The 72,089-nt window shown below is 39.1% G+C and overlaps 3 protein-coding genes and 2 long non-coding RNA genes across 9 annotated transcripts; 2 read left to right on the top strand and 3 right to left on the bottom strand.

The window, feature by feature from the left end:
- Positions 1-33,311: 33,311 nt before the first annotated feature.
- On the bottom strand, positions 33,312-33,758 carry LOC139197149 (uncharacterized). The gene is made up of 2 exons (XR_011582283.1): positions 33,575-33,758; positions 33,312-33,455 (listed from the first exon to the last, which is right to left on the bottom strand). It is a non-coding gene; the product is annotated as an uncharacterized lncRNA (long non-coding RNA).
- A 1,517-nt stretch (positions 33,759-35,275) lies between these two features.
- On the bottom strand, positions 35,276-37,037 carry LOC103439197 (probable WRKY transcription factor 29). The gene is made up of 2 exons (XM_008377742.4): positions 36,595-37,037; positions 35,276-36,183 (listed from the first exon to the last, which is right to left on the bottom strand). The coding sequence occupies exons 1-2, from the start codon at positions 36,924-36,926 to the stop codon at positions 35,565-35,567; spliced, it is 951 nt and encodes a 316-aa protein (XP_008375964.1). The 5' UTR covers positions 36,927-37,037; the 3' UTR covers positions 35,276-35,564.
- A 5,272-nt stretch (positions 37,038-42,309) lies between these two features.
- On the top strand, positions 42,310-42,862 carry LOC103439196 (uncharacterized). The gene is made up of 3 exons (XR_011582023.1): positions 42,310-42,441; positions 42,534-42,640; positions 42,722-42,862. It is a non-coding gene; the product is annotated as an uncharacterized lncRNA (long non-coding RNA).
- An 83-nt stretch (positions 42,863-42,945) lies between these two features.
- LOC103439248 (G-patch domain-containing protein 1-like) lies at positions 42,946-46,715 on the bottom strand. Its single transcript, XM_070823536.1, has 10 exons — positions 46,377-46,715; positions 46,176-46,260; positions 45,889-45,965; positions 45,751-45,775; positions 45,629-45,652; positions 45,405-45,500; positions 44,272-44,444; positions 43,942-44,169; positions 43,757-43,873; positions 42,946-43,296 (listed from the first exon to the last, which is right to left on the bottom strand). The coding sequence occupies exons 1-10, from the start codon at positions 46,452-46,454 to the stop codon at positions 43,231-43,233; spliced, it is 969 nt and encodes a 322-aa protein (XP_070679637.1). The 5' UTR covers positions 46,455-46,715; the 3' UTR covers positions 42,946-43,230.
- A 910-nt stretch (positions 46,716-47,625) lies between these two features.
- On the top strand, positions 47,626-61,631 carry LOC103439199 (DET1- and DDB1-associated protein 1). 5 transcript variants are annotated; one of them, XM_029104707.2, is made up of 5 exons: positions 47,626-47,935; positions 49,817-49,877; positions 50,162-50,223; positions 50,352-50,413; positions 60,928-61,631. In XM_029104707.2, exons 1-5 carry the CDS (start codon positions 47,852-47,854, stop codon positions 60,929-60,931), a joined length of 273 nt encoding a protein of 90 aa, XP_028960540.1. In that variant the 5' UTR covers positions 47,626-47,851; the 3' UTR covers positions 60,932-61,631. The 5 variants fall into 5 exon arrangements, with proteins under 5 accessions (XP_028960540.1, XP_008375965.1, XP_070679635.1 ...); XM_070823534.1 differs by lacking the exon at positions 60,928-61,631 and adding an exon at positions 49,517-49,595 and having other exon boundaries at positions 47,728-47,935; positions 50,352-50,661; XM_070823535.1 differs by lacking the exon at positions 60,928-61,631 and adding an exon at positions 49,517-49,595 and having other exon boundaries at positions 47,934-48,073; positions 50,352-50,661.
- Positions 61,632-72,089: the final 10,458 nt, after the last annotated feature.

The following is a 72,089-nucleotide window of genomic DNA, read 5'->3' as shown; positions in this document are numbered from 1 at the left end:
AGAAGGCCAACAACAGGATTTGTAGTGTTTCTGGGTTTCAATCCAATATTGTGGTCTTCCAAGAAACAACAAGCTGTTTCAAGGTCTTCAACATAAACTGAGTATCGGGCATTTTCAACTACTGCAACAAAACTCGATTAGATCAAGCAGCTACTGACATTTTTGCATGTTCCCATTTCATATTAGCCTGTGTTATTTTGTGACAATATGTCTGCAATAGCCCTGTCATGCAATCCAGTTTTACATCAATGGACAAAGCATATTGAAGTAGACATCCATTTTGTAAAGGAGAAAGTAGTTAAAAAGTTGTTGCACGTCTATTTTGTGTCTTCGAGTGATCAGTATGCTGATATACTAACAAAAGGTCTCTTAGCTCCATTATTTCAGACTTACTGCAACAATCTCAGGTTTGGATTCTCTTCTCTTAAGCTTAAGGGAGGATGTTAAGGATATAATCCAATGGTTAGATTGACTGCCATTTGTCTAATGATTAATGAGGTTGTTAGTACAAGTTGTTAGAATGTTGTAATAAGGAGTTAGGCAGTTAGAATTACACAAAGTAAGATAGATTAGGTGTAAGAACTGATATAAAAGAAAGCTACAGTGTACAAATGAATGTAATGAAAAACTCTCATTGAATACAATCTTCTTCTTCTCTCTAAAAGCTATGTTCATCTTCTTCCTTATTCTTGCACTATTTCTCTGTAATTTGCTTTGGTTTATAGTTATTAGCCAACTCATTTCATTCATATTATAATTGAGAGTTAAATGAAGGAGTTTACATTGTGAGATGCCATATTGATTAACCCATTAATTGGGCAATTACAGTCTAACGGTTTTACACTCTTGTTTTCTAATAAATATTCTCATGCTTTGTTTTTTCTAGAATTCTTAAGTTCCCCTTCTATCCATTATTGATTCTTCATTCTTCAAAGTAAAATCCTTCATGTATTATATACAAAAGGAAAATCGAGTTGTTTACCAAATCCAAGTATTGCGAGTGTACGCTTACAAGGATCATGAGTTGTTGTATCCTGGAGGGTAGGGCGTCATAACCTGCTACACCAAGACATTGTCTTAGAGGGGTGAAATCTACTCTTCAGAACAGTGATTACACGCCTCAACCTAAAATCTTGTTCTAATCAAAGTATCAAAGAAGAGCAGTTATAAGTATTTTATCTTATTTGGTTTATTTTATTTATTAAATTGTGGTGGTAAAATTGTGATATACTAATATTACGTTTATGTGTTTCATTGTAAGAGAAGTAGCATCCCGTATCGCCAATATTTTCCAACATAATTAACCTCTTGTTTATGTGTAAAGCCCTGAGCTACTAACCTAGCCTTGTATTCGCAACACTTCCATCAGTTTCACTTTCAAAACTGCCTTTTCACTAGTAAAAATCTAAGAAACATAGTATTTTGTCATCTTAGACAACAATGTATTATAAGGACTATAGTTGTTATAGTTAATAGACCATAGTTTTAACATGAAAAATGTCGTTTGGGTGTTGTTCTATCAATAATTCTCAAAGCTTATTGTCATTGAGCTGATACTAGACGACAATTCAAGTGACAAAACTATCATCCATTCAACTTAAAAAAAAATGAATTTCCAAAGTCTCTTACATGTGGAGAAGACGAAAAACTTATTTTATTGGACACTATAAGTACCACAAACAATTGTATAAGAGAATCCGATGTCAATTCGCAAGTATTACCCAACTACATCAATAAAACGAACATTTGTTTTACGCACGAACATGTATTATAAGTTTCACAATAGTTGGGTGCTGCATGCCTCTAATTATTTCATTTGCTATACTTGGAAGGTAATGAATGTCATGATATTGGGACAAGAAATCAACCTCGTGCAAACCCTAATAAACACATGATGTTGATGAACTTTGTTTAGGACCAATCAAAATACTTCATCTATTATGTAAAGGACCTCAACAATATGTGATTCTTTTTAATCAAACAAAAGATAAGATGTATTTTTCCAAAGCGGTTCACATTTATGAGTTTCAACAAATAATACATAATTCAAGGTAGAATCCTAAAACACAAACACCAAAACTTTTGGTCAATTCCATTGGAGCCCCGAACATATGTATTGTATTCAGAATTTCAGACTATTAGAAGTGCTGTCATATAATCGAGATGCATGTAGAAAACCAATTCTTTAATGTTTACCAAGAAGGTTTTCTATTGGCATGCTCATAAATTCTTTATGTTTTTAGTAGATTGTAGAATCCTACTTGGTGGTGAAAAAAATAATGCTTACATGCACTCAGACTAAAGCATGGCATATTTCTCAAAATGAGAGAGGTTGAGAGAAATTTTGTCTCCTGGTAGTCGGTATAAAACTCCGCCGTGTAAGTTTATCTTACATTGCTGGTCCCAAGCCCGGATAAAGGAGGAGGGGGAGGGCGTCAGGTAGTCGACAGCCGGCACTCCATGATCACGTCGAATCCTTATGAAAATGAATCCAGAACGAAATCGTGCTAAAGCTAGGGCGTCACCCGTAAGTGGCGCGCTGTGTGGCCTGAGCACAGTGATAAGTGAGCAAGGGTCGTTGTATCTCCATCGGCACCCGGATGCAGTGTTAAATGAGCAAGGGGGCTATAGAAACTTCTTTTCGAACGACTCCACTCAAAGTTGTTTGGGAGCATATGCTCCTATCAACTTTACACGGGACACACAAAAGAAGTACTTTGATCCTATTAGACGGGGAAGGGTGAAGAAGCTAGGACAGAAGGGTAGAGTTCAAGAGAGCAAAATGCGTTTAGGAACGTGGAATATAGGAACCCCTAGCTCGGCGACTTGGGGGACTCCTACTACATGGTTTGTATCGCGCTTGACCAAGCATGAAACTACAAGTAAGCTTCAAGTGAAATTGATACATTACCTTGTGCATCTCCACCAGTTACAGATACCACCCCTGGATGGAGGAAGAGTACTTCCAGAGAAGATGCCACATCTACCTATGAGACAGATAAGGCAAGTCAAGACGATACCACACTCCGGTACTTAGAAGTTTCGTGGCTACGAGATCATTCTCCCACAATATTTCCTAATGTCATTTGTACTAAATCATTCACTTGTACTCACTAAAGGAGAGCTTGAACCTATGTACTTGTGTAAACCCTTCACAATTAATGAGAACTCCTCTATTCCGTGGACGTAGCCAATCTGGGTGAACCACGTACATCTTGTGTTTGCTTTTGTGTAAACCCTTCACAATTAATGAGAACTCCTCTATTCCGTGGACGTAGCCAATCTGGGTGAACCACGTACATCTTGTGTTTGCTTTCCTATCTCTATCCATTTATATACTTATCCACACTAATGACCGGAGCAATCTAGCGAAGATCACAAAAAGTGACCGTTTTCGCTACCTAGGATCTATCTTGCAAGAGAACGGAGAATTAGATGGAGATCTCAACCATAGAATACAAGCTGGATGGATGAAGTGTAAGAGTGCATCCGGCGTGTTGTGTGACCGTCGTAGGCCACTGAAGTTCAAGGAAAAATTTTATAGGACGGCAATAAGACCAGCGATGTTGTATGGCACAGAATGTTGGGCAGTGAAGCATCAACGTACACAAAATGGGTGTAGCGGAGTTGAGGATGCTTCGTGGGATGTATGGGCACACGAGAAAGGATAAGATTGGGAATGAGGTTATCCGAGGTAAAGTAGGAGTAGCCAAAATTGAAGGAAATATGAGAGAAAATCGGTTCCGGTGGTTTGGATATGTGCAAAGAAGGCCTACTGACGCTCTGGTTTGAAAATGTGACTACGGGACAGAGGTTCAGGGCCGAAGGGGTAGAGGAAGACCTAGGAAAACTTTGGAAGAGACCCTAAGAAAAGACTTGAGTACTTGGATCTAACGGAGGACATGACACAAAACCGAGCGCAATGGCGTTCTAGGATTCATATAGCCGACCCCACTTAGTGGGAAAAGGCTTTGTTGTTGTTGTTGTTGTTGTTGTTGGTAGTCGGTATAAACCCCAGAATCGCAAGGACAAAAGAAGGATTTGAGGGTGCTAGGGTTTTCTATGGGAGGGATATCGTAAAGCAAAAGGCCCAAGGGAGAGATTTTGGGAAAAAGTAGCATTCATAGTTTGGGGATCTTCAGGAATAGAATCAAGAGGGTGAGATTTGGTTTTCAGGGTCTGGTTTGAAATTTGCTAGATTGGAGACTTTTGGTTGCGTCTAATAAAATAAAAGAAGAGAAAGACTTTAATCATAAAACAAATTGGAAAGGAAAGCTCATTTTGATTGTGAACAGTACATGGAGTCCCTCCGTGTTTTTCAACTTTTGGCCTTTGCCACATATCAGCATACGACAATGCACATAAAACTGTCGCCTGGAAAACCAAAACTATAAGCACGTAATCTATATCCCACCTCTTTTGCACCTCATTGAACGACAGTTTTAAGCCTAATCCGTCGTAAGAAAAACCGAAATGACAGTTTCATGAGCAATCGTCGTTAATTGGCTCAGTGTCATTAATGACCAAAATTTACTAGTACTTTTCTCCTAGCCCCTCCGCGTCATGTCCCCTCTATTGCTCCTTTTCTTTTTACACTTTTTTAATTCTTTCCCTCACATGTGATGCTTACCGTCTTTTCTCCCCCCACTACTTTGTGGGCAGCCTATTTTCATAGCTCCCTTCCATCTTACAACCCATACCTTAAAATAATGTGCGTATTTTATTTCTAAAGGATGTGAAATAATCAAAATGCCCCTAGTTAGGTGTTTTGAATAATGAAAGAGCCTTGAGTTAAATTTCAATTTTTCTTATTTTTCTTATTTTATTAAATTAGTTTTCGTACTCATGAGTGTGTGAACGAAGATGGGATCGAATTCAAAGTTACAAGAGTCGAGTTACGAATTTAGTTAAATGGAGGGCAAAATGGTTGGACGAAGATGGGATCGAATTCGAAGTTACAAGAGTCGAGTTACGAATTTAGTTAAATGGAGGGCAAAATGGTAATGGTAATTTCTACTAAGGGAACTTTTTAAGTGGGATTAACCAACTTCGTCTCTCTCTTTCTCCCTCATTTATGCAACTCTCCCTCTTTCTGTAGCTCTCGAATTTTCTCACTCTCTTCCTCTAACACTGAAGCCAACCACCATCATCTTCATCAACTTCGGCCAAATCGAACCTCATAACCACCATACTTGGAATCAGCATGACGTGACGAACCCGATGGTGGCCTTGCATGTATGACTTGAGCGCTGGAAGGTGCCAAACCTTCGAACCCATGAGCTCCGAGTTCCTCGTCCAACTACAAGTTGATTTTTGATATAAATCTTCGTTGGTTGGAACTGATGTAAGCTTTAATTCATGTTTGTGAAGTTTCTGCATGAATTTTGATATGGAATTTGAGAATTTCAAACTCTGTTTGACTCCTACGTGCCGAGTTTTTTATGAGGGAAACTAGTCGAATCTAGTGAGTTCTAAGCGATTTCCATCCCTAAACCACCTGAGTTACGTTTGGGTAAGTTCATTCGTCATCTCTGTGAAGTTTTGGATCAAATTCATGATTGTTTAACCTTTGCATGCCTCTGTGTTGATTTCAAGAATTTGGCGACGGACTTCGGCCAAGTTCTGTTGAGTCTGAGGCCAAACTCAGTCCAAATCTCCTTGGATTGGACTTAGGTGAGCGTTTTGTTCATTTTAGGATGAATTTGAGATGAAAATCTATTAATTTCGAATGAAATCAAAGTGTTAATTAATTTTTGGGTTTTCTGCTATTTTTGGCGGCAGTCGTCGTTAACTCTAACAACGACAGCGATGGATCCGTTAACTTTAACGGAACGGAAGAGGTACATTCCTTCACTTTCCAATGAACTCTCCAACGGCTGGCTCGTGGCTCCGGTGACTACGACATTTACTCGCCGAAACACGGTGGCGAGTACAATAGTGCATTTGTCGGCAACAACTGCATGCTACCAAAGCCCAATCGACGCGTGACAACACATGAAAAACGGACGAGGGAGCGTGACCAATGGACGACGGCGCGTGATTAACGAACGGTCGCTCGTGCAGAACCCAAGACCTATCCTTAGGTTTTTCGACACCCTGACTCATGTGGTGCCCTCCATTGTGCAAATTAAGGGGGTGTATTCAATTCGGATTTTGAGGGATTTTAATTCTTTTAATAAATCTAAGGGTATTCAATCAGGATTTCAAGTATTTCTCTGAAATTCAATGTGTATTCAATCAAGATTTTAAGATAGTTTATTAAAATCCTTAGAAATCTGGGTGTATTTAATTAGAATTTTAAAGAAGTTTATAACATTCCAGGTGTATTCAATTAGAATTAGAATTTAAAGAATTTGAAAAAATTGAGGAATTTGAGAGATTTTGTAGTGTATTAAATCCTTCACAAATCTCACCTCTCCTCATGAGATTTTGAGGGAATTGAATCAAAATTTTACATGGAATCTCTACAAATCATTTAAACTCCATAAAAATCCATGGATTTATAAATCCATTAAAATCTCTCAAATTCCCAATTGAATACACCCTCATAAATGTCTAAATAGTACTTTTGGATGTTGAATTAATGAAATGTTAGGAAATGCTTATTTAAGCTAAGATATAGATTCGTAGGTACAAGTTTGATAAACTTGGACAAAGGCAAAGGACTTAATATGTAAAAACTCACCCCCAATTTTACTGTTGTATTAATTTTAAATGTGTGAATTGACGAGAATGCCCCTAGAGGTGAGATTGTTGACTTTCGTTGACCGTCATTTCATGACGCGTATGAGTTATTATTTTACCGTATTGTCGAAGTACTTGACGGTACGAATGCGTAAGCATAAACGGAATCAAATTCGGAGTTATAATGAAAATTTTACGAAACTAGGAACATGAAGGGTAATTTGGTATATTCACGTTACGCGAGAGATATTTTCTATCTTCCTATTCGTGGCCTTATTTTGTGAGTCAGTGGGGCCCATATCCCACTATTTCCCTCTCTCCCGTGTCCTCTTCATGTTGGAGGCAGATTCTCTGCCCTCCCACTTCCCGTGCCCTCTTGTTTGTGTAGTCACGGTTAAGCCACGTCAACATTTTGTATTACTATTCTTTTTTGTCTTATTATCTCTATAAAAAAAATATATAAAATGTTGACGTGGCTTAACCGTGACCACACAAAACAAGAGGGCACGGGAGGGCACGAGAAGTGGGAGGGCAAAGAATCTGCCTCCCTCCATGTTTCCCTCTTATTCAGTCACCCTCATTTTTCTCTCACCTAACCCTCTCATTTCACTCTCCATCTCAACTCCTTCTCGTCTCTTTCTCTCTCTGGAAGTGCAGAGAAACCACTAACGCCATCACCACCCGCCACTCTCCCTGACAAGCCACAACGAACCAGGTGAGCCTCTCATCTCGTTTTCTCTCTCTCTGCTATATGCTTGCTGCACAGAAGATGCAGCAACATTGGCCCATCATCACCATACCACCCCAATAAGTTATCAAGCCACCATCACTGACAGCCATTTACGACCACAACCATTCTGGCGAGCCTCATAACCTAAACCATCTTCCTCTCACCCCTACAAATGTAACCTAAGCTTTAGGTTACTGAAATCATGCACAGCAGCTCACATGAAGCTCTGTTTAAAATCTGAGTTTTTGGGCTAGAAACTCGCTTTTACGGTAAAGGTAAGGCTTCAACGATCTTAAACTAATTCCTTGTGATGTTATGAGTAAATATTTGAGTTCTTATGAGTGTTTTGATGAGATTTGGTACATAAAACATCGCGGGGAGATTTCCCCAGATTTTTGGAAACTCAGAACCGTGGCCATTGAGCCGCTTTCAAACCCCTTTTTCGACCAACTTCGACCATGAAACGACCTCAACTGAGTATAGACTTATTCCCTACATTTCTAACTTCAATTTAATCTTTGAATCATCGATTTTGGTTGGGTATCAATCTCGAAATGAGCTTTGAAAGTTGAAGGAAAAACATGAAAATCTGGGAACTCATGAGAAAAATGAGTACTATTGTACTCAGGGGCGTGTGAGGTGCGCGTGGTGAGCAGCGCGTGCAGCACGTGGATGTCTGTGCAGCCACTTTGTGGCAGTGCGTGGCGGCGCTTGTGGCGGTGCGTAGAAGAACCCAAGGTCCATCCTTAGATTTCTCAATGTGCTGAACCTGAATCCACCTTCCGTTTTTCAAAATTTGGTTGTTTTAAAATAGTTCCTTTATTAACCTTACTTTGTACAAAAACTCGTATTTACGTTAGTACGTAATATATTTATGTGAATGGTTTCGTTTCTAGGTGAAACGCATTGCAATGATCTTTGATGCCCACAAGGTAGGTTCGATCCGACAACATGATTTGTGAGTGGGTCTTTGCTTTTAAATGTTATATACTTATTTAGTTTCCACATATATATTTTGCTGATGCACAAAATCAGTGAGGACTTTGGTACAACAGAAAGTATTAAGTTTGTGACCTTCACTATATTACTCCGGTCACTAGTATGGATAAGTATGTAAATGGATAGAGACAGGGAAGCAAACACAAGATGTACGTGGTTCACCCAAATTGGCTACGTCCATGGAGTAGAGGAGTTCTCACTAATTGTGAAAGGTTTACACAAGTACATAGGTTCAAGCTCTCATTTTGTGAGTATTAGTGAATGATTTAGTACAAATAACATTAGGAAATACTGTGAGAGAGTGATCTCTATTTATAGAAGAGAGTTTCTAGTTTCATTCTGACATTGACACGTGTCGTGTTGTTATTGGCTTCTGATGTTGACACGGGTCGCACTATGATTGGCTTCTAATGTCGATACGTGTCGCGCTGTGATTGGCCTCCTGATTTGAGGGAAACTCTTCTGGGTCCTTGACGATATAACGTTGACCGGTGCTCTGTAGTTTCGGGATTGGTCAAGTATGGTACAAACAGTGCTCCCATAAGTTCCCGAGTGAAGAAAACTCCATGGTTGGGGACTTACAAGATCCAAGCCATTGAGTAATCATGAAACTTCTAAGTACCGAAGTGTGGTATCATTTTCACTTGCCTTATCTGTCTCATATGTAGATGTGGCATCTTCTCTAGAAGTACTTTTCCTCCATCCAGGGGTGGTATCTTTAACCGATGAAGATGCACAAGGTAATGTATCAATTTCACTTGAAGCTTACTTGTAGTTTCGGGCTTGGTTTAGTGCGATACAAACCCTATAGTAGGAGTCCCCCAAATCGCCGAGCTAGGAGATTTACCGAAGGAGGTAACAGACAAGGTAAGCAATCAGACTTCCAAGCAAGCAACCTAGATCGGAGGTTCGACTTCAGCTTCCGGTTGATTGTTCTCATTCTCCTTATGTCGTAAACAGCAACAAGGATAATGAGAAGCAAATGGAGAAGAGATGATATGAGATACTTTTGCTTTTGAAGAAGTAACTTTCCACAAGCTTATTCTTGAACTGGGTTGGAAGGTTTTCTGGTTTCCTCAAGAGTATAAGGCCGACTCAAGAATTCAAGGGTCAAAACAAGTCCATCAAATCTAGAGTACGTTCAACCTAATAATATGGGATACTATTGATGTCGACAAAGTAGTGGGTGTGGTATGGCGAAGCTTTGCTCTTTGGCGATGGTGTCAGCGAAAGGTTGTTGAAGCTTCTCGAGTTCTTCGGATATGGCAGCGATGCTGGGTTTGGATTTGATTTAGACTCATTTGTCTGGGTTGTGTGGTTCTACAGGAAAGGCATCGTGCTGTAGTGATCTGTTCTAGCTCATCATTAATCCTTCTGCTTCAATCTCTTACAGCATTTGTCCCCAATGCAGGTGTGGAATGCAACCTTTGCATTTAAATGGTCCTTCATAGCACTACTTCTCAGCAACTCATCCACGTGTGGCAGCTTCAGAGTAAAGCATCAATATCGTATCAACTGTTCTGAGGTATTTGTAGAAGGACTTCGTGACCTTGACAACAGTTGAGGATGAGTACTCAAGAGCAATGTTAGGAAAACAACCATGCAAAGATTTCGGGAAATCAGTTCCATATCGGAAGTTTGATTTCAGGTTCCGACTGATTGCGTTTTTTCTCCTTGTCCTGCAGGTAAGATCAAGGGCAAAGGAAAAGACAAAGAAAAAGCATGATATAGGATACTCTTGCTTTTAACCCTGATGATATGAGATACTCTTGCTCTATTGTGGCTTGTTTGCATAAGTATTATCGGGGGAGGGGGGAAAGAAGTTGAGTATTTCGAGAGACTCTGCTGGGAGCGCCCTCTCGGATGTGAATAAAAGTTGAGCATGTTTTTTTTATTTGCATGTATGCTTGGCTGTAGAGGATGGAGGTCGAGATATATAGGAATTATCCTAACAGCGAGTAGTAAGTCATAGCAATGTAGTGGGAGCTGCAAGATTCACGTGTTTTAACTTTGTCAGAGCACTTTGAAAAAGTAGTCTGTAGTATCTGGAAAGCTAATGTTGCGTGTGAAGATTGCAGATAAGCTTTATCCAAGGAAATTTGGCTCTCGAAGTTCAGAGAGCGGTGCTTCTTTCGTTTTCAAACATGCAATCCTGTCGGGGACCTGGTTCTCGAGATTCGGAGAATGGTGCCTCTTCAATTTTTGAGAAAGCAATCCTGTTGGGAGTCTGGCTTTCGAGATTCAAAGAGCGGTGCCTCCTCGATTTTTGAGAAAGCAATCATGTTGGGAGTCAGGCTCTCAAGATATGGAGAGCGGTGCCTCTTCGATTTTTGAGAAAGCAATCATGTTGTGAGTCTGGTTCTCAAGAGTCGAATAGCGATGCCTCTTCGATTTTTGAGAAAGCCATCCTAGTGGGAGCTTGGCTCTTGAGATTCGAGGAGCGGTGCTTCTTCGATTTTTGAACAAGTAATCCTGTTGGGAGTGTTTTCTTAATGTGAGTAAAGGTTGGGCATTTTTGCCAGTCTGCCTTGCCACTGAGCACGGAGGTTGGCACACATAGGAACTTTCCAGTTATCAAGTAGTGTTGCTGTTCCTTTACCCTTGTGGGTAATGGTAGGGTAGCTGGACCTTTAAAATTTATGTGTCTAAACTTTGACAGAGATCTTTGGCAAAGTTATATGTGGTACCTGAAGAGCTGATGTTGCATGTGGGGATTGTCAACATATTTTACTCAGTAAAATCTGCTTCTCGAAATCCGGAGAGTGGTGCCTCTTCGATTTTTGAACCAACGGCCTTGTTGCCCTTTCTTTTATAGGGGCACCAATTGTGTGCAAGAAGCAAGTTCAGAGAGTTATTGCTTGCAGGAATTTTCCCCTTATTTTTGTACTTTAGAGATTTATTGCACCTCATTTCTTTTTCATCATTTCTGAGAATGTCTGGTCCATCCAACCGCGTTTTGACTTGAACTTTGGTGAAAAGGAAGCCATGCCTTCTCAAGACAACATATGGCGCACATCCTTCTTATCCCCTACTGGTCATCTTACCGTTGGGGCCTCTGTGATGAAGAATGATATGACCGCTGCGGTGGTGGCCAGGAATCTTCTCACTCCCAAAGATAACAGACTACTTTCCAAACGGTTTGATGAGTTGGTTGTTAAGGATTCTCTGGCTCTTAGTGTTCAGTGTGCAGGTTCTGTGTCTAATATGGCTCAACGCCTATGTTGATGCATAAAACCGGAGGTCTTGGAACAACGTAAATCCGATCGTGAATCTGCATGAAATGTAAATAACACAGGATGTATCGTGGTTCACCCCCAAGGTTTGGGCTACATCCATACTGATTATGTATTTATCTGAGAGGTAAGTGAGAGAACCTCTGTAATGAGAAGAGATGTGAGAGGGTTTCAGGCCTAAGAGTTTGCCTCCCCAAATTGTGAGGGTGAGAGGTCCTTTTATAGAATAAGGATTCCTCACTTATTACATATTTGCCCCTTCCTTTATTACTTAATTACATTTAAGTACCCCGAGTATTTATACGAGGTCTAAATACGAGGCCCTAAATATGGTATAAACAGTAGTCCCCCAAGTCTTCAGTCAAAAGAGTCTTTTGGCTAGAGACTTGAAATTCAGTCCATGTGTGGGCCAAAGTAACTAGATGTTGTCTTGAACTGATGCCCGTTATGAGGCGGCGCTCAAAGTGAAATGATGCTCATCTAGAAGTTGCACACGTTGCGAGACTGCTTGGCTTGTGGCTTATGTTGCCTTGATTGGTTTGGCCTGTGGCGTTGAAGTGAGGGAGTCCCTTTTATATAATAAGGGCTCGCTCCTCAATATAGAAATGATAGGCTAGAGTCGATGCTCGTAACGAGGCGGTTGCTCGGCGATGCTCTCTAATGATGGTGAGGGAGTCCCTTTTATAGAATAAGGGCTCGCTCCTCAATACATAAATGATGGGCTAGAGTTGATGCTCGTAGCGAGGTGGTTGCTCGGCGATGCTCTCTAATGATGGCGAGGGAGTCCCTTTTATAGAATAAGGGCTCGCTCCTCAATACATAAATGATGGGCTAGAGTCGATGCTCATAGCGAGGCGGTTGCTCAGCTAGCGGCGTTTGCTCTCTAATGAAGGTGAGGGAGTCCCTTTTATAAAATAAGGGATCGCTCCTCAGTACATGAATAATGGGCTAGAGTTGATGTTGCTCTAATGATGGTGAGGGAGTCCCTTTTATAAAATAAGGGCTCACTCCTTAATACATAAATAATGGGCTAGAGTCCCCCAAGTATTTTTCATGAGGCCCAGTTGAGGCCCAATATATGGTACATACTGTAGTCCCTAAGTCTTCGGTCAATAGAGTCTTTTGGCTGGGGACTTCTTGAATTCATGTGTGGGCCGAAGTAGCGGTTGTTCGGAGGCGGTATTTGTATACCTTGCACTGAAGCTTTGTAGGTGAAGCTTTGCAAATGAAGCTTTGAAGCTGGAGCTCTGTAAATGAAGCTTTTGAAGCTAGAGCTATTGTAAATCAAGCTTTTGAAGCTAGAGCTCTGTAAATGAAGCTTTTGAAGTTGATTGACATGAGTGATTCTCATGAATGTTTATGTTGATTGACATGAGTGATGCTCATGGATGTTGTCATGAGTGATGCTCATGAATGTTAACATGAGTGATGCTCATGGATGTTGTCATGAGTGATGCTCATGAATGTTAACATGAGTGATGCTCATAAATGTTGACATAAATGATAGTCATGAATGTTTATGTATGATTGTCATGAGTGATGCTCAAGAATGTTTATGTATGAATGACATGAGTAATGCTCATGTATAATTTGGAGTACTAGGCGTACTTTTGATCACCTGGTTGGTGGCATGAAGGAGAGTACGGGTTGTACATTTCATCACCTGGTTGGTGGCATGAATGGCTAGTTGCCAAATTAGAGTACAAGTTGTACATTTCATCACTTGGTTGGTGGTAATAAGGGCGGGTTGCCGAATAATTTTGGAGTATTGGGCGTACTTTTGGTCACCTGGTTGGTGGTAATAGTGGCGGGTTGCCAAATAATTGTGGAGTACTGGGCGTACTTTTGGTGACCTGGTTGGTGCTATTTTGGGCTTATGGGCCTTCGCTCTCCACAACATGCTAGCCCATTTATTTTGGGCTTTGCCGTTTTTTTTTTTTTTTTACCCTCTGATGGGGTTTATACAGATATTTCCGAAAGATAAAATAAATTACATCATTCTGGTGGAGTGTTTATTCCTTACTTTTGCAGTGTCTCCATGTGCCACTCTTCTTCTTTTCTCTTTTCCTTTTCTGCTTTACTTTTGCTTTTGTTTATGTCTTCTTTTCTCTTTTGCAGATGGCATACAAGGAATGATAAGTACATTAATCTTATCTCCGCCTTTGCACGATCCCTCATGATCACAGCCTCCACCATCTCTCCATACTTCCTGAAATATTCCTTGAGCCGTTTCTCATCTGTGTCCTAGGGAATCCTTTTTTTTTCTTTTTCATGAGTAATGCTTACATATTTTATTTATGGCTGATGAGCTGTTAGCAATACACACTTGGAATGACACAGCTCACTCCACCTAACATTTGAACATGAGCAGACTAAAACGTGTACATACCTCCAGGGTGAAATCTCATGTCATTGGTTCAGCCAATAGGGAGGTGCCTAAGTCAGCAATTGCTCAATGAACAACATGGGAATAGTAGTATGTGGGTTTTGTTTTCCTGGGTTTTATAAAAGATAGAATCTTGTTAAAATTGATGATCTGATTGCCGAACACGAATCGAGTTGATTTCTTTCGATCAGGTGGAGGAGACGAGTTCGGTCATGGTGTGTTGGGAGAGAGATATATATATATATATATATATATATATGTTATAGAGATAAGAGATTGAGGGAGAGAAAGAGAGTGTGTACTTTTGGACGAAAGGGAGGGAGCGCGAGAGAGGTGACAACTGCTTAGACGGCTTTTTGGATCTCGTCTGATAAGTTTCTGGGAGGAAGCCATGGCGTTTTCCAAGCTTCTCTCTGCCTACTGCGTTTCCTGGGCTTCTTGAAGAACCAAATGAACAAACAAGCTGCAGAGCTTCTTTTCTAAGGTGCTCGATCGTATGCGGCCAAGAGTTTTATAACAACGAGGGCTCGGAGAACTCGACGCCATGGCTCTAGCTGTAAACCAAGAATATTCCTTCCAACAGATGGGATTCCACCAGGAAACTGATTTGGAAGTGACAGATGAGATGACACCGGACAGATCAAACCGCAATATTGGGCGTTTGATGACATGTTCGATTGGGACATCGGACACATAGAGGGTGGGATTGGGGAGTTTATTTAGTAGTTTAGAATTTGGATCTTTTTCTGTTTCTGGGTTTTTTAGGAAAGTTTTGGGTTCTTGGGTTTTTACAGATTTTGCAGATTCACGGTGGAGGTGAAAAAAATGAAAGAGAACCGACATAACTTTTCGTGTCGATTCCCACAGACGGCGCCAAATGTTGATGCACAAAACCGGAGGTCTTGGAACAACGTAAATCCGACCGTGAATCTGCATGAAATGTAAATAACACAGGATGTATCGTGGTTCACCCCAAGGTTTGGGCTACGTCCACACTGATTATGTATTTATCTGAGAGGTGAAGGAGAGAACCTCTGTAATGAGAAGAGATGTGAGAAGGTTTCAGGCCTAAGAGTTGGCCTTCCTAAATTGTGAGAGTGAGGGGTCCTTTTATAGAATAAGGACTCCTCACTTATTACATATTTTCCCCTTCCTTTATTACATATTTACATTTAGTCCCCCGAGTATTTATACGAGGTCTAAATACGAGGCCCTAAATATGGTATAAACAACCTATTTGCTCGAACCTGCCAAGTTGAATCATTGGCGGTTGAAGTGATAAGTCTTAAACAGGAGATTAGAGGGCTCAAGCATGAGAATAAACAGTTGCACAGGCTCGCACATGACTATGCTACAAACATGAAGAGGAAGCTCGACCAGCTGCAGGAATTTGATGGTTAGATTTTACTTGATCATCAGAGGTTTGTGGGTTTGTTCTAAAGGCATTTATTGCCTTCGTCTTCTGGGTTGTATCGTGTAATGAAGCTCCAAATGATCAACCTTTGGTGCCTCCTCCTTCTGGGGTTCTGCCTAGTACTGAGGCTCCGAATAATCACCCTCCGGTGCCTCCTCTTTCTGGGGCTCTGCCGACTGCTGAGACTTCTCCTGAGCAACCTTTATGAAGGCTCCCTCTTGTTTGTTTAATTCATGTCTATGTACACAATTGTAACTTATTGGAGATATCAATAAACAAGCTTTGCTTCATTTCAACGTATTGTGTTAAATACACCAAGGCCTTCTTCACTAAGCTCTTTGAATTTTTTCTTTTGTTAAAGCTTGTATGTTGAAGCTTTGTGAGTGAAGCATGTATGTTGAGGTAGTGCTCCCTTAATTTCCCGAGTGAGGAAAACTTCTCGGTTGGAGACTTGAAAAATCCAAGTCACTGAGTGGTCGTGAGACTTTCGAGTATCAAGGTGCAGTAGCATATGGTAGGAGTCCCTCAAGTCTCCGGTCGAAGAAGTTGACGAATGAGGCATTTCCTTTCTAAGTGGTAGCCCAAAACTCCTCCTTCATTTATATTTGTTATGAAAGTTGTTAAGCCCAAAGAAGAGGGGGCCTAGGCAATTTTTTTTTTCGATTTTTTTTTCTCGAATTTTCGAATTTTCGAATTTCTAAATTTCTAAATTTTTCAAATTTCCGAATATATATATATATATATATATATATATATTTATATATTTTTAAGCTTTGTATGTGAAGCTTTGGTGTTGAAGCTTTATGGGTGAAGCTTTGAGGTTGAAGCTTTGTTGGGTACCATGAATTGATTTTGCTTCACATTATCTTGATCAAGAGTGTGTGAAGCTTTTTTAGGTGAAGCTTTTGTGTTAAAGCTTTTGTGGGTGAAGCTTTTATGGGGGAAGCTTTTGTGGTGGGTAAAGCTTTTGTGGTAGATAAAGCTTTTATGGGTGAAGCTTTTGTGGGTGAAGCTTTTGTGGTGGGTTAAGCTTTTGTGGGTGAAGCTTTTGTGTTGAAGCTTTGTAGGTGAAGCTTTGGAGTTGAGGCTTTTGTGGGTGAAGCTTATGTGTTGAAGCTTTTGTAGGTGAAGCTTTGGAGTTGATGCTTTGTAGGTGAAGCTTTGGAGTTAAAGCTTTGTAGGTGGAGCTTTGGAGTTGAAGCTTTTGTTGGGTACCATGAATTGATTTTGCTTCACACTATCTTGATCAAGATAGTGTGAAGCTTTTGAGAATTTGTAGTTGTCCTCCATTGATGAAGCTTTGTTGAATTTCCCAATTTCCTTTTTTTTTTCTTTTTTTTTTGGGAAAACTAGAAATTTGTTGAATTTCCCTTTTTTTTTGGGAAAATTAGAAATTTGAAAATGTGGGAGAGACAATATATACAAATTTTACTTCCACACTATTGAGCAAGAGATTGTGATACAAGCCACACCTTGTAGTAGTCGACGGTTTGGATGAACCATTTAAATTGAATTTGCTTCGAACAGTCTTGATCAAGAGTGTGTGAAGCTTTCTACGAGTTGTAGTTGCCCTTCATTGATGAAGCTTTTGTTGGCATCATAAATTGGTTTTGCTTCACACTGTCTTGATCAAGAGTGTGTGAAGCTTTTGAGAATTGTGGTTGCCCTTCATTGATGAAGCTCTTGTTGGCACCATAAATTGGTTTTGCTTCACACTGTCTTGATTAAAAGTGTGTGAAGCTTTTGAGAATTGTGGTTGAACTCCTTTGATGAAGCTCTTGTTGGCACCATAAATTAGTTTTGCTTCACACTGTCTTGAACAAGAGTGTGTGAAGCTTTTGAGAATTGTGGTTGCCTTCCATTGATGAAGCTCTTGTTGGCACCATAAATTGGTTTTGCTTCACACTGTCTTAATCAAGAGTGTGAAGCTTTTGAGAATTGTGGTTGCCCTCCATTGAGGAAGATCTTGTTGGCACCATAAATTGGTTTTGCTTCACACTGTCTTGATAAAGAGTGTGTGAAGCTTTTGAGAATTGTGGTTGAACTCCTTTGATGAAGCTCTTGTTGTCATCATAAATTGGTTTTACTTCACACTGTCTTGATCAAGAGTGTGTGAAGCTTTTGAGAATTGAGGTTGCCCTCCATTGATAAAGCTCTTGTTGGCACCATAAATTGGTTTTGCTTCACACTGTCTTAATCAAGACAGTGTGTGAAGCATTCTATGAGTTGTAGTGTTTGCATTGTGACAGAGGAGAAATGTCTGAAGCAGATGCAAGAGGGCTGAATAGCTTAATCTTCGTATGCCATGCACTGAAGTTGTTGTTGGCTTGCAGTAAGACTTTGTTGGTGACTATAACTCTTGTTGGGCATAAGTGCTCCCCTAGTTGAGTTGTCAAGCTTGAGGGTTTTTTATTATTTGTGAATGCTAGGAGTTCACATGTACAAGTTATATCACTCGTTTTCTGGTAGGTGGAATGAATGGTGAGTTGTTTTCATCACTTGGTTGATGGTACGAAGGTGAGTTCCTTCATCACCTTTCATCACATTTCATCACTTGGTTGGTGGCACGAGGATGAGTTCCTTCTTCACCTGGTTGGTGGCATGAGTGGTAAGTTGCCAAATGATATTAGAGTACGGGTTATACATTTCATCACCTGGTTGGTGGCATGAAGGAGAGTACGGGTTGTACATTTCATCACCTAGTTGGTGGCATGAAAATGAGTTCTTTCTTCACATTTCATAACCTGGTTGGTGAGAATAAGGGCAAGGTGTCGAGGCACATTGTAGCAAGTGTCAAATGACACAAAGTATGTTGAACCCTTTCGAAGCACAGTTGGCTTATGTATGAATGTGTTGAAATGTATGATTGAACGAATATACTGAGAAGCTGTTTGTTTATTTGTATAGTCTTGTTGACATATACTTATACTTTGTTTCATATTGTAAGCATTCATGTTGAAGCTTTGAAGCCTAGTGTTTCATTGCTAGGAATGTAAGAGGATTAGGATTGAGTTATCTAAATCACCTCTTTATTGAATTCATGCCAAATAGTCTTCGTTACATAGGATGTCGAACGGCTGAAGCTTAACACTTGTACAATATGAGTTTACTTGTAATAGTACTTCAAGTGATCAGTGTTTCATGGATGGCCAAGGGTTTTGCCATCGGAGCTTCTAAGCTTGTAGGAGCAAGGGCAACTGATGCCAACAACTTCAAACGGTCCATCCCAGTTTGGACTAAGTGTTCTTTCACTCGAGACTCTGTCGCAGAGTAATCTTTTATTCAATACCCAGTCCCTCACTTTGAAAGAACGAGGTTTGACCCTTTAGTCATAGTAGTTGGAGATACGCTGCTTGTAGGCGACATTCTTCAAGTGAGCTTGGTTTCTATGTTCCTTGACTAGATCTAAGTTGAGGGTAAGTTGTTTGTCATTTTCGCTTTGCACGTAGTTCTGGACTCGAAACGTTGCTTGCTCAAGCTCAACTGGGACAACTGCCTCTGTACTAAAAGCAAGTGAGAATGGGGTTTCTCCTGTTGATGTCCAATATGAAGTGCGGTATGACCAAAGAACTTGGGGTACAAATTTTGGCCAACAACCTTTAGCCTTGTCCAAGCTGGTTTTCAAAGTTTGCTTGATTATTTTGTTGATGGCTTCAACTTGTACATTAGACTGGGGATGAGCTGGGAGGCAAAACATAAGTTGATGTTGAACTTAGAGCAGAACATCCTGAACTTATTGTTGTCGAACTATCGCCCGTTGTTAGTGACTATCACATTGGGAATGCCAAATCTGCAAAGGATGTTCTTCCATACGAAGTCTTCTATTTTTGCCTCAGTAATGGTTGCTAAGGGTTCTACTTCTGCCCATTTGGTGAAGTAGTCAACTGCAATGATTGCATAGCAGACTTTGCCCTTCCCTGCAGCCATTGGGCTGATCAAATCAAGTCCCCATTAGGCGAAGGGCCAAGGGTTGATCATAGGAGTGAGCGGCTCGGGAGGATAGTGAGGAATAGTTACGTAGCGTTGACATTTATCACATAAGCGGGATATTCTGATGGCATCTTGGTGAAGTGTTAGCCAGTAATATCCTTGGTGAAAAGCCTTGTGTGCTAGGGATCGAGATCCAGCATGATCTCCGCAGACTTCTTCATGTATTTCCCGAAAGACAGTTTCCGCCTCTGCGAGCGTAAGGCATCTTAGGTATGGTAGGTTAAAACCCCGCTTGTAGAGTTGGTCATTAATGATCAAGTAACGGGTAGCCTTGTATTAAATCTACTTAGCTTGGACTTTGTCATTTGGAAGGGTGCCATGAGCAAGGAATCCATAAATCGGGGTAATCCAACTAGCCCCTTGTTGTAAGTTGCACACTTCCGCAGCAATGGTGCTTGGTGCTGCTAACAATTCGACCTGAATTTTTCTCCCAATCTTGTCTTCCACCGCTGAGGCGAGGTGAGCCAAAGCATCTACATGACTGTTTGCCGCTCGAGGAATTTGGGTGATCTGGTAGTGGAAGTGCTGGAGCAATAACTGTGTTTGTGCCATATATGCTGCCATGGACCTATCTTTAGCATCAAAGTTGTTGGTGACCTGGTTAACCACCAATTGGGAGTCACTGAAGATATCAATTTGTTTAACCCCAAGGTGTTTGGCCAAACGTAAGCCTGCTATGAGGGCTTCATATTCAGCCTCATTGTTCAACGCCTTGAATTTGAAACGAATAGCATACTCCATCGCCACTTTGTCCGGGGTCGTAAGGACAAGTCCTGCTCCACAACCCTGTTGGTTGGACGAGCCATCAACATATAGACTCTATGCTAGGGCTGTTGGTTCTATTTTCTGAGCTTCCGAGGGTAATGAAACCACTTCTTTAGGTGTAGAAACAATGTCAACAGGATATATGAAGTCGGCGATGCTACTTGGCCCTTCTCAGCTGGCTTTGGTTGGTAGGAGATGTCAAACTCACCCAATGCTATCGCTCATTTAATCATTCGCCTGGAAGTTTCAAGACTTCAGAGTATCTGTCGAAAATGATGATTGGTAAGCACGATGATGGAATGTGCTTGGAAGTAAAGGCGAAGTTTTCGAGCAGACATGACCAATGCTAGAGCCACTTTCTCAATGTTGGAGTATCGTGTCTTCGCATCTTATAAGGCCTTGCTAGCGTAGTAGACAGGTCGTTCGACATTACCATCATTTCAAATGAGAACAGAACTTACTGATAAAGCCAATACCGATAGATAGATAATGAGAGTGCCACCAACCTCAGGTTTGAAGAGCATATAGGCTTTATTCATGTAGTCTTTGATGTTCTTGAATGCCTCGGCACATTCATCAGTCCATGTAATGTACTTCTTACTTCTCTTAAGTGCTTTGAAGAAAGGAGTACATATATCTGTGGCCTTAGAGATGAACCTAGTTAAGGCCGCTACCTTGCTAGTAAGGCTCTGGATGTCTTTTAAAGTTACCAGTTCCTTCATGTCGAGGATTGCTTTGATCTTCTCGGGATTAGCCTCAATGCCTCGTTGGCTTATCATAAAGCCTAAGAATTTGCTAGAGCCTACGCTAAAGGCACATTTGTTAGGGTTCAACCTCATTCGATACCTCTTCAGAATGGTGAAAGTTTCAGATAGGTTGGTGATGTGTTGGTCAGCATGTTTGCTCTTGACTAGCATATCATCAACGTAAACTTCCATGCTTTTACCAATCTGTTCGGCGAACATTGAATTGACCAGTCTCTGATAAGTCGTTCCTGCATTCTTTAGGCCGAATGGCATGACTTTATAATAATATAGTCCCCTGTCAGTAGTAAAGGCTGTGTGTTATTGGTCCGGAGGGTTCATGAGGATTTGGTTGTATCCTGAGTAAGCATCTATGAAGCTCAGGAGTTCACACCCTGCCGTAGAGTCTATAAGTCTATTTATGAGAGGAAGAGGAAAGCTATCCTTCGGGCATCCTTTGTTTAGGTCGATGTAATCGACACACATTCTCCACAAGACCTTTTGGAGCAGGAGACTTTCTTTGGTTGGATTTTTCTTAACAATGACCACATTTGCTACCCATGTTAGGTAATTGACTTCGCGGACGAAGCCTATTCCTTTGAGTTTTTCAACTTTTACCTTCATTGCTTCGTATCGTTCAGTGTCATAAGATCTTCACTTCTGTCTCATCGGCTTGGTCTTGGGGAGAGATGCTTGGCATGTCTTCATATAACCAGGCAAAGACCTTAGTGTTCTCTTGCAAAAAATAGATCAACGTCAACCAAATGGGTGGTAACAATCTTCACCATGCGATCTGGATAATCTTTTGAGATAAAAACCTTTTCCAACTCTTCAGCGAGTTGTGCTTGCTGGTGAAAGAGTCGTCTCAATGATCGTCGGGTTGACTGTTGCCATCATGAAGATCCAAGTTGGCTTCGTTCAGGCTGGTCTTTATGACTTGGTTATGTATAGAAAGGGTTTCCTTGGGCATAAGCAGGTGTTGTTGCTTAACCTAAGTGTTGTAACATGACTGTGCACTAAGTTGATCTCCTCTGATGTAACCATTGCCATAGGGGGTTGGAAATTTCATCAAAAATATATATGTGGATACCATGGCCTTGAGATCATTTATGCATGTGCGTCCAAAGATGACATTGTATGCCATTGGGCAATCAACCACTAGGAAGTTAATGGTAATGGTAACTATGTAAGGGCATGTACCAATGGTGAAAGGTAAGTGTATGCTCCCTAAAGGTTGCATGATATCATCGGAGAAGCTTATCAGAGGAGAAATCGAGCGATCGAGCAAGTGTTCAGCTACATTAAGTACCCTGAAAGCTTCAGCAAACATGATATTGACCGAAACCCCCGTGTCTACCAAGATTCGTCATACTTCAAAGTTGGCTATGTGAGCTTCCGCGATCAGTGGGTCATTGTGAGGGTAGATGATACCTCTTTCTTTCTCAAGGTAGAAACATATTGGATCCCAGTTAGGCTTTTGATACTTGCCTCCCCTGATGTCTTCCACGTGAAACACTTAGTGACCAGGCCTTAAAGCTCGTTTGCTGTTTTTCATGGCTCTGTTAGAAGATTCAGATATGGGTGTGCTCCCACTTATGGAATAAATCACATTTACTTAGTGTTGGTTACGGTTATCCCTTGAAGGATGAAGGAGGAATTGATCAATTTTTCCTTCACACGCCAAAGCTTTAATATAATCACGAAGGGTGATACACTTCTCACCATCATGGCCGTTATGCTCGTGGTAGCAGCAAAACTTGCCCGTGTTCTTCGTGGGCTTGTGACCCGACTGCGTTGGCATTAGCTTCAGTATCAGGTGTGCTATGCTGGGGTAAATGGCCACGTATGTGGCATTCAAAGGTGTGTATGTCTCATACCTCGGGGTAGGGTATGTCCTGACACGTGCTTGGCCCACTGTGTTGACTGCTTGGGGGCGGGCATTATCGTGGCGAAACCCTTGGTTATTGCGATAGTGTCCCTTACTCCTTTTACTAAAATGAGACTGGTGAGGATGGAAATCTTTCCTTTTGCCCTAAGCTTGATATATCTGTTGACTTAGGGAAGTATTAAGTAAGGCAGGGGGAGGCACCGCTGTCGTTTGGAAGGTCGAGGTCTTCTCATTTGGTTGGATCTGGCTTCCACTCCTTACTTGCTGATAAGGGGTGGCTGTGGGGGGGTTTCCCTTAATATGTCCTTGCCTCGGCGGAGGCATGGTTGTAAGCATGTGCCATCACCTCAAAGTAAGTCTTCTAAGTGTTGGCATTGATCATGTACTTAAAGAAACAGTCACGTAGTCCTGCCGTGAAGGCTTTGAGGGCAGTCTTATCGTCTGCCTCGGCACAACGGGAATACTCATGGTTGAAGCAGCCAGCATACATACGTAATGACTCGTTTGGCTTCTAGCAAATAGTGTACCAGTCATCCGCAGAGTGCAAGCGATCGGTCTAGAAATTGTGTTGAGAACCAAATAGTTTCCTTAATTCCTCAAATGAGTCTACCGTCTTAGGTGGAATACGACAATACCAGTTTAGAGCTCCGCCAGAGATGGTGGAGGGGAAGAGAAGACATCGCTCTTCGTCGATGTGCATCCGGTATGCTATGGTGGACTCAAATAGGTTAAGGTGTTCAATCGGGTCCTCCTTTCCAGTATAAAGCTGCAAGCCAAGCTTCTACTTTGTCTTTGCTTGGAGGGGGTGTCAAAGATCCTCTTTGTAAGAGGGCCAGGCCTAGGTTGGTTCTAATCAGGTATCTCAGCTTGTCGTTCGGCCTTCAACTTGTTTACTTCCTTAAGGAGCTATAGGACAAGAGGGTCCTAAGTAGAGTCATGTACCACTGGAGCTTGCTTTCGTAAATCTTCATCTCCTCTTAGAAGTAGGAAGGTTTGATCAAGAGCATGTGATTTTTGAAGGAAATTTTGTGAAAAACATGTTCATTTGAGCAACATCTATGGCATGCAATTAACAATTAAAGGCGGAATCATGCTTGTATGCACTCAAAAACAAAACATTACCCATGAAATTCAAAGCCTAGTAGAAAGGTGAACCAAGACTCAACTCAAAACAAAGTGAGTTAAGAAATTTTATACCTTTGTTGATTCCTCTTTGCATAATCATTCTTGCTTCTTAGGTCCATGGATTTCTTGGATGAGGATGGTTGAAAGGATTCTCCAAGTTCCCAAAGTTGAGAACCTCTAAGTTTCCACACCAAGGTAGGATTTGAAGAAGAGATGACTAACCTAGAGGAAGTAAGATTGCTAGCTAAAATCCTCTAGGGTGGCCGGCCTCTTAGAGAGAAAAATGGAGCTTGAGTTCTCATCTTTTCTCTAAAAGAAACCCTAAGGATGAAATGGCTATAAAGTTGCCTTTATACCACCTCACAATGGAGTGGCAAACTTGCAATTAAGCCAAGTTCACTACCCCTCTCTATATGGCCAGTTTTCCTAAGCCTTTAGGCTGTTTTAGGCTTCTTGAATTTTGTTTGTTAAGTTGTCATACAACTTAAGCTAATGGGCTTGACGATTCGAAGCCCAATTTGGGCATTAAGGCCCAAAACTAACTCAAGGTTTAAAACGAACTTATTTGTTTGATTAATTAACATATTAATTAATTCTTGCCATAAACAATTAAACCATTTAATTGTCCTTACTCATCTCCGTTGTTTCTTCAATCTCTACCTTACACGGTGTACGATTCATTAGGTTCCTTTTAGCGAGGCAGTGGGCAATTAGAACTCTTTCAAATCGATTGTGAATTGAAACTTACTTTCAATTCTCCCTTTAGTGATTATACACGTTTAGGGCTCCACAAACCATGAGTGACACCTAGCAGTATATCATGGTTACCCAAGCTAATCAGAAGAGGTGGAGAACCTATTCAGTTTAGGATTACAATGCAATACGGTATTTCTCTAATACAATACTCTTGACCACATTGTTTGGTTTGATAGTTTATTCATGTCTACTATCCAATGTGATTTTCTTACTTATATGATTACCTTGAATGTTATTTGGAACGATTTCCTAAATCTTATTCATACTCTGGCCAGAGATTCTTAATCATATCATAGAGTATTCTCCCTCAAACAGTTTGAAGGTTAGAGATCCCTTGTTGCGCATTCACTTGCCTCCATGGCTAAGTGGCTTAACCCCAACTATGCCGTGGACACCCTCTGACGGAGTGACTTTGACATAGTCAAAGATCAATGACCTAACCACAAGACAACTATGATGCCTCAGGTCAAAGGACTACTTTGCATTATCCCAACCATGAGTTCTCATGTGACATGAGTATGAGAACTTTTTGTTGATCGTGTTCAATGAACTCATTCTCTATTGAGCACCTACATGCTTGTCTTGGTGTCAGTCACATCAATGACTCGAGACCAGTCACTCTCCCTAAGAGAAGACATAACACGTACTGATCTTAACGGATTGTCAATGCCCAATTGGCAATCCTATGATCAGGAACGTTTAGGATATGTATACGGAAGAGAATGGTCTCATGAATCTAACTTCTTTAGATCGCATTCTTCCAATTACATATTCCATGGATTTATCGTTTAAGCGTATAACATTTATATGAGATGCCTTCAAACAATAATCTTTGCCCTTTATATTAAACTATATTAGTTTAACATGTGAAATGTCCGTAAAGTATCCTCATATGATTGGTTTTAGGGCACATTTCCAACAATTTTTCCCTGGACTCGTCGTACTGACTTCCAAGGTATGTCTGTCGGAACATCTATGAGTCCCCTATACTTTCGTGTTCCTCTAGGACTTGTTTCCCCTTCCCCAAATTGATAGCTGGCCTGGGACATGGGATGGGACCGAGTTTTTCAAAGACCATTAGGTCATTGATCTTCGAGCTTACATGGATGGGATTGTCTCGACATTGCTTTAAGAAGTCTCGGCAATCGCAAAAAACGGTTTTCGATCCTTCCACTCCTTCTGTAAGGAGGTGCCTTTCTCCACTATTCCTAATTCAGGGCGAAGCAGCTGGGTTGAGAGAAGTCTCATGTTGGTTACCATTTCGATGAGCAGCTCGCTCCTCAACAAGAATACCCATGTCGATGGCAAATGACCTTCCGTGTTGGGGGCACCCAGTTGATGGTTGACTTCCACAGAGGTGATGAGCGCATGTGTTTTAGTATATCTAGCCTTGTGGAGCATCTCGAAGACCTTATCATACTGCTCTTGGAGGATCTGATTCTTCATCGCTATCTTGTTGTTATGAGCTTCCAGCTCATCGACTTTAGCCTAAAGAGCAAACTTATTTTGTTCCTTCCTTTGTTGCTTCGCACCAGGTACAAGAAGGGTGTCATTCTGTGTGATGTGGCTTTTTTTGCTCCCCATGTTGGAAAGGGATGCCTAGTCAAAAGATAGTGTACGAATGGTGGAAACCAGCTTAACAAAGCTGAAGAGAGTGGGAATAAGTGTCATTCCCACAGACGGCGCCAAATGTTGATGCACAAAATCAGTGAGGACTTTGGTACAACAGAAAGTGTTAAGTTTGTGACCTTCACTAGATTGCTCCGGTCACTAGTATGGATAAGTATGTAAATGGATAGAGACAGGGAAGCAAACACAAGATGTACGTGGTTCACCCAGATTGGCTACGTCCACGGAGTAGAGGAGTTCTCACTAATTATGAAGGGTTTACACAAGTACATAGGTTCAAGCTCTCATTTTGTGAGTACTAGTGAATGATTTAGTACATATGACATTAGGAAATATTGTGAGAGAATGATCTTTATTTATAAAAGAGAGTTTCTAATTTCATTCTGACATTGACACGTGTCGTGTTGTGATTGGTTTGTGATGTTAACACGAGTCGCACTATGATTGGCTTCTGATGTCGACACGTGTCGCACTGTGATTGGCCTCCTGGTTGGAAGGAAACTCTTCTGGGTCCTTGACGGTATAACGTTGACCGGTGCTCAGTAGTTTCGGGATTGGTCAAGTATGGTACAAACATATTTTATAAAGAATTTTCTACGTATGCCTAGATTAGACTAACGTTTATAAGAATTAATGGAATGACAGAATTTACAAAATTATGCTAAATCCTACGAGATGTACATATATGCGTATTATTATGGGATGCCTTAATCATAATTATGGCCATGAATAGTATTAGGTTGACTAGAATTATCAATCTAACATTGCATGATCATATATACGTTATTTGCTCATCGTGTGCTACCTGTGAGTGGATCCTTTCAAGACTCAACGTTTTCAATTAAATTGATCTGATAAATGAATAAATGAGCTAGTCTAAATTGATTTGATAAATGATTAAATTGATTTGATAAATGAATAAATGTGCTAGCCTCTACTATAATTAATGACTTAGGGGATTTTTCTTCATCACATGGTCATCATGCACTTTGTAGCTAACTGCAGCCATATGATTATTTGCAAATGACGATATCTCTAGTAGAGGCTAGACGAGCTAGTAAGGGCTAGCTAAGGCAGATAGATGTTTTCACTTGCTTGATATATTGTACCAGTAAAGGCTAGTATTGTGATTTATGTAGTTTGAAACTATATGCGTTTTACAAAATGGGGGCTTGTATGTCGAAATGATTTTGACTAGATAAATGATTATGATCACTCACACTTTGCTTTGCAAACCCTCAGGATATAGTGAGAGCAAGGAGACTTTTGAGGTTGACTAGTGGGCTTGGCAGTGAGGTGATTCACCTTTGGAGTAAGGTGACCTTCCATACTGTTTATTTATTTAGTTGTAATAATGGCATGATCATACTTATGATTTTTTTCCTAGCACAACACTTTAAATTTGTGTTACTTGTTGTATGCATTGCTACAAGCTATGTATTTGATGAGGCAATAATGGGATTGTATCCCTTGACTTGTGCCCCCCAAGTGGGGAGGTTATTTATGGTTTGCGGGAAGTTTGAATTAATTAATAAAGAGCCATTTTGGTTCACATTTATTCACATCATTCTTTCCTTGTTATGACTTTCGTCACTGAGTTGATGGTGTTTCGTCATCTTCAGACGAGGTTACATTGTCAACTTATGTGTCGGTCAATTCATCACGACCCTATAGCTAGTTGGTTATTGGGTTGAGGTGTGTCATTCCAAATCTAGGTTTTGCCCTCTTACTAGTTTCTTAATTTAGGGCTAAATTCGTGAATTTCTTGTAGGTACACTAGTAAAAAAAAAACCCTTGCGCGACGAATCACACATTGTCGTGCAAAGTCTTACGCGATGAAATTTTGCGCAACGAAACACACATTGTCACGCAAAGTCACTTTGCTTGCGCGACAAAACTTTAAACTTCACCACGCAAAGTCTTTACAATAATTTTTTAAAAAAAATTAAAAACTTTGCGCGATGAAATCTAAATATTTCGCCGCCTAAACCCAATTTATTTCTTTTTTATTTAATTTATGTTTTAAATTGTAATATAGATTATTTTTATTATTTTTTAAAAACTTTGCGCGACAAATATTAATGTTTTGTCGCCTAAATCTTATTTATTTTATTTTTATTTTATTTTATATTTTATTTTATATTTTATATTGCTAACCTAAATTATTTTCTTTATTTTTTATTATTTTCTTTGCGGGACGAATCAACATTTCAACGCCTAAACCCTATTTATTTTATTTTATTTATATTTTAAATTGTAAAATAAAATTATTTTCTTTTTTATTATTTTTTTAAAATTTTGTGCGACGAATACTAATATTTGGTCAATTAAACCCTGTTTATTTTAATTTTATATTTTAAATTTTCTAATAAAATTTATTTCTATAAATTTTGCACGATGAACCAATATTTCGTCGCACAAACTCATTAAATTTGGGTGGGTGTCGAAAATGGGACGCAGAAAATTTAATTTTTAAATTTTTTAAAAACTTTGCACAACCAATCTTTCGTCCCGCAAAGTTTTGCGCGATGAACAAATGTTTCATCGCACAAAACCCTAAAACTTTGGGTGGGCGCCAAAAATGGGGCGCGGGAATTTAAAAAAAAATATTTAAGACTCTATGCGACCAATCTTTGGTATGAGTGTTTGGAGGTAATTTTGGGTTTGGGTGGGGTTTAGGGTTGGGTATAGGGTGAGGGGTGGAGTTTGGGGTCGGATTTGTGGTATGCCGATTTTAGGGGAGGTTATGCCCATTTTTTGGTATTATTTTACGTTGTTTTTTTTTTGTTATTTGACCATGTTTATTTATTTTATTTTTTTGCAGGGAATCGTCGGGACTTTGACGGAGAAACTTGACGATTATGACGCTATCAAACCATATCCCTCGCCACCACCACCACAATAGACTTGTATTAGGATTTTATTATTGTAATTTGTTAATTTATATGTACATTTTTAATAAAATGTATATTATGGATAATTTGATCACTATTTTTCATATGTAATTTTATTTTGAATATGTCAATTTTAATTAAAGTAATTAAAAAAATAAAGTCATACAATTAAATTAAATTCAAAAAGTAAAAATTCAAAAAATCTTGCGCTACCAAATATTTCGTCACACAAACAATAACTATAATTAAATTAAATAATAGAAATAATAAAAAAAAGGTCAATTTAATTAAATAAAAAAATAAAAACCAAAAACTGTAGTCATGCAAAATATTAAATTAATTTAATTAAATCAAAAATCAAAAACTTTGCTCGACAAATGTGCAACAAAAACTTCGTCGCGCAAGGTTTTGAGCTACGAAATCTTACTTTGCACAACAAATTTTATTTCGTCGCGCAAAATGTTTTTTGTAGTAGTGGTATGTGGTTGTTGGTGGGTCAGATCACTCGAATCCACCTCCTACGGCTTAGTTTCCATGGTGGATTTGCTCTTCTCAGTCAAATATGTAGCTATGTCGCCCAATCTATGGTGGCTCCGCCTTGCTTAGCTATTGGCAGTTGCAGATCTCACTAAAATCAATACGGATGCAGGTGGTCTTGGTTGGGTATCCAATTTCATTATGGAGATAAGCCAATGGTGGGTTCCTTGTCGGATTAATATAGATTGTGTTTGTTATGCGTTGTTTGTCAGGCCTAGCGAGTGATGTGCCCTTGCCTATCAGTGATGGCTTATGAGGCCTCTCGCGTACAACAATCACTTTATATGTGATTCGATATGGACTTGTTGTACTTTTATGCGCAAACGGAAGCGAATTATAACAAAGTACCAAATATCAATGTCGTAGGTGAAAGCTAAAACAAACAATCTCAAACTGACACAAGAGATTTATGTGGTTCGGCGTAAAGCCTACTCCACAGGCGAAGCACGTCGAGGAATTTTATTAAACAAACGGAGATTGCAAAAGAGTGTTTAAACTCTTACAACCCAAATCCCACAAATTACAAACCCTAAACCAAACGAGAAGAGAACCCAAACCTAACGGAGAAGATTCTCCCAAATTGCTCTCTAACTCACAAATTGACTCTCACCAAATTGTCACACGAATGGGCCACACAAAATACACTAACCCTAAGGTCCTATTTATAGTGCATAGGACTTAGGTTACAATAGGAATCCTAATAGGAAATAAATCCAAATCCTAATCAAATAGGTAATTTACAAAATCTCTCCACCAAGGAAACTAACTAAGAAGTCAAAACCAAACCCAAATAGGACACCAAAACCTAATTTATTGCATCATCCTAATTATGAGCCAAAAACCCAACAATGTGCCCTTGCCTATCAGTGATGGCTTATGAGGCCTCTCGCGTACAACAATCACTTTATATGTGATTCGATATGGACTTGTTTCATCTATTGTCTTTGTAGTAAATTTGTACCAGCGATCTTGTGCTTGTGGGCATAAAAGGGCTTGATCATTTTTTTTTTTTTAGTACAAATTGCCTCTAAATTATTGTATTAGTCATTAGAGAAATGTACCCAGGTGGCACCCGTTGTAATTTAGGTTAGTAATGGAATCGTTGTGTCAAGAAAAAAAAAAAACTTCTCTTAACAGAATGAATAACAAAACACTTTAAGAGAATCTTTAAAAAAATTTGTTAAACCAACAATTGGTTAGAGTAAAAACAAAAATAGTTTAGCTACTCAACTTAACTTTTTAATCTCCTACAACATTCTTTATTTTAACAAACTTTGATTATTTTATTATTATAATTGAAACCCAGACCGCTCATTTTCTAAAACAGTCTTCTTTATCTTCCTTCTCTCCTTGCTCAAGGGTTCACCCTTGATTTTTATTTTTATTTTAATATTAGCTGATGAAAAGTTGCTCTGTAAATTTAGAGAGTGATTGTTCATTTTGCTATAACAATGTTTTTTTTTTTTTTTGGCTAGAGAATAAATAGAAACTTTTTATAGAGTCTGGAGGTTTGTTTTTTTTTGTTTTTAATTTGACTCTTTAAAATAAAATTTTTGTTGTTTTACATCATCTCTTAGAGGTAGACCTGGCATTCGTGTCGTTTTCGTGTCATACCTGATATCTTAACGGGTCGTGTCGTGTAACACCCGTTAAAATAAACGGGTAAAATGACCCGACCCGAAATCGACCTGATAATATTAACGGGTAATATGACCCGACCTGTTACCCGTTAAGGAAAATATATTTTAAACCAATAAATAATCAAATGAAAAACATAATACTAAATAAGTATATACATACCACATTGTCACATCCAAAACATAAAACACATTTTTCTTTTAAGTATATTTTCACTTACCTAAAGTCTTTAATAGTTTTTTAATTAATGTAGAAGTGTAAAAAAAATATAGAAAAAAAATATATAAACGCTCGTAATGACAAACTTTACAACTTTCATGAAGAGCTTAACTTCGAAATTCGCCACTATAATCATATAAATCATAGATCAAAATTTAACCGTTGATTGTTGTTTACATTTACACTTCATTATTCTCATCAAATTTGTTTGTTTCAGATTTTCTTTTTTGAAAACTTGATCTATTAGAGGATGCAGGAAGATGAACGGTTTGGATCGTTGATATTATATTCAGAGCTTTACGGTTAGTGAAAATATTGTTTGATATTTATAAAGTTTCTACAAACTATATGACATCAACTCATATTTCAGTTAACCGTAAATATCGAAACGTGATATCAAAGATCTGAACCGTTCATCTTCTTACATCCGCCATATGATCATGTTTTCAAAAAAGAAAATTTTAAAAAGGAAATTCAGTAAGAAGAATAAAGCACAAATGTCAATCAACGGTTAAATATAAATTTAAGGTTTATGAATTATAGAGTTGGATTTCGAAGCTAACCCTTCATGAAAGTTGTAAAGTTTGTCACTATGAGTGATTGTAAATTTTTTTTTACATTTTTTACACTTCTACAATAATTATTATTAATTTTATTAATTTTTCCCTCAAATAAAAAACATTATTCATGAAGGTTTGGAGGATTTTAAAAATCTAAACGATAATGTAAGTATAACCATTATCTACTCATGGAGGAATAATGATGAATCACGAGTGTTTATATATTCTTTCACATTTTTCATACTTGTATGTATGTCTTCTTAGTTCTTGCCTATACAAATACTATATTAGTTTATTTTAATTTTGGACAACAACATGTTAAGTAAAATTTATCCTAGTAATGATAATAAGGAACTCTCATAATAAAAATAAATAATTACTAAAACATTTTTTTTAAACCTATATAGAATAATAATGCAAAACTATATATTTAATATAGAATATATTGTATATATTAATATGGCTATTGTATTTTATAATAAATCTTTTAGTAGTTAAACTTTAAAATTATCAAAATAAATTTTTTCTTAACGGGTCGAAACAGGTTACCTACGTGTTACCCACGTGTATACCCGTTAAGAACCCGTTACTAACGGGTTCTTAACGGGTCACCCGATAATGACCCAAAACGTTATTGTGTTGATCCGAAATCCGCTATTTTCATGTCATTTTCATGGCGTGTCACCATGTCGTGTTAGAAACTGCCAAGTCTACTCGGAGGCAGTGGCGGAGCCAGGATTTCGGGTTAGGAGGGGCCTCTTACAAATATTAAAAAAAAATTAAATCGATAGTAGTTACAAAACTGTTAACCAAAACATCATAGTATATATATGAAAAGTAACCAAAACATCATAGTATATATATGAAAAGGATCATATTGGAGAGTTTCCGAGTTAATTTCCATAGAATAGAATCCACACAAGTTTGTTTTGAACTACTTTCATTGTTTTTTGGACTCTTTGGAGACGGTTCTAATATCTCAGGTTGTGTTTTTCTTTTGAAATATCTTTCCATAACTGAAAAGTAAAAAAACATAGACTCACTAACTTTAAATTAAAAGAAATATGAACATATATGCTAATTTTACAAACTAAAACAAATTAGGCAATAGTTAAGAGAAATTGCAAGACATCAATTTAATCATAATTTATAAACAAAAAATTGTAACAGGAATTGAGAGTAAAATACATACTTTGGGTTGTTGACCAATTAACTAAACTTCAATGTCTTTTTTATGGAATGATGGAATAATTGAATTCTTTAATCTGCAAAAAAAAATATTATTTGTTAAATTAATTTACAATTGTAGATGACAACATATATGAATTAGCAAATTGTAAAAAAAAAATTGAAAATGACAACTATGGAGATTCGAAGTTCATACTCTTGAGGATCATGGAAATTGAAGACTGATAGATTGATAGACTGGTTGAAGACTGTGACATGCTATAGATGAGAGAAGCAGTGTACGGCTTGTGTACCACGGGAGGGATCAGACTGAGAGAAGCAGTGTTCTGACTATTTTTTTCAAACTAGCAGCAGAGCAACAGTCGGCTAGAATTAGAGAATAATAAAATACTAATTTTTGGTATTGGGAAAATGAATGGAAGATGAAGTTTTGGAAGTTGGAATAGGTTATAGGTAGGCTTTAGGGTTATTTAAAGAGGGCCGGATATTCTTAAAATATTTAAAGAGGGCCGGATAGTTTGTCTAGGAAATATGAATGATTTAACTGAAAATAATAAAATAATAAGTGGTACTAATTTTTAGTTATAAACAAAAGCAGGATGGGCCTAGGACTACTATGGTCCTATGGTCCCTCCGCCCCTGCTCGGAGGTGCTTCTAAGATTGTGGCAAGGCAAACAGAATGTTGGGTAGGTCGCTCCAAATCCAGGTCTTAAATATAGGGAAGAATAAAGCGCGCACCACACGGTGAGTACAGGAGATTTCAATTAATTGAAAAGTCAAAGAATCAAAAGTCAATCACTACTCGCAACTTGCATCTTGCATCCCGCTAGGGTTAGCTAGTATAGCTTCTGAGTTGTAATACAATGACCCCCACGAATTCCACAATTAAAGAATCTGTTTGGTTACGTTAAATGGAGGGGGAGGACAAGCTAGCCAGGGTTTTGGGTCGACCATGGCCACCACCATGAAGATATATGACATCGATTTCACAAAATCTCCTTCCTTTGGCTTTTGTTATATACCCTCTATAACAAGCATATATAAATGTATCTAGGGTGCTAGTTACGAAAGCTATTGGTTTTGGTTTGGAGGACTGAATAACCACGCGGTGCTAGGGTTTAGCCTAACAGTATTTTTTTTTTTTAATTTAGAATTGAATCAATTATTGTTACTCTATCCAGAAATGAAAGATATGATAACTTACCTTTTTTTTTTCAAATTATAGATTTGTTAGATTATATGTTAGATTAGAAAGCGGACAGAATTTAAACTCATACCGTGGTGTAAGGGCAACACTCCTCTTCATCATTCTGATAGAGGGCCACTTGCTGAAAGATATGATAATTTTTTTGTCAAACACAAGATATGATAATTAGGTATGGCATAATTAATAGACATTGTTTGTTAATTTACCGCTCTTTTTAAAAATAGTATGCTATTGACATTCTAATAAAATATCATAAATTGCTTAAGCTAATTCGTGAGATGTGGTTTAATTTGTGTCTACAAAGTAATCTTTTGCATGCCTCGTATTTAAATGTAGTTAATACTTCACGGGCATCGAATCCAGGTACTTATCCTATTTCTAACCCTAATCCCTGAACTGTAGCTTTTTTTACACTCGAGTGAAGAAATCTTTGTAACTTTGTACACTTGCAGGAGCTGTCACTTAATTGATATCTAAATCAAATACCAGAAGTTCGTTTTGAGTGCTAGAGAAATCCTATTAAATTATATGCCTACTAATTAATGATGATTATCTTGTCTTATTAAAATATAATAACCTGTGGTTAATTAGTGTCCCACAAGCAGAATATCACATATTCCTCCAAAAGAAATCAAATCCAAGTTGATGGTGCATTAGGAACACCAATTAATTGAAAATGAGAGATGATATATCATTCTAATCCTTGTCCGTATACCTAATACACTTTTTTATTGAGATTAGTTACAATTTTATGTTTATAAATACATCTTTTAGGAAGGAAAAAAACAAACCCGGCTAACTTAGTTTGAACTCATCAACTTTGTTGACTTGCTACTCGCATCTTCTGTATGATATTGCTGTCTGTAAAAAGCTAGACCGAAATAAAAGAAAATTTGGAAAGGCTGGGAAGAGATAGTGATGATACAAATTGTTGATATACAACCAAATGTTACTCTCTCATGAATGACTTCTGGTGAATCAGCAAGCACCGGTTACAGTATTAGAGTGACCCTTAATATTGAACCAAGGACTTGGAAAATTGTCTGAAAATTCATCCGAAAACCAACCATCCATGACTGGTTCCAACTTTCTATCCAAATCCTCTAAGCTTGGGAAAATTTCATCATTCACCGTAGTATCCAAAAAAAAATTTTCCTTACTAATTTCATCCTGTTCCGACAATTTTGCTTCCACTTTTACAGCATTAATATTCACGCTTTCCACAAACTCACGATCATCTTCAATGGATGCGGCAATATTAGGCGTAGCTGGAGAATTCAAAGAACTACCACACTTGTCCTTGTTTTTAGATGAAGAGAACTTGCTTCTGGTGCTGCCAGCAAGAGAGTTTCGACGAGTTGGATAAACATGGTTGTGTTCTGCAGTGTAGGTTATGATGAACGTTTCAGGATTCGAACAGCTCCTTTCTACTTGTTTTCTCGCTGAACATCCTTTTGAGCTGCTGCATCTGTAATAGCTCCTCGGATATGGCGATCCTTTGATGGGTTTTTGCCCATACTTACGCCACGCCCACACATCCGAAAAGAGATCTTCTGCTTTAACCTCTTTCACAACCCTTTTGTTCTGATTCTTCCTACTGAAATTAACATTTGAAAATAATAAAAAACAATTAAGCTTTTGGAAAACTTATTAATCTTGAATCAATTAATCAAAATTAAAAAATTAAAAAAATTTAATCTCATTTATTTCTAACAAGTAAGATACTGATATATTTAATTTCTTTAACCATTGGCAGCACAACAATTATTTCTTAATTAATTCAAGATCCCTCATAATAACTCGAATCAAAGGATTGATAGACCCATTCCATAAATAGGAATGGGCTTGGGTTTTGAACTTACAATCTATAATCTAATGATCAATTCGATCGATTTCATGGTTATAAGTTCATTCCATATCATACCATAGTAACCATACCATGATAGGGTTAGATACATTCTAATAATGCGAAGGGGAAATTAGGTAAAATAAAAAAATAAAAACCAACCTTATTCTTTTACGAACAGGTGTTGATTCCTCCATGTTTTTTATCAGCTTGGGTGCTAGTGTGATGATTTCTTGGGGGACAGATATGGAAGAGGTAAGAATAGTTGGTGGGGTTGTAAGTTGAAAAACTGGGTAAAAAGGCTTGTAAAGCTCCTCCAATTCATCTAAAGTTGTTGTGGCTTCAAAGGCCTGAGGAAATTTAGCAGCAAACAGTTCGTTGTCTTCTTGAAAGCTTAAAGGAGCACAGAAATATGGTATTTGGGAGTCCTCCATGACTTCATCTATATTGTTATTGCACCCTCTTACCACAGCTTGCAAATCCCAGTTCTCCATGGATACAATATCTCAGAGAGAGAGAGAGAGAGAGAGAGAGAGAGAGAGAGAGAGAAAGAGATGCTTGTATTAGCTAGGCAGCTGACTTTGGATTGTAAAGAAAGATGATGAGAAGAAATCTGCCAGGCTTGTTCTTATATATTGAGGAGGAGATTCAGATTGTCTGAACCCCAAAGTGCTTTCTCACTGGGTTGACTTTTGCACAAAGTCAAATGGTATTTTTGTGCACTCGCTATTTAACCATTTGACAACTGGACACCTTTGGCTTTTGGCATCACCAGCAGCCAATAAGGAACTAAGAAATTATAGATGTCAAAACTGAGCGATATGATACGTTTTGTGTGCGTGTTCCACTGCGTTTGGTAGTTATCGTCTCATATTTTCAGGAGCAATAATTTGGAGGGGTTTTGTTTTGTTTGTATAATATCTTCACGGTCGGCACTCTTCCTTAAGTCGGCCGCGAAGGCTGACAAATTGGCGTAAAATTTTGTTAATTGTCCTGGTCAAATAATATAAATTGGAAAATTTTCAACACATACGAAAATTAACAAAGTTTTTCTTTAAGTGCAACTTGCTGCGAATGCACCTCTCAGAATTGAGTTAAATTCTTCTGGTTTTTCTGGTGTGGGATAGAGTGAAGTTCTTGATAGGTTATTTTGGCATATGGAAGGCCAGTGTGAACTCAAATGAAAACTTTGAAGATTACGAAAAGAAACTAATTTTGGAAATAAATGTTGAGAAGCTTTGTGTCATATTCATCTAGTATGGGCATATGAATGTGAGCATTGGCTGGGATAAGAGGCTATCTTGTTGGTCCCCAATTCTAAGTCAAGTAATAAAGTTCCAACTCAATTTTGCCAAACAATTCATTCTTCTAAATACTTGTATGTATGTGTAATTGTGTAGGGATTAAACATGGTCCATCATATTAGGCTCATGTACTTATTCTATTTTTTTAAGAAATTATGAAACCCTAGAAGGATCAATATTAATTTAAAGTCACTACACAAAGGAAAACACGAGTTGTGAGCTCCCATCTATCTTATCCTGCAGTAAAAAACAAGTTATGAGCTTCCTTCTTCCATCTCTCTCTCTCACAATTTTCTCTACAACAATTTGGTCATTTATTTTTATTTATTTTTTTAAATTAGTTAGTAATGGTTAGTAAAAAAAAAAAATTGGATCTTTTGCCGTACATCTAATATATAGTCAATTATTAGGTTTAATCCTTTAGATTTCGCTTATCAATTTACGTTCATTGACTTTTGATCCAATTACACAACTTTCTTATTTTATGATGAGTCGGCCTATTTTTAAGGCTGTGTTTTTACAATTTTTTTCAATACCATGTATAACCTTATGCAAATTAATATACCTTTTCCTTTGTATCTATGTTTGCTTTTGAGAAATTGTAGGCATTGATAGGTATACTGTTATTTGGACCTTTGCATAAGGTAATTAATCATGGAAAAAATTTACAATTAGTTCAAGCACTGCCACCAACTGACACCAAGTAGGATGATAACTTCGGACAGCACTCAAATTTGTAAACCACATGGATAGATATATAAACCAACAGAGGTATTGACATTATGGACCTAACTAAAGGTCCACTACCGTTCATCACTGGTTCGTTAACATCTTCAAGCCATATATTCGTGGTGAAGGTTCCCTACCAATCAAACCTGTGGTGAAAGTTCACTACCTTAACATTAACAAAGGAACCAAACTCTTAACAAACAAACAATACCAACGATGAAGATATCAAACATGTGGAAGAAATTTATCAATATTAAGCCTATTAATACCAATGATGAAGATCAAAATCCCCTTGAAAGGGTTTTACTACATTGAACCGTTTAAAAGCGCATATGAGGCAAAATAGCAAAACCTCATACCCTATTACCCTGTCTGCATGGCTGCTATTTAATACAATGGACCGCAACAATATAATTGGACTGATTAGGTTGAAGCCAAATTTGTAGACAACATAAAGACATGTAGCACGTGTAGTCGTTGGGCTTCAAACGTGAGACAATTTGTCCTAATACTATAAAGAGAATTGAAGTTCTATCATAAAACCAATTGGAAGTACACGAAGTAGCCCAACCTCTTTATAAGCTCTTACAAAGTTTCTATTTCCACTTATGTGAGACTCTTTTACCTATACAACCTCACACCAATTATTGCTTGTTTTCCTATAACCTAGTTCTATATTGCTAGTTGATCTTTATTTTGTTCAAAATTATCCACGTCATATTAATTGGAGGGTGAACCTGCAGTACAGGTTACAAAGACAAGATGTCCCAAGTCATCTAACAAGAAATTTGAAACCAATGCTTGCAACTTGCAGGACTGATAATATATATATATATATATATAAAATATATAAGCTCCTTCCCCAGGCATGGGCATTCGAGTGGCAATCATACAAAAGATCTCCAAAAAGAAACGAGTTATGGAGGATAGGAAAGAAACCTCCTCAAAGACAAGAATTTATGTGGAAACGGTTTATTGTTATCGTAGCCTTCTAATTTAACAAAGTCTTATAAAGAAATTTTACACGACTTAATATTAATAATCTAAAATGATGTGCCATGAAAATGACTCACACTACCTTAGCAACTGGCTAATGTAAACGTCAAGCTGAGGGAAGATAGTTGAGGAATATTGGCTAGTTGAAGAATATTGGCTACTTGTAATTTGGTCCACCATCACTGTATATGACCACCGTCATGATCATATCATTTCATTGTTACAAAATTCTACTTTTGGCGTTTATTATATAGGGTTATCCTTTTCCTACCAAACTCGCAGCTACCTAGGAAAATTAGGAATTTAGTTAGAAAAATCGTTCTTGGTTTTTGGTCTTTGGTTTTGTAGACTATTTACGTGTACCACGCGGGATTGCAAGGACAAAAGGACTCGCTCGCTGGGATTTGAGAAACCCTAGTTTGAACTAGTCTGTTTTTTTTGGTCGAATAGTTTGAACTAGTCTTTACTCGTACCGAATTGTACTACATATATATATATATATATATTAGTTTGCGTGACAGCTTGTTTACATAAACTGTATATTTGCTTCATGTCTCAGCTAGTGAATCTCCCATCGTCGTCCATCGCAGTTATCTGCAACAGGTCCCTCTGAAGGAAAACTTTAAAAGATAAGACAATTAAAATAAATCTTTTTCTTGAGTGGGTAACTCCTAATACGTACTTGATTCTTTCAACGAGACCCCCCAACTCTGTGTGTTTCTATCACTCTGTTATATATAAGGGGATCATATTTTTTACAAGAATGGGGACTACTAGTATGGCCCACTCCATTACATCTTTTTACAACAGTCTGATCGTCGAAGTTTTAAGTCTTTATATATTCATAAATCTAATAGTTTAAAACTTAGTGCCTAATATTTTTATTTTTTTTTTTGGAAGAGCTTAGTGCCTAATATTTAGTGTCATAGATTATTCCCCTATATATATATAACATCTATCTATCTATCAATATTAGGGTGATTCTTTTGTCAACAGATGCTTGTCTTACACTCGTAGTCTCTAAAAGATCAGAACCAATTATATAGCATCTACTTCGAGAATTTAAGTATTGTACACGTTATTAGTCTAATCCTTTGTAAGAACTACCCGTAATAATGAACTTGCAAAATAAATCTCTTTATCATAAAGAGATTCGTTGTTCCTGACCTTGCTTCACCTTAATTATTATTTGAACAAGTAAAAGGTATGTCTTGGTCCGAGTGGGGATAACATTTCTCTTCTGCATGTTCATGGAGTTTTGAAAAACCCAAATATCTCAAAGATTGAGGGGTAGGATATTTATCAAACGAATTGCACTCCTTCGTATACGTCAGGAGTCCATTGATGAGAAGGGTCTGGGGAAAGCTTGAACCCAATTCCTACAGTGATGAATATAAGCGTAATTGAAATTCCTGGGGAATTATACATTTGTGTATTGATAAGACCATTCACTATTTCTTGAAGCTGAATCTCTTCCCTGGATGAACCATATAGCCAAGAGAAACCGTGAACCAAAATAGAAGAGCTTGCCCCACCCATGAGTAAATACTTCGTAGTAGCCTTATGAAACTGTACATCTTTCTTGGTATATCCAGATGATAGGTAGGAGCATAAGCTGAAACATTCTAGAGCTACAAAAATAGTTATCAAATCGTTAACACCGCATAAAAAATTCCTCCTAGAGTAGTTGTTAATACGAATAACAGAAACTCTGTTATAGCCATTTCTGTACATTCAATGTAATCTACAGATAGAGGAATACATAGAGTTGAACATAGTAAAATAAGAAATTGAAAGATTTCGTTAAAATTGTTCGTTTAGAAATTTCCCGAAAAGCTAATCGTAGGTTCTTCTCTCCATTGGAACAATAGAGCCGTTATGCTCATTACTAAATTTGTTCAGGAGATGAAATATAACCAAGCATATATCTATAAACATAATAGTATAATAAACATGAATTGAAATAAACAGATAAGTAATGGATAATTTGCTGCTGAAATTAAGGAGATAAAGAACATAAGGCAGACTTACATTTATAATTAATCTTCAAATGAGAGTAATACACACAACGTCATTACAAAAGGGCTGAAGCCTCTCACACTTGAACTGAATTGCACGCTCACACTTTAGACTATAATTATTTTTTATTTTTTACGATCTGAAGAAAAGCTTGGTTACAACTGAGCAGCAAGGCTCCTTAAATAACAAAACTAGAAACAAGACGATGAACTACGGAACTTTCAAATCTTGTTGAAGTAGAGGGTCACCATAAGCAGCCTTGCACAGTGCGCGGCGTCTTCATCTTATGAGGTGGATTTGACTCAGCTTCAATGCAAAAGGAAATGCTACTATTTAAAGGATTAGACCAACGCTCATAGCTACAGGAAAAGTAGCCAATTATTCAAAAAATAGAATAATTCTTATATCTCTTGACTTCTAAGAGCTGGAAAGGAGACATCTAGACACCTCCTTGCTTTGAGGAATGGACAGAAGAATCCCATAACAATCATCTCCATTATCTTCTGCAATGTCTTCTTCCATCTGTTGCTAGGAAGACGTGGATGCTGAAGTCATTTCTTCATCCAGGTAATTGAGGTCAAGAAGTTGTAAGACCTTTTTCCAGATCTGCTTTAGAAGAGTATGAGCTAGAATGCTCAATTAAAGACTTAAGTTTTTGAGCCTTGAAGAGAGTATTTGATGTCGGTAGAGATGATTTATCTTTACGAGTTCTTTCATTCGTGATTCTTCTGGCCTAAAAGGAATGAGGCTTCAGGTGTTCTTGATTAAACTTGCCCACCAATGAACATAAATCGTTCTCTCTAGCTGAGGAACATAGCTCCAAGCGTCATCATAATCTTCATCGAAATCATGGGACCATTTCAGGATCTAAGAGAGTTCATAAATCATCATGGAAAATTTGCGAAGGAACCCAGCTGGGTTAGCTATTTTCTGCAGCTTCAAGTTCGGAAGCATAGGGATGGTACGGTATTTTCTTGTGTAATATGCTACTGAATTACAATTTGTTCTTATGTAGAAACTTACAAAGATCGATCCGTTTATGGTGTATTTTAGCTTGCAACGTGAAGTGGCTAAGGCTGCGAGGCGAAGACGTAGAGCTCATACCCGAACAAGCTTTAGTTCCACTGAAACCTAAGGATCTCCAGATTGCTAAGAGCCTGGTGTCGTCTACCTCCCCATCATTGCAAAATTAAGTTGTTCATTTTTCGTTGAATTAGCTTCTGAAAACATCTGCATTGCAGGAGAACTACAGAGCAGAGCTGACATTGATGGTTGAGAGTGGGCAGAGAGCAGAGATTGAAGCTCTGTATTCTCATGGTTATGATTACCTGGGCAAGTTCATAGCAAGAAAGCCCAAAATTATCATTGTAACTCGACACTTGTAGCCATGTAAAGTGTAGGCTTTGGGTTGCATTGTAGCCTTGAGATGGCGACAACGGAAAGCGAATGACAACGAAATCACTGATAAAGAAAAAAACGAATTGCATACTCCTATCTTCTTAGTTAACAATCATAACAATGTGAAAACAACTCTACAAATGATGTTTACAATAAGTCGTATCCTCTCACCGAAATGGAAACAACAGAAGTACAAATGACACTGATTTTACTACAACAGAACTACTCCGGGTGATCCCCATATGAATTTAATTGTACACTAGACTTATCTGCAAATGTACGAATCACGATGCGGAAATCTCAAAATCGGCTAAGAAAAAGAATGACCTCTCAATATTTTTTAACAAAATCTTCAGCCCCTCCTCGACCTGAGACTTACTTTTTTTCCTTCCAGCATGAAAGTTTTGCTGCCGTCCAGCTGCACACAAAATCAACAAATTCATGGCTTGCATGGACACAAAAAAAAACGAAAAGATACTGAAAAAAACTCCAAATTCAGAAAGGGCATGCTTCCTTGCCATTTATCGGTGACCGAGCACCCCCTCAATAATAGTGAGATAAGTGCAACTTTACGAGGTCCAAGGATTTTATAAAAGCATTCTATGCCTCGTTTTTGTTCGCATGTATTGGATTGGATTAGCCACTGCATTCAATGCATGTTGAAGCAAAAAATGGATGTCAACTTTAAAATCTAGTCCAAGTTTCCTTCCATCTCTAATCCAACCTCTAATTTCAATTTGGACAAGATTTAGAAGATGACATCCATTTCCTGCCTCAAGATACATTGACCCTTTTCAATTATCCAATCCATTCCAATACTAACCACCAAATGAGGCCATAATATTTCTTAGCTCAAACAATTAAAACATAGACCTTACTTTTTGTCTCAAATAAGCAAGAGCATCTCTCTCTGAAGAAAAGTCCGAGAAAACAGAAGACAAATGTTCGTCGATCAAAGCTTTCAACGTTTTCAGCTTCAGTGACTCTCCAGGTGCCTGGGCATGGAATAGAATTAGTGCCAGATAAATTCTGAGAATCACAAGTGCAATTTTGGAGGACTCACCTGACGAACGAGCTGTTTACAAAGCTTTTTTAGCTTCACTTTTGGTTCATTGCTAATTTCCATTTTCAACGAGTCATCTCCTTTTTGTTTCACAGGAGAACCAAGATCAGTAGAATCTTCATCATCGCTATCATTAAATGATGTCTTTTTCCCCTCAAAGTAGCAACCAGCTACTTTCTTTTTCCGGTCCCTGATGCCTAGTCCTTGCTTTCCAGTTGTGGATTTATCCTGGAAACATAAGACGCGCACATAGTGATGGTCTTACCGATAATGCAACTCTTTTAAGTAATGCACATTAAAGAAAAAGGATCCAACCAGGAAAGTACCTACCTGAACAAGATTGTAAAGATTCACTTGATCATCCTCGTAAAATATTTTTCTCTCATTACCATTTTCAGACATTTCTAATTTTCTTCTTTTCATCTCTGCTCCAAGCAAACCTCCGCGGGTAAACCCATATTTATGGCCCCACCAATCTGAAGGAATTTCTTTGCATGCTTCTCCTGTAACAATGTGATAAGATCATTACACAAAACAATGGTTCAAGCAAGCAACCAAAAAGCACAACCATTAAAAAAATGTAATCTCATAAAAACTTCATACAAAGATTTACTTTCTTTTAACACAGAAGAATCTACTTTAAACTAAAACAGTAGAACGTGATAGTAAATTGTGGGCTGTTCATATTTAAGCCCTTTATAACATCACAGTTTAGCGAAAAACACTTCAAACTCAATATTTTAGAGAAAAGCCCAATTTACTTCGTAACACCAAGGGTATTTGACAACTACGAATAAGTTAGAGCATGACAGGTAGATAAATGAGGGTTGTTCTACTACTGATCTCCTTAAGTGTTTTTCTCTTAAACTTATAGTTGCTGAGGTGTTCTATCTAATTTACCATTAAATTAGGGGTGTGATATCCACACACCCCATTTTACTTCTCACACACCTTTTTAATTTTCGGCCGTCAGATCGGATGAATTGAAGAAGATCAACGGACAGAAATCATCAAGAGGTGTGTGAGAAGTAAAATGGGGTGTGTGGATAGGACACCCCTAAATTTTAGATGCTCAACAAAATAAATATTATGGGGTCACCTTGAAGAGCATTCTCCAGCCTCAACAAAGGTTACTAAAGTATGGCTAACATAAGAGTTTCGGTGGTGGTGTTTCATGGATAACCCTAAACTTTTATTTTACCTCGGGTGTCTCCCTTCCTAGCCCTGAGCTCGGAGAAGGAAGAGATAAGAGGGTCCTATGGAGAATGTGGTCAGAAATCCATAATAGAGTCCGACCACAACGACCGAATTGATTATCTTTATGCATAAAAACAAAGAATCAGGTATCATGGCAATAAAAACAAACAATCAGGTATCTGGTCCATCGATCGTAGGAGTCAACTGATGATTTGAAATACTAAATGCTTAACTTCCTTCTATGTACATCTACTCCAGGTTATTACCTTCAGGGAAAATAACTTGAATCTCAGATGCCTTGTCTGACTCTACTTCTCCATCCAGATCGAAATTAATCCCTGGAGACGCTGCCCTTCTGACCTGCAGCATGCATGTAACACCATGGTTAGTAATGACATAAATGAGGCAATTCAGTATCACTTTCCCTGTGGTCGAGTAGCCTTGGCAACTGGCTCCTTAACATCATGAGGCAATTCAGTATCACTTTCCTCTTGAGTGGCGTTCGCCTCACCAACTATAAGACAAACAAAGACAATACTCCTCAAACTACCATATCATAATTCTTCACACTCCTCAAATACAATACCCAAGTTAATCTCGGCATATACATACCTTCATCACTGGGTTGCGCTGCTTGCTGCCAATCAAAAGAAAAATGAACAAATAAACACCATATGCCACACGTCGGGAAAGCTTAAAGTATACTTGAAATTGATTGAATTAGGTTTCAAAAAAATGTAAAAAGCTTACAACTTTCAATCTTTTGAGGATGCTATCGAATTGAGTTGTATCGAATGCCCATTGGTTAGGCTTCTCTACACCAACACCTATTCAATACAATCATATTAACACAGACCTATAAATTTTCTGTTTCCATTCACCAAAAAGCAAATAATAATAAATAAAAAAGTTGCCATTTCCAAGTTAATTTATTACTTCAAACAAGCAACTCAACAAGCAGAAAATTGAAACGATAACATATATATAAACACAAACGCATATACGTATATGTATATATAGAAAGAGATAGGACAAACCAGCATTGTCCTGCTTGTTTTTTACTCTGACATAACCTTTGATCCCCTGCTTGTCTTTCCCAAGACCTTCTCCTTCTTCCCATCCCTATATTTACAAAACCCCAATGAGTAATTACCTTAAGTAAAAATAAAAGCCCAAATAAAATGGAAAAAAAAATTGAAAAGCATGTGGGATTATACTGAAGAGAGACAGGGGAGCACCATTTGTTTCATGAGGCGGAAAGCGGCGGATTTTCTGGCGACGCCGACGTAACAGAGGGGGGCTTCGGCGGCCGCCATGGTTAGGGTTTTGCTTCTCCGACTCCGGCGACCCACCAGCCACGATCTGCGCCCGTCTCTGTTTTTGTTCCGGGTGTCGAGGAGTAAAGAGAAAAAGGAAGTTGCAGAGCGAAAGCTCCAAACCTAATGGAGGAACTCTCAGGGACTCAATACGAGGTCGTTTCGGGTTTTCCAACTTGTTTGGGTTGGGTTTCAGACTCGCGAGTCAAAATATAGGTACAAAGGTTTGGGCCGTTTGGCATTCAAATAAGGTTTTGGAACATAATTCATAATTTCTGAACGGGTTTTATTCACAACTCACATCTCACTTTACTACCTCTAAATAATGTTTTGACATCTCTTCATCTGCAAATAATTCTCGATGTGAAAATATACATTGGTCCTTGAAATTTGAATACAAAAAAGTGGATCACCAAGGTTCCAAATGAATTGGCTTATTCGAAAAAACTTTTTTTTTAGAAGATCTATCGCGTGTCTGGTAATACATGGTTCTACTCTGCAGAGAACTTCGATTCATTTTCTTAAAGCCCATCCACTTCATCATAAACGATCCGCTTAACCCGAAATGGTGAAAGTTGAATTTCACCTACTTAAAATTTGAATTTTGTGACACTTTCATACGGTTTTGGATCAAAACTAATTATTTTCTTTTCATCTTTTTGGACTTTGTTAGCCCAATTACAACATAAAATTTCATTATTGCTAAATAATCCTTATATTCAATATGTCACCGAACTTCAAAGTTCAACAACTAATATAGTTACAACTCAAGAATGAATAACTTCAAAGTTCTATCAACCTTTAAATTCGACATCCTTCTCTAATTATTAGCCAATAAGAGAACTATACAAGTGAAATAAATATATAAGATGTCGGTTTGATTCGATTTATAACCAGTTTACTAAAAATAAAATTTAAAATTTAAAATTAAAATTAAAAAAAAACCTCAAAATTGTAACCAGACTAATTGACTACAGTTCTGTTGGATTTTGGACTGTTTACTCTTTCTTTGATCAAAATCAAAATCAAAATCAAATGGCCGTTATAATTATGAGATGGGATTTGAACTTATATCGTCGTACAAAACTTAATATTTTTCCATTGCTATAGTAAAGGGCATGTGAGTTTAAATGTACTATTTATGTCAGTAGTTGAGCCAACAAATAAATCCATAGCCAAAGTTTTTAAAATCTTAACCACCTTAGGACGATAAACAATGAATGAGAATTATTCCTCCTTTACAAATTAGGACGGTGGGTGGAAGAGGTGGCACAACACAAAAGACATAGGGTCCTCCTGCCCTTCCTATATAAACATGGCAAACAATCACCAGACGCACCTCTGCGTCGCCAGCGTGTTCTAGAACCCGCGTGTCCCTAGATTGAGGTGCATTTTTGATGGGGTCTTTGTTCGGTGACTGGCCGTCGTACAACCCTCACAACTTCAGCCAGCTCCGACCATCCGATCCTTCAAACCCTTCTGTGAGTTTTCACTTTCTGAAATTCTGAATCAAACCCCTTTTTCCACCTTCTTATTCAAGCTGAATAGTCGTGCAAAGATTTCGTTTTTGTTGAAGTTCTTGATTTTTCTGAATTGGGTGGTTCTTAATTCAGTTAAAGGTGAGGAATTGTGGTTTTTCTGTCTGCATCAAGTTTATTTCTGGGACCTGTTTGAATTTCATAGGAAATTTGGAGTAATTTTTGTAATTAGTTATAACTAGGAGATTTTTGTGCAGATTTTACTTCTAAGTTTATGGTAATCGTAATTGATGTTGCAGCAATGTCATTGTAAATTTGTAATGGTAAAGTGTGTGTAGCTTAATATAAATATAGAATTTCAGGTCATAAATTTACCACTTTTGTTGAATTTCACAATCCTGAAATCGGCTTAATGATATTTGGTTAAGATGGTGCGACTGTTTGGAATTGGATCATCGTCTTGAATTATGCTATATGTTTGATTTTGTGATCAATGAACAATAAGCTGTTGTTGCTTGTGATTTGTAATATTTGGATCTAAATTACGTTCGATATTTCTGTTAATCACTTCACTGATCTCTAAAAGTTTCGTGCTTTGTTATTGCATTGATCTTATATAAGTGTAATTATCAAGATTGGTGCTTTGTTCCAGTTACGATATACTGTACTGTATTGCTCAATTCTCATAGAGTTCGTAAGAATTTTGAAATCAGAAGCATAATTCATAGCTATGCAATATCTCATAATTTTTAACATTCGGATTGAAGTTACATGGTTAATTTACCATTTTCATGAAGCTGATTCACTGGCTTTCTTAGTTAAGGTAGAAATACTAGCATTTAAAGAGCGTCCTAAATTAGTTTTGCCTTCCTGAATCCGAGCTATAGAGAATATCCGCATAACCTGTCAGATATAAGGTGTTTTTCTTGTCTTCTGATTGGCGGGTTCTTGTCAAAACCAACCCAAAACCAAAACCAATCGGTAATGGGTGGAGAGACCTGATTCAAGTTTAAACTGTGAGATGTGTGGTTACTATATTCTCATCATTGCCATTCACGTATAGTGGAACTAAGACCAACACGTGTGGTTAGCAATGTTAGGGCACATGAAGTGTGTGTGAACAAAGACACGGAATGAATTGTCCACTGCCATGTTTAATTTTCAACATAAACTTCTGGTGCTTGAGCTTTTTCCGGAAATGGTTGATATGTGCTATAGCTGAATTTTGGATTTGTTTCAAACCAACTGAGCTGGCATTGTGGGCCACTAGGACGAAATCACTGAAAACGTTACAATGTTACAAACATAGAAATATAGTAAGTCGGAGAAAATTACACGTGCTCTTTACATCTCATACTCTAATTATAGAGAGAAGCACGATTTTTGGTAAAAGGTTGCTTCGTGATGATTCTGAGTCATACGTTCATACATTCTGGTGGGTATCAGCCATTGTTTGGCTTGAGTTAGTGTTGATGTAGTGAAACGAGCCTATCTAATGAAAATTATCTCTCTGTTCCAACCACCAGACTAGTATATATTTGAGCTTATATTCTGCTAATAGAATTATAAACAATTTAATTACAGCTGAAGAGTGCTGGCTGCTTTGCTGTTGGACCTGCTTTTGGTCACGGCCCCAGATTAGGATGGAATGTTCATTGCTCAAGTAATATTTATAGCCTTTCATGGGTCCCTAGGGTACTCGTAGATGCATCTTCAAAAACTGAAGGGATATAATCAATCTAATTATTGCTTTCTTGTTCTTTTAGCAGCCAAAAGAAAAAAGGAAAACGAGAAGATGTTATGAGTTATGCTATGATGTAAAGTGATCAAAGTCAAATGCATTCTTTTCTTCTTTTTAAGTAATGCTTCCATTTTTGTCTGTAGAAAATGACACCTGCAACCTACTATCCTACTCACAACCGGACTCTTCCGCCACCTGATCAAGGTATTAATGAATTTGTATTTCCTTAGTGTTTCATTCTGGATTGTTATTCTTTTCTATTATTTCCCTATTTTTCCCATTTCTGTTGATTAATTTTCCTTTCCGTGTTGTATTATTGTGACTCTTTGAGAAAGGTCCATTCTAGTTAGTTAAGCTTTTTAAAATAAATCCTGAAAACTGCAAGTTGATCTGTTCTGGACGTGGTTTTGACTCTAGATATTCGTTAGGCAATGTGAAATCGTGTAGTTTGACAACGTGAAATTGACCCTATCAAAACCCCTTTGCAGTGATAACTAATGAAGCCAAGAATATCCTTTTGAGGCACATGTATCAGCATTCTGAAGAGAAGGTACTTGATCAGCATTACATCCGCACTTGACGCCCGGTTTCCCCCTTTTCACATGAATGCTTACATACACATGATTGAGAGAGTGAGAGAGGCTTTCTTCTAGTTTTTCATGGACTTTTTCATTGCAGTTGAGACAAAAGCGGGCAGCGCCAGAAAAACTCTCACCGGAGCCTGTATGCAAGCAACAGAGGTATTCTGTCTCAGATACTGCCTAATAAGCTAAACTGCCTCTGACACTTTCCAAATGGGCATGACTTGTTTGTTGCTGAAAATTAGAAGCTCAAACAAACCCATCGATGTGAATAGTATTGTCAGTGTCAAAGATGCGCGGTGTGTGCCTCGTCGCAGACAGAAGGGGTTAATGCTTGCGCGTTTGTGTGTAAACTAAGCTATACAGCTTAAAAAGGAATGAAATCGTTAGATATACGCTTTGCTCTATGTTCTCTTGCCTTAGCACCATTGGCTTTGCTTGGTATAGAGATTGGATTGGAATGGATAACCCTCTAAATTCAAGGTGTTTTGAAGGTAGAAGGGGAATGATTTTTCAACGAGGGGATTAAAAGGAATTAGACTTGAAGAAAACTTATCCCTTCTAATTTGCTCATTTCGGAAGGATTGGAATGGACAGTTTTTCTTGTAGAGTAATCAATCTCCTTCCTCCAAGTTTGCCACATAATTTTCATTCCTTTTAAACATATCGTGAAAATGGTTATTCATCCATTCCAATTCAATCTTCTATACCAAACAAGGCCATGGAGAGAGGAACCATGTTCCACGCAGAAAATGAATGCATAAATTTAGGCGCAGAAATGATTCTTATATGAAATGGGTTCATATTACCTCTATCTCATGAAAGCAAATAAACATGCGAACATACAAGGCTTGTTTGTCTTTGTATTTGGCAATTTTACACTGCCAAAATTGTAATTATTATTCTCCAAATCAATTTCCAGAAATGGAGATAACAAAATTGGTTCATCCTCCATCTATCCATGGATTAAGTTTAGGTTAGGTTTGGTATTGAGTGACTTTAAAAAAAGTGGGTACGAAAAAAAGTTGGGAGAGTTTTTGGTGTTTGGTAAACACTCCAAATCAGCTTTATTTCAAAGTTTTAGACGAAAAAAAGCTAAAAATGGGAAGCTGCAAAAAGCAGCTTCTTGTGAAAACACGGAGCTACAATAATTTTATTAATGAAATTTTCAAATTGCTAACATTGCCCTCCGTTCTCTCTGCCTTCTCTCTCTCGCACACCCTCCTTTCCTAGAACATTTAGAGATTCATGCACGCCCTCTTCTCCTCTGTTGCTTGCCGCTGCACCTCTTCCTCTTCCTCTTCCTCCTTTTCCTCTCTCTCCGTCGGTCTCAGCGCCACAAACACTGTCGTCGCCTTCCCTCATTCTCTCGCCGTCGCCTTCCCTCCTTCCTTACGTCGAATCCTTATGACAATGAATCCAGAACGAAATCGCGCTAAAGCTAGGACGTCACCCGTAAGTGGCGCGTTGTGTGGCCCGAGCACAGTGATAAGTGAGCAAGGGTCGCTGTATCTCCATCGGCACCCGGATGCAGTGTTAAATGAGCAAGGGGGCCATAGAAACTTCTTTTCGAACGACTCCACTCAAAGTTGTTTGGGAGCATATGCTCCTATCAACTTTACACAGGACACACAAAAGAAGTACTTTGATCCTATTAGACGGGGGATGGTGAAGAAGTTAGGACAGAATGGTAGAGTTCAAGAGAGTAGAATGCGTTTAGGAACGTGGAATATAGGAACCTTAACTGGAAAATCTATGGAAGTAGTGGAAGTTATGGTGAGGAGAATGATAAATATTATGTGCCTACAAGAAACTAAATGGGTTGGTCTTAAGGCAAAGGATCTAGAAAACTCAGGGTTTAAGCTTTGGTATTCGGGCACAAATAGAACGAGAAACGGTGTTGGCATCATTGTGGACAAGACCTTGACACAAGATGTTGTAGATGTCAAGAGGGTAGTAGATAGAATCATGGCAATCAAGATTGTAATAGGACAAGAACTCATCAATGTGATTAGTGCGTACGCACGTCAAGTAGGGTTGGATACGAGTTCGAAGGAGAAATTTTGGGAAGACCTTGGAGACTTGGTGCAAGGAATTGCTCAGACGGAGAAGTTATTTATAGGAGGAGATTTAAATGGACACGTGGGCAGGGAGACAGGCAACTATGGAGGTTTTCATGGTGGCCATGGTTTTGGGGAGATAAATGAGGATGGGGAAGCTATCTTGGATTTTGCAATGGCATATGATCTCTTCTTAGCCAACACCTTCTTTAAGAAGAGAGAAGAACATGTAATCACCTACAAGAGTGGGTCGTCAAAAACACAAATAGATTTTCTTCTAATGAGGAAAGGGGATCGTATAACTTGTAAGGATTGCAAAGTTATACCGGGGGAGAGCTTGGCTAATCAACATCGCTTGTTGGTGATGGATGTACATATCAAAAGAGTGAGAAAAAAGAACAAGACTTGGAAGTGCCCAAAGACTAGATGGTGGAATCTAAAAGGAGAAAAACAAGTCATTTTCAAAGAGCAAGTAATCACCCAGTGTGTGTGGGATAGAGAGGGGGAAGCTAGCCAAATGTGGGATTCCATGACTAGCTGTATCCGAAAAGTAGCAAAAGAGGTATTAGGAGAGTCCAAGGGTTTTGCTCCACACCAAAAGGAATCTTGGTGGTGGAATGAGGAGGTACAAACAAAGGTGAAGGCTAAGAAGGAATGTTGTAAAGCCTTATACAAGGATAGGACCGATGAAAATGGTGAAAGGTATAGAAAAGCGAAGCAAGAGGCGAAGAAAGCTATGAGAGAAGCTAAGTTAGCGGCTTATGACGATATGTATAAGCGACTAGATACCAAAGAAGGAGAGTTGGATATCTATAAACTAGCTAGAGCAAGGGAAAAGAAGACAATGGACCTAAACCAAGTGAGGTGCATCAAGGATGAGGATGGAAAAGTTCTTGCTACAGAGAACGGGGTTAAAGACAGATGGAGAGGTTATTTTCATAATCTTTTCAATGAAGGACATGAAAGAAGTACTCCTTTAGGGGAGTTGAGTAACTCAGAAGAGTGTAGAAACTACTCATTTTATCGTCGAATCAGGAAGGAAGAAGTGGTTGTAGCTTTGAAGAAGATGAAGCATAGAAAAGTAGTGGGCCCAGACGATATACCGATTGAAATGTGGAAAGCCTTGGGAGAGACAGGTATAGCATGGCTCACTGACCTTTTCAATAGGATTTTGAAAACGAAGAAGATGCCAAACGAGTGGCGAAAGAGCACCTTGGTGCCTATTTACAAGAATAAGGGCGACGTACAAAATTGCATGAACTATAGGGGTATTAAACTAATGAGTCATACAATGAAGCTTTGGGAGAGAGTCATTGAGCATAGATTGAGGCAAGAGACATGGGTTTCGGACAACCAATTCGGGTTCATGCCAGGGCGCTCAACCATGGAGGCAATCTATCTCTTACGAAGATTGATGGAAAGATATAGAGATGGGAAAAAGGATTTACACATGGTCTTTATAGATTTGGAAAAAGCGTATGATAAGGTCCCAAGAGACATTCTTTGGAGGATTTTAGAGAAGAAAAGAGTACGAGTAGCATATATCCAAGATATAAAGGATATGTATGAAGGAGCAAAGACTGCCGTAAGAACTCATGAAGGACAAACCAAAAGCTTCCCCATAACTGTAGGATTACATCAAGGCTCATCCTTAAGTTCTTACCTTTTTGCGTTGGTAATGGATGAGTTAACAGGACATATTCAAGATGATATTCCTTGGTGTATGCTTTTCGCAGACGATATAGTGTTGATAAATGAAACTCAGGAAGGGGTAAATGCGAAGCTTAACCTTTGGAGAGAAGTGTTGGAATCTAAAGGTCTTCGCCTAAGCCGATCAAAGACAGAATATATGGAGTGCAAGTTCAGTGCAAATGGAGGCCAAAATGAGTTAGGGGTGAGGATCGGAGATCAGGAAATACCAAAGAGCGACCGTTTTCGCTACCTAGGATCTATCTTGCAAAAGAACGGAGAATTAGATGGAGATCTCAACCATAGAATACAAGCTGGATGGATGAAGTGGAAGAGTGCATCCGGCGTGTTGTGTGATCGTCGTATGCCACTGAAGCTTAAGGGAAAATTTTATAGGACGGCAATAAGGCCGGCGATGCTGTATGGCACAGAATGTTGGGCGGTGAAGCACTAACACGTACATAAAATGGGTGTAGCGGAGATGAGGATGCTTCGTTGGATGTGTGGGCACACGAGAAAGGATAAGATTAGGAATGAGGATATCCGAGGTAAAGTAGGAGTAGCCGAAATTGAAGGAAAACTGAGACAAAATCGGTTACGGTGGTTTGGACATGTGCAAAGAAGGCCTACTGATGCTCCGGTTAGAAGATGCGACTACGGGACAGAGGTTCAGGGCCGAAGGGGTAGAGGAAGACCTAGGAAAACTTTGGAAGAGACTCTAAGAAAAGACTTAGAGTACTTGGATCTAACGGAGGACATGACACAGGATCGAGCACAATGGCGTTCTAAGATTCATATAGCCGACCCGACTCAGTGACTCGGATTTTTCAAGTCTCCAATCGAGAAGTTTTCCCCACTCGGGAAATTAAGGGAACACTACCTCAACCTACATGCTCCACTCACAAAGCTTCAACATACAAGCTTCAACAAAAGAAAAATTCAAAGAACTTAGTGAAGAAGGCTTTGGTGTATTTAACACAATACGTTGAAATGAAACAAAGCTTATTTATTGATATCTCTAAGAAGTTACAAATATGTACATATACACGAGTCAAAATAAACAAACAAGAGGGAGCCTTCACAAAGGTTGCTTAGGAGAAGTCTCAGCAATCGGCAGAGCCCCAGAAAGAGAAGGCACCGGAGGGGGATCATTCGGAGCCTCAGTACTGGACAGCACCCTAGAAGGAGGAGGCATCGGAGGTTGATTATTTGGAGCTTCATTACGCGGTACAGCCCCAGAAGACGAAGGCAATAAATGCCTTTGGAACAAACCCACAAACCTCTGATGATCATGTAAAATCTGACCATCAGATTCTTTCATCTGGTCAAGCTTCCTTTTCATGTTTGTAGCATAGTCATGAGCGAGCCGGTGCAACTATTTATTCTCATGCTTGAGCCCTTTAATCTCCTGTTTGAGACTCATCACTTTAGCCGCCAATGATTCAACTTGGCGGGTTCGAGCAAATAGGCGTTGGGCCATATTAGACACAGAACCTGCACACTGAACACTGAGAGCCAGAGAATCCTTAACAGCCAACTCATCAGACCGTTTGGAAAGTAGTCTGTTATCTTTGGGAGTGAGAAGGTTCCTGGCCACCACTGCAGCGGTCATATCATTCTTCATCACGGAATCCCCAATGGTAAGAGGACCAGTAGGGGATAAGAAGGATGGGCGCTATATGTTGTCTGGAGAAGGCGTGGCTGCCTCTTCAACAAGGTTCAAGTCAAAACGACGGTCGGAGGGGCCAGACATTTTCAAAAGTGTTGAAAAGAAAAGAGGTCGGACAAATCAAGATCTTAGAAATGCAAGAAGGGAGCTTCTCCTGGTGGAGATTCAAGTGCGCTTTGGAACTTAATACCAGCCTCTAAAAAATCCGCACTCGATGGAGCTTCAGAAATCGAAGAAGCGCCTGCTCAGAAATCGAAAAGGCGTTTACTTTCTCAAAAGCTGGGCTGCTCAGAGACCACGAGGGCCGATCTCAGGAATCGAAGAGACGTTTGCTTTCTCAAAAGCTGGGCTGCTCAAAGACCACGAAGGTCGATCGCAGAAATCGAAGAGGCGCTTGCTTTCTCAAAAGCTGGGCTGCTCAGAGACCACGAGGGCCGATCTCAGAAATCGAAGAGGCACCTGCTTTTTCAGCCTTGTCAGCACCTGTCACATGCACACTCAACTTTGCGGAAATTACGGGCATTCTGTCGAAGATTTCTAGTGAAGTAGAAAGCACGTGAATGTTACTGTTCAATCATTCACTTTCCACACGCAACATCAGCTCATGGGTACCACATATAACTTTGCCAAAAATCTCTGACAAAGTTTAGACACGTGAAGCTTGCAGCTCCCATTAGATCGCTATGACCAAGAAGGGTAAAAGAATAGCAAAGAAACAGCACTAACAAAGTTTAGACACATAAATTTTGAAGGTCTAGCTACCATATTATTACCCACAAGGGTAAAGGAACAGGACCATTGCTGGATAATTGGAAAGTCCCTGTGGGTCAACCTCTGTGCTCCGTGGCAAGGTAGACTAGCAAACAGGCCTAACCTTTACTCACATTCGACAAAACACTCCCAACAAGATTGCTTGCTTCAAGATCGAAGAGGCACCGTCCTCCGAATCTCAAGAGCCAGACTCCCAACATGATTACTTTCTCAAAAAACGACGAGACACCGCTCTCCGAATCTCGAGAGCCAAACTCCTAGCAGGATCGCTTTCTCAAAAATCGAAGAGGCACCGTTCTCCGAATCTCGAGAGACAGATCCCCGATAGGATTGCTTGTTCGAAAACCGAAGAGGCACCGCTTTCTCAACTTCGAGAGCCCCTTAGATAAAGCTTGTCTGTAATCCTTACACCGCTTTCTCAACTTCGAGAGCCAGATCTTCTTGGATAAAGCTTGTCTGTAATCTTCACACGTAACATCAGCTTTCCAGATACCACAGACCATTTTTTCAAAGTGCTCTGACAGAGTTAAAACACGTGAAGTTGGCAGCTCCCACTACCGTGCTATGACCAAGCAGGGTAAAAGAATAGTATTACTCCTTGTTAGGGAGACTCCTATATATGTCGACCTTCATCCTCAACGGACAGGCAGACCTGCAAAAATGCTCAACCCTTCCTCATATCTGAGAGGGCACTCCCAACGAAGTCTCTCGAAATACTTAGCTTTCTTTCCCCCCGAGAATACCTCTGCAAACAAGCTACACTAGAGCAAGAATATCTCATATCATCAGGGTTAAAAGCAAGATTATCCCATATCATGCTTTTTCCCTGTCTTTTCCTTTAGCCTTGTTCTTACCTGCAAGACAATGAGAAAGAGAGCAATCAGTCAGCACTTGGAATCAAGCTTCTAGTCCGGAACTGACTGCCTGGAACCCCATTGCTCTCGAGCACTCATCTTCAACATCTTATGCTTCCCGAGAAGATACCACATCTGCCTGAGGAACAAATAGGGCAAGTGAGAAGGATACAAGGAAGCATGTGGAGACAAGCACAACAGAACACGTGCCGATACATCCACTACTTTGTCAACAGCAAAAGTATCCCATATCAGCAGGGTCGAACGTACTCTAGATTTGATGGACTTGTTTTGACCCTCAAATTCTTCAGTCGGCCTTATACTCTGGCGGAAACACGAAAACCCTCCAGCTCAGTTCAAGAATAAGCCTGTGGAAAGTTACTTCTTCAAAAGCAAAAGTATCTCATATCACCTTTTCTCCTTTTCTTCTCTTTATCCTTCATGCTACCTGCAAGATAAGGAGAAGGATAACAATCAGCCGGAACTCGAAATCAAACTTCTGATCTGGGACTGATTGCTTGGAGCTCTGATTGCTTACCTTGTCTGTCACCCCTTTCAGCAGATCCCCTAGCTCGGCGACTTGGGGGACTCCTACTACATGGTTTGTATCGCGCTTGAACAAGCTTGAAACTACAAGTAAGCGTCAAGTGAAATTGATACATTACCTTGTGCATTTCCACCAGTTAAAGATACCACCCCTGGAGGGAGGAAGAGTACTTCCAAAGAAGATGCCACATCTACCTATGAGACAGATAAGGCAAGTGAAGACGATACCACACTTCGGTACTTAAAAGTTTCGTGATTACGAGATCATTCTTCCACAATATTTCCTAATGTCATTTGTACTAAATCATTCACTTGTACTCACTAAAGGAGAGCTTGAACCTATATACTGTGTAAATCCTTCACAATTAATGAGAACTCCTTTACTCCGTGGACGTAGCCAATCTGGATGAACCACGTACATCTTGTGTTTGCTTCCTGTCTCTATCCATTTACATACTTATCCACACTAATGACCGAAGCAATCTAGCGAAGATCACAAACTTAATATTTAAGATGATATTCTTTGGTGTATGCTTTTCGCAAACGATATAGTGTTGATAGATGAAACGCAGGAAGGGGTAAACGCGAAGCTTAACCTTTGGAGAGAAGTGTTGGAATCTAAAGGTCCTCGCCTAAGCCGATCAAAGACAAAATATATGAAGTGCAAGTTCAGTGCAAACGGAGGCCAAAATGAGTTAGGGGTGAGGATCGGAGATCAGGAAATACCAAAGAGCGACCGTTTTCGCTACCTAGGATCTATCTTGCAAAAGAACGGAGAATTTGATGGAGATCTCACCCATAGAACTGGATGGATGAAGTGGAAGAGTGCATCCGGCGTGTTGTGTGACCGTCGTAGGCCACTGAAGCTCAAGGGAAAATTTTATAGGACGGCAATAAGGCCGGCAATGCTGTATGGCATAGAATGTTGGGCGGTGAAGCATCAACACGTAGGTGTAGTGGAGATGAGGATGCTTCGTTGGATGTGTGGGCACACGAGAAAGGATAAGATTAGGAATGAGGATATCCGAGGTAAAGTAGGAGTAGCCGAAATTGAAGCAAAGAGGAGAGAAAATCGGTTACGGTGGTTTGGACATGTGCAAAGAAGGCCTACTGACGCTCCGATTCGAAGATGTGACCACGGGACAGAGGTTCAGGGCCGAAGGGGTAGAGGAAGACCTAGGAAAACTTTGGAAGAGACCCTAAGAAAAGACTTAGAGTACTTGGATCTAACGGAGGATATGACACAAAACCGAGCGCAATGGCGTTCTAGGATTCATATAGCCGACCCCACTTAGTGGGAAAAGGCTTTGTTGTTGTTGTTGTTGTTGTATTTGTTTGGATTTTTAAATTTGGGGATGGGGAGAGTGAGTGAAAGAAGGGTGGGAAAAGCGAAGGGATGAGTGTATGGGTGTCGGGAAAAAAAACTGGGGATGGAAAAAACAATTGGGGAAAAAAATAGGGTTTGTGGAGGAAACAAGAAACTTTGAGAGAGAAGTAGGAAAAATTGATTACTTCTCTATTCATTTTCCTTGACTGAATCTTGATGCATGTTAAGCGTGAGAAGTGATAATGCATGTTTGTTCCCTGAATCTTGTTTTGGATTAAAGAGTTATTTGTGTTTTTGTGGTGCTTGGCTAGGGAGAATGTGTATGCTCCATGTGAATGTTTAGAATCGATGAACACCCCTATAATAAACACATTAAAATTAAATTGCGTAAGTTTTAAGCCTAATTAACATGTTCTTATCATTCATCACCAACCATACAAGTTGAATTTTTTCTTCTTAGAATCTTATCTTAGACATGGGTTCCCTTTTGTCGTGGGACTAATTCTTATTGATATTTCCATCTTTTCTTGGTTTGTTTTATTTGTTGAACATCATTTTCATAGTGTTCCATGTCTCTTTCTATCTTCTATTTTTATTCCATAACAAGATATAAAATATATCATGGACTTGAGCCTGTTGCTCTAGTAGTGTCAAATTGCATGATCCATGTGTTAGTTAGCATAAGTCTTTTCAAAGGACACCTTCCACCACCTACCCAATCTTATATGAAATATATCATGGACTTGGAAACTTGAATTTTGGTCTTTTGTCTGCCATTAATGGCTCCCATCGTTCTTGCATCCATTAACGCTCACAGAAATTGTGCTGCAACATGAACTCACTTGTCTTTGTCCTTCTCTTGATTTCTGACCTGTCATTGCTGGCTCTAACTTCCGTTACCCTTCCCACTTCAACAAAAATCAAAGTTTTCTCATGATTGTTTTGTTTGGTAAATTTGTAAATTCAGTGTGACTACAACTACCTATTTTTCTATTACATTTACAGGTTGGTTCGCCTTATACTTTATATGTGACTCAATTTACTTTTTAAACTTATAAACCTACTAATTCAGTGTGACTACTACTACCTATATTCTGAAGGGAAATAAAAAGGATGAGTATTGAGTATTCTTATAGTCCAATATGCTAGATGACAATCCCAGTGCTGGATGGAATGCCCATATGTACTGTGTATTCTTAGAGTCCAATTTGTCTCTTTCATGTACATAATGCTTTCATGTACTGTGTATGCTTATTTGTCTCTTTCATGTACATAATGCTTTCTGGGTTATATTACAATATCATACGTTCTTGTTTTAATATATATATACAAATCACTAGTTGGTATCGATTGCAAAGAAGGGGGCATCTTCATCAAATCCTTCAACTACATGGAATGCCCACAATATATCTATATTTTGTGATGTATGCATCAAGGAGGTTGAGGCCGGACATCGTCCAGGCACTCACTTTAACAAAGAAGGATATGCAAATATTAGAGTTAATTACAAGGCAGAGACAGGGCATGATTATTAAAGAGTGCAATTGAAAAATAAGTGGGATGGACTTAAAAATGAGTGAAAGTTGTGGAAAGAGCTAGTTGGTAAAGAAACTAGCCTAGGGTGGAATTTGAGTAAGGGTACCATTAATGCCTCTGAGGAGTGGTAGAATAATAAAATTCAGGTTTGTGTATTTATCTTTTAATATGTATTATGATATCATGCAATATGTATTAACCATATTCTTTCTTACTTGTAGATAAACAAAGAATATGGAAGATTGGGAAAAAAATGCATTAGTCTTGAGATTGAGGACAAGTTAGTTATGATGTTCTCAAACATAGTTGCTACCGGTGACCATGCCTGGGCACCTTCATCTGGAGTACTACCACCAGAGACAAGAGAGGAATCTATAGGAAAAATTGATTCAAATGATGAGGAAGAAAGTGAGACTATCCAGTATCTAAGGCAAGCTACTAGGAAAAGAAAAAAAGAGCAGCTAACCAAGGAGAATTGCAAAAGAAGAAGGTTGATAAGAAAGGGAAAAAAATTGGAGGTGCTGCAAAACTTTGTGGTCAAATTGACTGTCTTATTGAAGTTTATGAAACTAGGAGTTCTACAAACTCATTGATGTCCAAACTGCATATAGGCAGTAGTATTCCGGAAGTGTTAGCAGTTGTTGCACAATTGCCTAGTTGTGAGCCACCTAGCGACTTATGGTTGTTTGCTACATGTTTATTTTGTAGTTTAGAGAAGCGAGAAGTGTTTGTCACGATAAAAGATCCTGACGTCCAACTGACTTTGTTGAAATATATGTTCAACAAACAACAATAAGGAGCTAAAACTATGAATTAGGACTATGTGTGGTTTGTACTTTGCATTAAGATTATGTGTTGAATGTTGCTACATGTTTATTGAATGTTGGATTATATGTTGAATGTTGAATTATGATTTCTTGTTAAATGTTGGATTATGACTTGTTCTTGAATGTCGGATTATGACTTCTTAGTGATTGTTGGATTATGACTTGTGGAATGTTGAATTATGTGTTAGGTTACATGTGTATATTCAATATGAACACCTCTGATGATGATGTTGAGGATTTGGAGGATGGTCTAATTATATGCGTTGTAACGAGAGCTGTTGAAACATATTATTTAAAATATGTCCACAAAACTCCATGTATGAATTCTTCCCAAACATGTAATATTTGGTTGATGGAAGTACTATAAGGAAATGATGTGCGATGCTATAGAATGTTTAGGATGAACAAAGATGTCTTTTATAAATTATCCAATGACTTGCAAACTAATTATAGATTGAAAGGTTCAAGGAAAATGAATGCAACTGAAATATTAGGAATGTTCTTGCATATGTTGGGACATGGTGTGAAAAATAGATTAGCACAATAGAGATTTCAACATTCTGGTGAGACTATTAGTAGATATTTTGGTGCTATGTTAGATATCATATGTAAGATGGCAATAGATATTATCAAACCGATAGATTCGGAGTTTCGTGGGATTCCCCAAGAAATAAGGACAGATACAAGATACATGCCTTATTTTAAGGTAAATTTTGACTCGTCTTCTAACTTATTTGCAAACTATAAGTGTAGGTTGACAGTTTTCTTCTATGTTATTTTTTGGTACCATACTTGACAAATCCCGAAACTACTGAGCACCGGTCAACGTTATACTGTCAAGGACCCAGAAGAGTTTCCTTCCAACCAGGAGGCCAATCACAGCGCGACACGTGTCGACATCAGAAGCCAATCATAGCGCGACACGTGTCAACATCAGAAGCCAATCACAACACGACACGTGTCAATGTCAGAATGAAACTAGAAACTCTTCTATAAATAGAGATCATTCTCTCACAATATTTTCGAATGTCATTTGTACTAATTCATTCACTTGTACTCATTAAAGGAGAGTTTAAACCTATGTACTTGTGTAAACCCTTCACAGTTAATGAGAACTCCTTTACTCCGTGGACGTAGCCAATCTAGGTGAACCACGTACATCTTGTGTTTGTTTCCCTGTCACTATCCATTTACATACTTATCCACATTAGTGACCGGAGCAATCTAGCGAAGGTCACAAACTTAACACTTTTTGTTGTACCAAAGTCCCTACTGATTTTATTCATCAACATTTGGCGCCGTCTGTGGGAATGACACTTATTCCCACTCTCTTCAGCTTTGCCAAGCTGGTTTCCACCATTTGTACACTTTCTTTTGACCAGGCATCCCTCTCCAACATGGGGAGCGAAAGAAGCCACAACACACAGAATGACACCCCTCTTGCACCTAGTGCGAAGCAACGAAAGAATGAAGGAAAAAGGGTTGCTCTTCAAGCTAAAGTCGATGACCTAGAAGCTCAGAATAACAAGATAGCAATAAAGAATGAGGTCCTCCAGGAGCAGTATGAAAAGCTTTTTGAGACGCTCCACGAAACTAGGCGTACTCAAACATGCGACCTCGTTGCCCCTGTGGACATGGGTACCCCCCAACATGGAGGGTCACCTCCCTTTGACTTGGGTATCCCTAATGAGGAGCGAGCTAATCATCAAAACATTGATCAACATAAGACTTCTCTCAACCCAGATGTTTCGACCTGAAGCAGGAGAAGTGGAGGAAGACACCTCCTTGCAGAAGGGTTGGAAGGATCGAAAGCCGTTTATCGTGACTGCCAAGACTTCCTAAAGCAACGTCGAGAGAATCCCCTCCACATATGCTCGAAGATCAATGACCCAAGGGTTTCTGAAAGACTCGGTCCCCTTCCACAACCCAGGCCCGCTGCCAATCTAGGGAAGGAACAACAGGTCCCAGAGGAACATGAAGGTACAAGGGACTTTGAGATATTCCGACAGACTCGCCTTAGAAGTCAGTATGGCGAGTCCAAGAAAAAACCACACGCCCTTGCTCAAACTTTCCTACTTCCAAGATGCGATAAAGACTTACGAAAGAAAATTCCAGTGGTACATGAATCCACTCAAGACCCCCTTGTCCTACAGCTCTTTGAAGAAGTAAACAAGTTGAAGGCCGAACGTCAGGCCGAGATACCTAACTGGAACCAATCTAGGCCTGGCCCTCTCATAATGAGGACCCTCGACACCCCCCTTCAAGCGAAGACAAAACAAAAGCTTGGTTTACAATTATATACTGGAAGGGATGACCCAATTGAACACCTTAACCTCTTTGAGTCCACCATGGCATATTGGATGCACACCGACAAAGAGCGATGTCTTCTTTTCCCCTCCACCCTTACTGACGGAGCTCTAAACTGGTATTGTCGTCTTCCACCTGAGACAGTAGACTCATTTGAGGAACTGAGGAAACTATTTGTTTCTCAACACATCTTCCAGACCAATCGCTTGCATTCTACAGATGACTTGTACACTATTCACCAGAAGCCGAACGAGTTACTACAAGAGTATGCCGGTTGCTTCAGCCATGAATATTCTTATTGCGCTGAGGCAGATGACAAGACCGCCCTCAAGGCCTCACGGCAGGCCTAGATGATTGTTTCTTCAAGTACATGATCAATGCCAACACTTGGAAGACTTACTCTAAAGTGATGGCATAAGCTTACAACCACGCCTCCGCTGAAGTAATGACATACTAAGGGAACCCCCATATGGTTAACACCTATCAACAAATGGGAAATGGAAGTCAAGTTCTACCAAGTAAGGAGATCTTGGCCATTCAGACACCCATTGCATTATCTCATGCCTCATTTAGCTACTCGTTAAGTCACCAAACGTATCTGTCTCTTGGTAAGAGGAAAGATTTTTACTCTCAGCATGCCCATTACAACAAGAGGGATAAAAGTTCGTATCAAGACAACCAGGGGTGAATGTATCGTCGACTATTATGACTATGGGGCCAAGCCTCACTATTTCAAAGTGGAGGACTAGGTACCGAAAGAAATGCTATTATAAAAAGGTATACACATTACAAAGTTTTGACTCTCAACCGTTTAAGATCTTTTGTCACACAAGCCATTCGGCAAATATTTAAAGAAGAGGGAATTCAGACAACTTCTTCTGAGTCTTTTGCATTCCTAGCACTGGAACACTTGGTCTACACTGACCTACCCTTATACTCCAGCTCAGAGCTTCAACATGCGTACTTTGACACAAAGTATGTAACACTAAGTGTTACAACCAACATGGTTCACATATCAAAAGCATGGATCCCTTCATGCATAGTAAAACATTCATAAGCATCACTCATATCAATCAACATAAACATCATACATTCCAACACATTCATACATAAACATTATACATTCCAACACATTCATACATAAACATCATACATTCCAACACATCCATACATAAGCCAACTGTGTTTCGAAATGGTTTAACATACTTTGTGTCTTCGACACTTGCTACAATGTGCCTCGACACCTTGCCTTTATTCTCACCAACCAGGTGATGAAATGTGAAGAAGGAAATTATCTCTGTGCCACCAACCAGGTGATAAAATGTACAACCCGTACTCTCCTTCATGCCACCAACCAGGTGATGAAATGTACAACTCGTACTCTCCTTCATACCACCAACCAGGTGATGAAATGTACAACCAGTACTCTAATATCATTTGGCAACTTGCCACTCATGCCACCAACTAGGTGAAGAAGGAACTCATCTTCATGCCACCAACCAGGTGATGAAATGCACAACCCGTACTCTAATATCATTTGGCAACTTGCCATTCATGCCACCAACCAGGTGATGAAATGTGATGAAGGAACTCACTTTCGTATCACCAACCAAGTGATGAAAGCAACTCACCATTCATTCCACCTACCGGAAGACGAATGGTACAACTTATACATGTGAACTCCTAGCATTCACAAATAATCAAAAACCCTCAAGCTTGACAACTCAACTAGGGGAGCACTAATGCCCAACAAGAGTTATAGTCACCAACAAAGTCTTATTGCAAGCCAACAACAACTTCAGTGCATGGCATACGAAGATCAAGCTATTCAGCCCTCTTGCATCTGCTTCAAACATTTCCCCTCTCTAACAATGCAAACACTACAACTCGTAGAAAGCTTCACACACTCTTGATCAAGAGAGTGTGAAGCAAAACCAATTTATGGTGCCAAAAGAAGCTTCATCAATGGAGGGCAACCACAATTTTCAAAAGCTTCACACACTCTTGATCAAGACAGTGTGAAGCAAAACCAATTTATGGTGCCAACAAGAGCTTCATCAAAGGAGTTCAACCACAATTCTCAAAAGCTTCACACTCTTGATCAAGACAGTGTGAAGCAAAACCAATTTATGGTGCCAACAAAAGCTTCATCAATGGAGGGCAACCACAATTCTCAAAAGTTTCACACACTCTTGATCAAGACAATGTGAAGCAAAACCAATTCATGGTGCCAACAAGAGCTTCATTCAACAACAATTCTCAAAAGCTTCACACACTCTTGATCAATACAGTGTGAAGCAAAACCAATTTATAGTGCCAACAAAAGCTTCATCAATGGAGGGCAACCGCAATTCTCAAAAGCTTCACACTCTTGATCAAGATAGTATGAAGCAAAACCAATTTATGGTGCCAACAAAAGCTTCATCAAAAGAGTTCAACCACAATTCTCAAAAGCTTCACACACTTTTGATCAAGATAGTATGAAGCAAAACCAATTTATGGTGCCAACAAAAGCTTCATGAAAGGAGTTCAACCACAATTCTCAAAAGCTTCACACACTCTTGATCAAGACAGTGTGAAGCAAAACCAATTTATGGTGCCAACAAAAGCTTCATCAATGGAGGGCAACTACAATTCTCAAACATTCGAAGCAAATTCAAGACTGTTCGAAGCAAATTCAATTTATGTGGTTCATCCAAACCTTCGACTATTACAAGATGTGGCTTGCATCACAATCTCTTGCTCAGCAGTGTGGAAGCAAAATTTGTATATGTTGTCTCTCCCACATTTTCAAATTTCTAGTTTCCCAAAAAAAAAAAAATTGGGAAATTCAACAAAGTTTAATCAATGGAGGATAACTACAAATTCTCAAATGCTTCACACTATCTTGATCAAGATAGTGTGAAGCAAAATCAATTCATGGTACCCAACAAAAGCTTCAACTCCAAAGCTTCACCTACAAAAGCTTTACCCACAATAGATTCACCTACAAATGCTTCACCCATAAAAGCTTCACCAACAAAAGCTTCACCCACCACAAAAGCTTCACCCATAAAAGCTTCCTCTACCACAAAAGCTTCACCCATAAAAGCTTTACCAACAAAAGCTTCACCCACAAAAGCTTCCCCCACCACAAAAGCTTCACCCACAAAAACTTCTCCCACCACAAAAGCTTCACCCATAAAAGCTTCACCAACAAAAGCTTCACCCACCACAAAAGCTTCACCCATAAAAGCTTCACCTACAAAGCTTCAAAACAAAAGCTTCACCTACAAAAGCTTCACACTATCTTGATCAAGATAGTGTGAAGCAAAATCAATTCATGGTACCCAACAAAGCTTCACCTACAAAGCTTCAACACCAAAGCTTCACATACAAAGCTCTAAAATATATATATATATATATTTGGAAATTCAAAAATTCAAAAAATCGAAAAAAAAATTTCGAAAAAAAAAATTGCCTATGCCTCATCTTCTTTGGGCTTAACAACTTTCATAACAAATATATATGAAGAAGCAGTTTTGGGCTACCACTTAGAAAGGAAATGCCTCATTCATCAACTCCTTCGACCGGAGACTTAGGGGACTCATACCATATGTTACGGCACCTTGATACTCGGAAGTCTCACGACCACTCAGTGACATGGATTTTTCAAGTCTCAAAACGAGAAGTTTTTCTCACTCGAAAAATTAAGGGAGCACTACTCAACCTACATGCTTCACTCACAAAGCTTCAACATACAAGCTTCAACAAAAGGAAAAATTCAAAGAACTTAGTGAAGAAGGCCTTGGTGTATTTAACACAATACATTGAAATGAAGCAAAGCTTGTTTATTGATATCTCCGATAAGTTACAAATATGTACATATACATGAATCAAAATAAACAAACAAGAGGAAGCCTTCACAAAGGTTACTCAGGAGAAGTCCCAGCAGTCGGCAGAGCCTCAGAAAGAGGAGGCACCAGAGGGTGATTATTCAGAGTCTCAGTACTAGGCAGAACCCCAGAAGGATGAGGCACCGAAGGTCGATCATTTGGAGCTTCATTACGCAGTACAGCCCTAGAAGATGAAGGCAATAAATGCCTTTGGAACAAACCCACAAACCTCTGATGATCAAGTAAAATCTGACCATCAGATTCCTGCAGCTGGTCGAGCTTCCTCTTCATGTTTGTAGCATAGTCATGTGCGAGCCTGTGCAACTATTTATTCTCATACTTGAGCCCTCTGATCTCTTGTTTGAGACTTATCACTTCAGCCGCCAATGATTCAACTTGGTGGGTTCGAGCAAATAGGCGTTGGGCCATATTAGACACAGAACCTGCACACTGAACACTGAAAGCCAAAGAATCCTTAACAGCCAACTCATCAGACCGTTTGGAAAGTAGTCTGTTATCTTTGGGAGTGAGAAGGTTCCTGGCCACCACCGCAGCGGTCATATCATTCTTCATCACAGAGTCCCCAACGGTAAGAGGACCATTAGGGGATAAGAAGGATGGGCGCCATATGTTATCTTGAGAAGGCATGGCTACCTCTTCACCAAAGTTCAAGTCAAAATAACGGTCGGATGGGCCAAACATTCTCAGAAATGATGAAGGAGAAATGAGGTGCAATAAATCTCTGAAGTAAGGGGAAAATTCCTACAAGCAATAACTCTCTGAATGTACTTCTTGCACACAATTGGTGCCCTTATAAAAGAAAGAACAACATGGCCGTTTGTTCAAAAATCGAAGAGGCACCACTCTTCGGATTCCGAAGAGGCACCACTTTCCACACGCAACATCAACTCCTCGAGTACCACAGATAACTTTGCCAAAGATTTCTAACAAAGGTTAGACACATAAATTTTGAAGGTCCAGCTACCCTACTATTACCCACAAGGGTAAAGGAACAGCACCACTGCTTGATAACTAGAAAGTCCTAATGTGTGTCAACCTCCGTGCTTCATGGCAAGGCAGACTGGCAAAAATGCCCAACCTTTACTCACTTTCGAGAAAACACTCCCAACAAGATTGCTTGCTCAAAAATCGAAAAGGCACTGCCTTCCGAATCTCGAGAGCCAGACTCTTAACAGGATTATGTGCTCAAAAATCGAAGAGGCACCGCCTTCCGAATCTCGAGAGCCAGACTCCCAACATGATTACTTTCTCAAAAATCAAAGAGACACTGCTCTCCAAATCTCAAGAGTCAGACTCCTAACAGGATTGCTTTCTCAAAAATCGAAGAGGCACCGCCTTCCGAATCTCGAGAGCCAGACTCCCAACAGAATTACATTCTCAAAAATCAAAGAGACACTGCTATCTGAATCTTAACAGTCAGACTCCCAATAAGATTACTTTCTTAAAAATCGAAGAGACACTGCTCTCCGAATCTCAAGAGTCAGACTCCCAACAAGATTTCTTTCTCAAAAATCGAAGAGACACCACTCTCCGAATCTCAAGAGCCAGACTCCTAACAGGATTACGTGCTAAAAAATTGAAGAGGCACCGCCCTCCGAATCTCGAGAGCCAGACTCCCAACAAGATTACTTTCTCAAAAATTAAAGAGACACTTCTCTCCGAATCTCAAGAGTCAGACCCCTAACAGGATTGCTTTCTTAAAAATCGAAGAGGCACTGTTATCTGAATCTCAAGAGCCAGATCCCCAATAGGATTGTTTGTTCGAAAACCGAATAGGCATCTGTCTTCGAACTTCGAGAGCCAGATTTCCTTGGATAAAGCCTGTCTACAATGTTCACACGCAACATCACCACATACCACTTTTTCAAAGTGCTCTGACAAAGTTAAAACACATGAAGCTTTCTGCTCCTACTACATTGCTATGACCAAGAAGGGTAAAAGAATAGCACTACTACTTGTTGTTAGGGAGACTCCTATATATGTCGACCTTCATCCTCCACAGCCAGGCATACCTGCAAATAAAAAAAATGCTCAACTGTTCTTCACATTCGAGAAGGCACTATCAGCAGAGTCTCTCGAAATACTCAGCTTCTTTTCCTCCCGATAATACCTCTACAAACAAGCCACACCAAAGTAAGAGTATCTCATATCATCAGGGTTAAAAGCAAGAGTATCCCATATCATGCTTTTTCCCTGTCTTTTCCTTTGGCCTTGTTCTTACCTGTAAGACAAGGAGAAAGAGAGCAATCAGTCAGCACTTGGAATCAAACTTCCAGTTAAGAACTGACTGCCTGAAACCCCTTACCTGATTACTTACCTGGCATTGCTCTTGAGTACTTATCTTCAACATCTTATGCTTCCAGAGAAGATACCACATCTGCCTGAGGAACAGATAGGGCAAGTGAGAAGGATACAAGGAAGCATGTGGAGACAAGCGTAACAAAACACGTGCCGATACATCCACTACTTTGTCAACAGTAAAAGTATCACATATCATTATAGTCGAACGTACTCTAGATTTGATGGATTTGTTTTGACCGAGTCGGCCTTATACGCTGGAGGAAACCAGAAAACCCTCAAGCCCAGTTCAAGAATAAGCCTGTGAAAAGTTACTTTTTCAAAAGCAAAAGTATCTCATATCATCTCTTCTCCATTTGCTTCTCTTTATTCTTGTTGCTGTTTATGACACAAGGAGAAGGAGAACAATCAACCGGAAGCTGAAGTCGAACCTCCGATCTAGATTTCTTGCTTGGAAGTCTGATTGCTTACCTTGTCTGTTACCTTCTTCGGCAAATCTCCGAGCTCGGCGACTTGGGAGACTCTTACTATAGGGTTTGTATCGCACTTGACCAAACCCGAAACTACAAGTAAGCTTCAAGTGAAATTGATACATTACCTTGTTCATCTTCATCGGTTAAAGATACCACCCTTAGATGGAGGAAAAGTACTTCCAGAGAAGATGCCACATCTACATATGAGACAGATAAGGCAAGTGAAAATGATACCACACTTCGGTACTTAGAAGTTTCGTGATTACTCAATAGCTTGGATCTTGCAAATCCCCAACCAAGGAGCTTCCCTCGCTCGGGAACTTAGGGGAGCACTGTTGGTACTATACTTGACCAATCCTGAAACTACTGAGCACCGGTCAACGTTATACCGTTAAGGACCCAGAAGGGTTTCCCTCCAACTATGAGGCCAATCACAGCGCGACATGTGTCAACATCAGGAGCCAATCATAGCGCGACACGTGTCAACATCAGAAGCCAATCACAACACGACACGTGTCAATGTCAGAATGAAACTAGAAACTCTCTTTTATAAATAGAGATCATTCTCTCACAATATTTCTGAATGTCATTTGTACTAAATCATTTACTTGTACTCACTAAAGGAGAGCTTGAACCTATGTACTTGTGTAAACCCTTCACAATTAATGAGAACTCCTCTACTCCGTGGACGTAGCTAATCTGGGTGAACCACGTACATCTTGTGTTTGCTTCCATGTCCTTATCCATTTACATACTTATCCACACTAGTGACCAAAGCAATCTAGCGAAGGTCACAAACTAAACATTTTCTGTTGTACCCAAGTCCCCACTGATTTTGTGCATCAACATTATTATTTTTAGAATTGTATTGGTGTCGTAGATGGAGTACATGTTAAGGCTTCAATACCACCTTCGGATTAAGTTCCATACATTGGTAGGAAAGGAATGCTGACTCAAAATGTTATGGCTACATGTAATTTTGACATGCAATTCACATTTGCTTGTGCCGGATGGGAAGGCACTGCACATGATACTAGGGTTTTTCTATCCATGCTATGGAATCCAAATTTAAACTTTTTTAAGCCTCCAAATGGTAATCTTCATAGTTATTTTAACATTTTACATACTTGCTTTGTATAATTATTACAATACAAAACAAAAATTTCAATTTTCAAGAAAATATTACTTGGTAGATGCGGGGTACCCCACAAATGAGAGGTTATTTGAGATCATATAAAGGTGAAAGATATCATCTCCCGGATTTTCGTAGGGGTTCCAAACCAACGGGTCATAAAGAGGTATTCAACCACATGCATTCTTCTTTTAGGAGCATCATTGAACGAACTTTTGGGGTATGGAAGAAAAGATGGGCAATTTTAAGGGATATGCTTAATTACCCATTCAATAAGCAAGTGAAGATTGTCATTGTTACAATGGCTCTTCATAACTACATACGAAGGTATTTTGAACATGATCGTCATTTTGATGACCCCATGGACTTTTGTGAAGAGAGCGATAGTAGTAATGATGATGATGAAGAATACTAAAATTATCAAGTTGAGGGATCACATGAGATAGAAGC

Source organism: Malus domestica, chromosome 06 (genome assembly GCF_042453785.1).
Source record: "Malus domestica chromosome 06, GDT2T_hap1".
In the NCBI taxonomy this organism is placed as follows: domain Eukaryota; kingdom Viridiplantae; phylum Streptophyta; class Magnoliopsida; order Rosales; family Rosaceae; genus Malus; species Malus domestica.
Note: the sequence above shows the minus strand (reverse complement) of the source record. Positions and strands in the feature narration are given on the sequence as shown.

What these genes read in the sequence shown, in the direction of transcription:
- LOC103439197 (XM_008377742.4), bottom strand. Translation starts at nt 36,926, where the DNA reads ATGGAGAACTGGGATTTGCAAGCTGTGGTAAGAGGGTGCAATAACAAT. An exon ending in CCTGTTCGTAAAAGAATAAG is followed by an intron (nt 36,184 to 36,594) that starts GTTGGTTTTTAT and finishes TGTTAATTTCAG; the next exon opens with TAGGAAGAATCAGAACAAAA.
- LOC103439248 (XM_070823536.1), bottom strand. Translation starts at nt 46,454, where the DNA reads ATGGCGGCCGCCGAAGCCCCCCTCTGTTACGTCGGCGTCGCCAGAAAA. An exon ending in TGAGGCGAACGCCACTCAAG is followed by an intron (nt 45,501 to 45,628) that starts AGGAAAGTGATA and finishes CATGCATGCTGC; the next exon opens with AGGTCAGAAGGGCAGCGTCT. An exon ending in ATCTTTACAATCTTGTTCAG is followed by an intron (nt 44,170 to 44,271) that starts GTAGGTACTTTC and finishes TTATGTTTCCAG; the next exon opens with GATAAATCCACAACTGGAAA.
- LOC103439199 (XM_070823533.1), top strand. Translation starts at nt 51,503, where the DNA reads ATGCACGCCCTCTTCTCCTCTGTTGCTTGCCGCTGCACCTCTTCCTCT.